Below are 64775 nucleotides of genomic sequence, written 5' to 3' on the forward strand. Positions count from 1 at the left end.
ACTCACCACCCACCCACCCATTCACCACCACCCACTCACTCACCCACCCACCCACTCTCCCCACCCACCCCACTCACTCACCCACCCACCCACTCTTCCCACCCACTCACTCACTCACCCACCAACCCACCACTCACTCACCCACCAACCCACCCACTCATCCAACCCACCCACTCCACTCACCCACTCACTCATTCACTCACATCACCCACCACCCACTCACTCACCCACCCACCCAATGACATCACTCCACTCACCCAGCCACCCACTCACCCACCCACTCACTCACCCACTTCATTCACCCACTCACTCACCCACCCACCCCCACTCTCACCACTCACTCACCCCACTCACCCAGCCACCCACTCACCACCCGCTCATTCACCAGCCACCCAATCACCCAGCCACTCACTCACCCACCCACCCACTCACTCACCCACTCACTCATTCACTCACCTCACTCACTCACTCACCCACCCCCCCACCCATTCACTCACCCAGCCACCCACTCACCCACCACTCACTCACTCACTCATCCACCCACCCACCCACTCACCCACTCACCCACTCACCCACTCACCCACCCACCCACCCACTCACTCACCCACTCACGTCACTCACACCACCCACCCACCCACTCACTCACTCACTCACCCAGCCACCCACTCACCCACCCGCTCATTCACCCAGCCACCCACTCACCCAGCCACTCACTCACTCACCCACCCACTCACCCACCCACTCACTCACCCACTCACTCATTCACTCACTCACCCACCCACCCACCCACCCACTCACCCACCCACTCACCCACTCACTCACCCACCCACCCACTCACTCACTCACCCAGCCACCCACTCACCCACCCACTCACTCACCCACCCACTCACTCACCCAGCCACCCACTCACCCACCCACTCACTCACCCACCCACCCACTCATTCACCCAGCCACCCACTCACCCAGCCACCCACTCACCCACCCACTCACTCACCCACTCACCCACTCACTCACTCACTCACCCAGCCACCCACTCACCCACCCGCTCATTCACCCAGCCACCCACTCACCCAGCCACCCACACACCCACACACCCACTCATTCACCCACCCACCCACTTACCCACGGCGCTGTGTGGTGGAGGGACGGAGACACACGACAGGGGAGACCACTCCCCTGCCTTCCACCGTGGGAAGTCGGCTACGATTCTCACGCGGACGCAGTATTCATCCTCGTCGCCCCGAGGCGGAGGCACCGCACGCTGGTAGCGGCATCCGATGAAGCGCCCCTGGGAGTAGCATCATCAGTAGTAGTAGCATCATCAGTAGTAGTAGTAGCATCATCAGTTGCAGCAGCAGTAGTATCATCATCATCAGTAGTAGTAGCAGCAGTAGTGGCATCATCATCATTAGTAACAGTAGTAGTAGCAGCAGTAGTAGCATCATCATCATCATTAGTAACAGCAGTAGTAGCAGCAGTAGTACCATCATCATCATTAATAACAGCAGTAGTAGCAGCAGTAGTAGCATCATCATAATCATCAGTAGTAGTAGCAGCAGCAGTAGTAGCATCATCATCATCAGTAGTAGTAGCAGCAGTAGTAGCATCATCATCATCATTAGTAGCAGTAGTAGTAGCAGCAGCAGTATCGTCAGTAGCAGTGGCATCATCAGTAGCAGCAACATCATCATCGGCAGTAGCATCATCAGTAGCAGTGGCATCATCATCAACATCATCATCGGCAGTAGCATCATCAGTATCAGCATCATCAGTAGCATCATCATCAGTAGCAGTGTCATCGGCAGTAGCATTATCAGCATCATCATCATCAGTAGCAGCATCACCACCCACCCACTCGACCACACACACATCTCCCGCCACGACCTCCCGACCCCCGTCACAACTCCCGCAGCCTCTCACCGTGCGTCGAGCGCCGTCTCTTGTTGAGATCTCAACCTGGTGGTGGAACTCCACGTGGTGTGACACCAGCGTCTTCAACGCTCGCCCCACGGAAACAGACACGGACAGCTTCCACACCTCCACCACCTCCACCCCGTCAACTGCCGCCTGCAACTCCCCAGCCTCCCCACCACCGCCACCACCGCCACCACCGCCACCGCCGCCGCCGCCACCGCCACCACCACCGCCGCCACCACCACCACCGCCACCACCGCCACCACCACCGCCACCACCACCACCACCGCCGTCGTCATCGTCGTCGAAGTTGGAGATGTTGTAGACGTCCTCACCGCCATCTTCACCGCCGTCGTCATCGTCGCCGTCAAGGTCAAGGTCATCGTCGTCGGAGTTGTCGTCCTCACCGCCATCCTCACCGCCGTCATCATCGTCCTCACCGCCATCCTCACCGCCATCTTCACCGCGATCTTCACCGCCATCATCACCGCCATCTTCACCGCCATCTTCACCGCCATCCTCACCGCCATCTTCACCACCATCTTCACCGCCATCATCATCGTCGTCATCATCATCGTCGTCGTCTTGAACGTCAACCTCAACACCGCACTCCTCATCCTCCTCCTCCTCCTCCTCACCCTCCTCCATCGTAACTTTGTCGAGCCTCAGAATGAACGACGGAGCGCTCAGCACAGCTGAGACACGGCAGGGTGGGGGGGGGGGTCATGGGTGGGGGGTGAGGAGACGTTACATCCCTCGCCTGGAGAGTGGGGTTTGTGTGATCTCCCCCTGTTCTACAGAGTGAGTGGAGTTTGTGTGATCTCCCCCTGTTCTACAGAGTGAGTGAGTGGAGTTTGTGTGATCTCCCCCTGTTCTACAGAGTGAGTGAGTGGAGTTTGTGTGATCTCCCCCTGTTCTACAGAGTGAGTGGAGTTTGTGTGATCTCCCCCTGTTCTACAGAGTGAGTGGAGTTTGTGTGATCTCCCCCTGTTCTACAGAGTGAGTGGAGTTTGTGTGATCTCCCCCTGTTCTACAGAGTGAGTGGAGTTTGTGTGATCTCCCCCTGTTCTACAGAGTGAGTGGAGTTTGTGTGATCTCCCACTGTCCTACAGAGTGAGTGGAGTTTGTGTGATCTCCCACTGTCCTACAGAGTGAGTGGAGTTTGTGTGATCTCCCCCTGTTCTACAGAGTGAGTGGAGTTTGTGTGATCTCCCCCTGTTCTACAGAGTGAGTGGAGTTTGTGTGATCTCCCCCTGTTCTACAGAGTGAGTGGAGTTTGTGTGATCTCCCCCTGTCCTACAGAGTGAGTGGAGTTTGTGTGATCTCCCCCTGTTCTACAGAGTGAGTGGAGTTTGTGTGATCTCCCCCTGTCCTACAGAGTGAGTGGAGTTTGTGTGATCTCCCCCTGTCCTACAGAGTGAGTGGAGTTTGTGTGATCTCCCCCTGTCCTACAGAGTGAGTGGAGTTTGTGTGATCTCCCACTGTCCTACAGAGTGAGTGAGTGTAGTTTGTGTGATCTCCCACTGTCCTACAGAGTGAGTGAGTGTAGTTTGTGTGATCTCCCCCTGTTCTACAGAGTGAGTGGAGTTTGTATGATCTCCCACTGTCCTACAGAGTGAGTGAGTGTAGTTTGTGTGATCTCCCCCTGTTCTACAGAGTGAGTGGAGTTTGTATGATCTCCCACTGTCCTACAGAGTGAGTGAGTGGAGTTTGTGTGATCTCCCCCTGTTCTACAGAGTGAGTGGAGTTTGTGTGATCTCCCCCTGTTCTACAGAGTGAGTGGAGTTTGTGTGATCTCCCACTGTTCTACAGAGTGAGTGGAGTTTGTGTGATCTCCCCCTGTTCTACAGAGTGAGTGAAGTTTGTGTGATCTCCCCCTGTTCTACAGAGTGAGTGGAGTTTGTGTGATCTCCCACTGTCCTACAGAGTGAGTGGAGTTTGTGTGATCTCCCCCTGTTCTACAGAGTGAGTGGAGTTTGTGTGATCTCCCCCTGTTCTACAGAGTGAGTGGAGTTTGTGTGATCTCCCCCTGTTCTACAGAGTGAGTGGAGTGTGTGTGATCTCCCACTGTCCTACAGAGTGAGTGGAGTTTGTGTGATCTCCCCCTGTTCTACAGAGTGAGTGGAGTTTGTGTGATCTCCCACTGTCCTACAGAGTGAGTGGAGTTTGTGTGATCTCCCCCTGTTCTACAGAGTGAGTGGAGTTTGTGTGATCTCCCACTGTCCTACAGAGTGAGTGGAGTTTGTGTGATCTCCCCCTGTTCTACAGAGTGAGTGGAGTTTGTGTGATCTCCCACTGTCCTACAGAGTGAGTGGAGTTTGTGTGATCTCCCCCTATTCTACAGAGTGAGTGGGGTTTGTGTGATCTCCCCCTGTTCTACAGAGTGAGTGAGTGGAGTTTATGTGATCTCCCACTGTCCTACAGAGTGAGTGGAGTTTGTATGATCTCCCACTGTCCTACAGAGTGAGTGGAGTTTGTGTGATCTCCCCCTGTTCTACAGAGTGAGTGGAGTTTGTGTGATCTCCCACTGTCCTACAGAGTGAGTGGAGTTTGTATGATCTCCCCCTGTTCTACAGAGTGAGTGGAGTTTGTGTGATCTCCCACTGTCCTACAGAGTGAGTGGAGTTTGTATGATCTCCCACTGTCCTACAGAGTGAGTGAGTGGAGTTTGTATGATCTCCCCCTGTCCTACAGAGTGAGTGAGTGGAGTTTGTATGATCTCCCCCTGTTCTACAGAGTGAGTGAGTGTAGTTTGTATGATCTCCCCCTGTCCTACAGAGTGAGTGAGTGGAGTTTGTGTGATCTCCCCCTGTTCTACAGAGTGAGTGGAGTTTGTGTGATCTCGCCCTGTTCTACAGAGTGAGTGGAGTTTGTGTGATCTCCCACTGTCCTACAGAGTGAGTGGAGTTTGTATGATCTCCCCCTGTTCTACAGAGTGAGTGGAGTTTGTGTGATCTCCCACTGTCCTACAGAGTGAGTGGAGTTTGTATGATCTCCCCCTGTTCTACAGAGTGAGTGAGTGTAGTTTGTATGATCTCCCCCTGTCCTACAGAGTGAGTGAGTGGAGTTTGTGTGATCTCCCCCTGTTCTACAGAGTGAGTGAGTGGAGTTTGTATGATCTCCCCCTGTTCTACAGAGTGAGTGGAGTTTGTGTGATCTCCCACTGTCCTACAGAGTGAGTGGAGTTTGTATGATCTCCCCCTGTTCTACAGAGTGAGTGAGTGGAGTTTGTATGATCTCCCCCTGTTCTGCAGAGTGAGTGAGTGGAGTTTGTATGATCTCCCCCTGTCCTACAGAGTGAGTGGAGTTTGTATGATCTCCCCCTGTTCTACAGAGTGAGTGAGTGGAGTTTGTGTAATCTCCCCCTGTTCTGCAGAGTGAGTGAGTGGAGTTTGTATGATCTCCCCCTGTCCTACAGAGTGAGTGGAGTTTGTATGATCTCCCCCTGTTCTACAGAGTGAGTGAGTGGAGTTTGTGTGATCTCCCCCTGTTCTACAGAGGGAGTGAGTGGAGTTTGTGTGATCTCCCCCTATTCTACAGAGTGAGTGGAGTTTGTATGATCTCCCCCTGTTCTACAGCATGCGTGGAGTTTGTGTGATCTACCCCTGTTCTACAGAGTGAGTGAGTGTAGTTTGTATGATCTCCCCCTGTTCTACAGAGTGAGTGAGTGGAGTTTGTGTGATCTCCCCCTGTTCTGCAGAGTGAGTGAGTGAGTGGAGTTTGTATGATCTCCCCATGTTCTACAGAGTGAGTGAGTGGAGTTGGTATGATCTCCCCCTGTTCTGCAGAGTGAGTGAGTGAGTGAGTGGAGTTTGTATGATCTCCCCATGTTCTACAGAGTGAGTGAGTGAGTGAGTGAGTGGAGTTGGTATGATCTCCCCCTGTTCTGCAGAGTGAGTGAGTGAGTGAGTGGAGTTTGTATGATCTCCCCCTGTCCTACAAAGTGAGTGAGTGGAGATTGTATGATCTCCCCCTGTCCTACAGAGTGAGTGGAGTTTGTGTGATCTACCCCTGTTTTGCAGAGTGAGTGAGTGGAGTTTGTATGATCTCCCCCTGTCCTACAAAGTGAGTGAGTGGAGATTGTATGATCTCCCCCTGTCCTACAGAGTGAGTGGAGTTTGTGTGATCTACCCCTGTTCTACAGAGTGAGTGAGTGTAGTTTGTATGATCTCCCCCTGTTCTAAAGAGTGAGTGGAGTTTGTGTGATCTCCCCCTGTTCTGCAGAGTGAGTGAGTGAGTGGAGTTTGTATGATCTCCCCCTGTTCTACAGAGTGAGTGAGTGGAGTTTGTATGATCTCCCCCTGTTCTGCAGAGTGAGTGAGTGAGTGGAGTTTGTATGATCTCCCCCTGTTCTACAGAGTGAGTGAGTGGAGTTTGTGTGATCTCCCCCTGTTCTGCAAAGTGAGTGAGTGAGTGGAGTTTGTATGATCTCCCCCTGTTCTACAGAGTGAGTGAGTGGAGTTTGTATGATCTCCCCCTGTTCTGCAGAGTGAGTGAGTGAGTGGAGTTTGTATGATCTCCCCCTGTTCTGCAGAGTGAGTGAATGAGTGGAGTTTGTATGATCTCCCCCTGTTCTACAGAGTGAGTGAGTGGAGTTTGTATGATCTCCCCCTGTCCTACAAAGTGAGTGAGTGGAGTTTGTGTGATCTCCCCCTGTTCTGCAGAGTGAGTGAGTGGAGTTTGTATGATCTCCCCCTGTCCTACAGAGTGAGTGAGTGGAGTTTGTATGATCTCCCCCTGTTCTACAGAGTGAGTGAGTGGAGTTTGTGTGATCTCCCCCTGTTCTGCAGAGTGAGTGAGTGGAGTTTGTATGATCTCCCCCTGTTCTGCAGAGTGAGTGAGTGGAGTTTGTGTGATCTCCCCCTGTTCTACAGAGTGAGTGGAGTTTGTGTGATCTCCCACTGTCCTACAGAGTGAGTGGAGTTTGTGTGATCTCCCCCTGTTCTACAGAGTGAGTGGAGTTTGTGTGATCTCCCACTGTCCTACAGAGTGAGTGGAGTTTGTGTGATCTCCCCCTGTTCTACAGAGTGAGTGAGTGAGTGGAGTTTGTGTGATCTCCCCCTGTTCTACAGAGGGAGTGAGTGGAGTTTGTGTGATCTCCCCCTATTCTACAGAGTGAGTGGAGTTTGTATGATCTCCCCCTGTTCTACAGCATGCGTGGAGTTTGTGTGATCTACCCCTGTTCTACAGAGTGAGTGAGTGTAGTTTGTATGATCTCCCCCTGTTCTACAGAGTGAGTGAGTGGAGTTTGTGTGATCTCCCCCTGTTCTGCAGAGTGAGTGAGTGAGTGGAGTTTGTATGATCTCCCCATGTTCTACAGAGTGAGTGAGTGGAGTTGGTATGATCTCCCCCTGTTCTGCAGAGTGAGTGAGTGAGTGAGTGGAGTTTGTATGATCTCCCCATGTTCTACAGAGTGAGTGAGTGAGTGGAGTTGGTATGATCTCCCCCTGTTCTGCAGAGTGAGTGAGTGAGTGAGTGGAGTTTGTATGATCTCCCCCTGTCCTACAAAGTGAGTGAGTGGAGATTGTATGATCTCCCCCTGTCCTACAGAGTGAGTGGAGTTTGTGTGATCTACCCCTGTTTTGCAGAGTGAGTGAGTGGAGTTTGTATGATCTCCCCCTGTCCTACAAAGTGAGTGAGTGGAGATTGTATGATCTCCCCCTGTCCTACAGAGTGAGTGGAGTTTGTGTGATCTACCCCTGTTTTGCAGAGTGAGTGAGTGGAGTTTGTGTGATCTCCCCCTGTTCTGCAGAGTGAGTGAGTGAGTGGAGTTTGTATGATCTCCCCCTGTTCTACAGAGTGAGTGAGTGGAGTTTGTATGATCTCCCCCTGTTCTGCAGAGTGAGTGAGTGAGTGGAGTTTGTATGATCTCCCCCTGTTCTACAGAGTGAGTGAGTGGAGTTTGTGTGATCTCCCCCTGTTCTGCAAAGTGAGTGAGTGAGTGGAGTTTGTATGATCTCCCCCTGTTCTACAGAGTGAGTGAGTGGAGTTTGTATGATCTCCCCCTGTTCTGCAGAGTGAGTGAGTGAGTGGAGTTTGTATGATCTCCCCCTGTTCTGCAGAGTGAGTGAGTGAGTGGAGTTTGTATGATCTCCCCCTGTTCTACAGAGTGAGTGAGTGGAGTTTGCATGATCTCCCCCTGTCCTACAAAGTGAGTGAGTGGAGTTTGTGTGATCTCCCCCTGTTCTGCAGAGTGAGTGAGTGGAGTTTGTATGATCTCCCCCTGTCCTACAGAGTGAGTGAGTGGAGTTTGTATGATCTCCCCCTGTTCTACAGAGTGAGTGAGTGGAGTTTGTGTGATCTCCCCCTGTTCTGCAGAGTGAGTGAGTGGAGTTTGTATGATCTCCCCCTGTTCTGCAGAGTGAGTGAGTGGAGTTTGTGTGATCTCCCCCTGTTCTACAGAGTGAGTGGAGTTTGTGTGATCTCCCACTGTCCTACAGAGTGAGTGGAGTTTGTGTGATCTCCCCCTGTTCTACAGAGTGAGTGGAGTTTGTGTGATCTCCCACTGTCCTACAGAGTGAGTGGAGTTTGTGTGATCTCCCCCTGTTCTACAGAGTGAGTGGAGTTTGTGTGATCTCCCACTGTCCTACAGAGTGAGTGGAGTTTGTGTGATCTCCCCCTATTCTACAGAGTGAGTGGGGTTTGTGTGATCTCCCCCTGTTCTACAGAGTGAGTGAGTGGAGTTTATGTGATCTCCCACTGTCCTACAGAGTGAGTGGAGTTTGTATGATCTCCCACTGTCCTACAGAGTGAGTGGAGTTTGTGTGATCTCCCCCTGTTCTACAGAGTGAGTGGAGTTTGTGTGATCTCCCACTGTCCTACAGAGTGAGTGGAGTTTGTATGATCTCCCCCTGTTCTACAGAGTGAGTGGAGTTTGTGTGATCTCCCACTGTCCTACAGAGTGAGTGGAGTTTGTATGATCTCCCACTGTCCTACAGAGTGAGTGAGTGGAGTTTGTATGATCTCCCCCTGTCCTACAGAGTGAGTGAGTGGAGTTTGTATGATCTCCCCCTGTTCTACAGAGTGAGTGAGTGTAGTTTGTATGATCTCCCCCTGTCCTACAGAGTGAGTGAGTGGAGTTTGTGTGATCTCCCCCTGTTCTACAGAGTGAGTGGAGTTTGTGTGATCTCCCCCTGTTCTACAGAGTGAGTGGAGTTTGTGTGATCTCCCCCTGTTCTACAGAGTGAGTGGAGTTTGTGTGATCTCCCACTGTCCTACAGAGTGAGTGGAGTTTGTGTGATCTCCCCCTGTTCTACAGAGTGAGTGGAGTTTGTGTGATCTCCCACTGTCCTACAGAGTGAGTGGAGTTTGTGTGATCTCCCCCTGTTCTACAGAGTGAGTGGAGTTTGTGTGATCTCCCACTATCCTACAGAGTGAGTGGAGTTTGTGTGATCTCCCCCTATTCTACAGAGTGAGTGGGGTTTGTGTGATCTCCCCCTGTTCTACAGAGTGAGTGAGTGGAGTTTATGTGATCTCCCACTGTCCTACAGAGTGAGTGGAGTTTGTATGATCTCCCACTGTCCTACAGAGTGAGTGGAGTTTGTGTGATCTCCCCCTGTTCTACAGAGTGAGTGGAGTTTGTGTGATCTCCCACTGTCCTACAGAGTGAGTGGAGTTTGTATGATCTCCCCCTGTTCTACAGAGTGAGTGGAGTTTGTGTGATCTCCCACTGTCCTACAGAGTGAGTGGAGTTTGTATGATCTCCCACTGTCCTACAGAGTGAGTGAGTGGAGTTTGTATGATCTCCCCCTGTCCTACAGAGTGAGTGAGTGGAGTTTGTGTGATCTCCCCCTGTTCTACAGAGTGAGTGGAGTTTGTGTGATCTCCCCCTGTTCTACAGAGTGAGTGGAGTTTGTGTGATCTCCCACTGTCCTACAGAGTGAGTGGAGTTTGTATGATCTCCCCCTGTTCTACAGAGTGAGTGGAGTTTGTGTGATCTCCCACTGTCCTACAGAGTGAGTGGAGTTTGTATGATCTCCCCCTGTTCTACAGAGTGAGTGAGTGTAGTTTGTATGATCTCCCCCTGTCCTACAGAGTGAGTGAGTGGAGTTTGTGTGATCTCCCCCTGTTTTACAGAGTGAGTGAGTGGAGTTTGTATGATCTCCCCCTGTTCTACAGAGTGAGTGGAGTTTGTGTGATCTCCCACTGTCCTACAGAGTGAGTGGAGTTTGTATGATCTCCCCCTGTTCTACAGAGTGAGTGAGTGGAGTTTGTATGATCTCCCCCTGTTCTGCAGAGTGAGTGAGTGGAGTTTGTATGATCTCCCCCTGTCCTACAGAGTGAGTGGAGTTTGTATGATCTCCCCCTGTTCTACAGAGTGAGTGAGTGGAGTTTGTGTAATCTCCCCCTGTTCTGCAGAGTGAGTGAGTGGAGTTTGTATGATCTCCCCCTGTCCTACAGAGTGAGTGGAGTTTGTATGATCTCCCCCTGTTCTACAGAGTGAGTGAGTGGAGTTTGTGTGATCTCCCCCTGTTCTACAGAGGGAGTGAGTGGAGTTTGTGTGATCTCCCCCTATTCTACAGAGTGAGTGGAGTTTGTATGATCTCCCCCTGTTCTACAGCATGCGTGGAGTTTGTGTGATCTACCCCTGTTCTACAGAGTGAGTGAGTGTAGTTTGTATGATCTCCCCCTGTTCTACAGAGTGAGTGAGTGGAGTTTGTGTGATCTCCCCCTGTTCTGCAGAGTGAGTGAGTGAGTGGAGTTTGTATGATCTCCCCATGTTCTACAAAGTGAGTGAGTGGAGTTGGTATGATCTCCCCCTGTTCTGCAGAGTGAGTGAGTGAGTGAGTGGAGTTTGTATGATCTCCCCATGTTCTACAGAGTGAGTGAGTGAGTGGAGTTGGTATGATCTCCCCCTGTTCTGCAGAGTGAGTGAGTGAGTGAGTGGAGTTTGTATGATCTCCCCCTGTCCTACAAAGTGAGTGAGTGGAGATTGTATGATCTCCCCCTGTCCTACAGAGTGAGTGGAGTTTGTGTGATCTACCCCTGTTTTGCAGAGTGAGTGAGTGGAGTTTGTATGATCTACCCCTGTTCTACAGAGTGAGTGAGTGTAGTTTGTATGATCTCCCCCTGTTCTAAAGAGTGAGTGGAGTTTGTGTGATCTCCCCCTGTTCTGCAGAGTGAGTGAGTGAGTGGAGTTTGTATGATCTCCCCCTGTTCTACAGAGTGAGTGAGTGGAGTTTGTATGATCTCCCCCTGTTCTGCAGAGTGAGTGAGTGAGTGGAGTTTGTATGATCTCCCCCTGTTCTACAGAGTGAGTGAGTGGAGTTTGTATGATCTCCCCCTGTTCTGCAGAGTGAGTGAGTGAGTGGAGTTTGTATGATCTCCCCCTGTTCTACAGAGTGAGTGAGTGGAGTTTGTATGATCTCCCCCTGTTCTGCAGAGTGAGTGAGTGAGTGGAGTTTGTATGATCTCCCCCTGTTCTACAGAGTGAGTGAGTGGAGTTTGTGTGATCTCCCCCTGTTCTGCAAAGTGAGTGAGTGAGTGGAGTTTGTATGATCTCCCCCTGTTCTACAGAGTGAGTGAGTGGAGTTTGTATGATCTCCCCCTGTTCTGCAGAGTGAGTGAGTGAGTGGAGTTTGTATGATCTCCCCCTGTTCTGCAGAGTGAGTGAGTGAGTGGAGTTTGTATGATCTCCCCCTGTTCTACAGAGTGAGTGAGTGGAGTTTGTATGATCTCCCCCTGTCCTACAAAGTGAGTGAGTGGAGTTTGTGTGATCTCCCCCTGTTCTGCAGAATGAGTGAGTGGAGTTTGTATGATCTCCCCCTGTCCTACAGAGTGAGTGAGTGGAGTTTGTATGATCTCCCCCTGTTCTACAGAGTGAGTGAGTGGAGTTTGTGTGATCTCCCCCTGTTCTGCAGAGTGAGTGAGTGGAGTTTGTATGATCTCCCCCTGTTCTGCAGAGTGAGTGAGTGGAGTTTGTGTGATCTCCCCCTGTTCTGCAGAGTGAGTGAGTGGAGTTTGTATGATCTCCCCCTGTTCTACAGAGTGAGTGAGTGGAGTTTGTGTGATCTCCCCCTGTTCTACAGAGGGAGTGAGTGGAGTTTGTGTGATCTCCCCCTATTCTACAGAGTGAGTGGAGTTTGTATGATCTCCCCCTGTTCTACAGAGTGAGTGGAGTTTGTGTGATCTACCCCTGTTCTACAGAGTGAGTGAGTGTAGTTTGTATGATCTACCCCTGTTCTACAGAGTGAGTGAGTGGAGTTTGTATGATCTCCCCCTGTAAGCCGAAACACACACACAGGCAAAAAGAGTCACAGACATACACAGAAACCCACAGACACCCACACACACAGAGAGACACACACACAGAGACACAGAGAGAGAGAGAGAGACAGACACAGAGAGACACACACAGACACACACAGAGACACACACACAGAGACACACACACACACAGAGAAACACACACAGAGACGTAGGCATATGCACAATCTCGTGACACTCACTCTCCCTCAAGGGCACGACCTCAAGCACGACCCAGGGTGAGGACAGCGGTGGTGAGGACGAGACGGAGAATCTCACGCGGAGGAGATAGCGGCCACCGGCATCGTCCAGCGCGGAAGAGACGTCGCAGCACGTGTCTGCGGTGGCAGCACAGACGGTCTGCCAGAGGGCACGTCTGAAGCTGCGCAGACAGAGACACAGGGAGCAGTGGTGAGGTTGGTGGGGAGTGAGTGGGTGAGTGGGTTGGTGGGTGGGTGAGTGGCTGAGTGAGTGAGTGGCTGAGTGAGTGAGTGGGTTGGTGAGTGGGTTGGCGGGTGAGTGAGTGGGTGAGTGAGTGGGTGAGTGGGTGAGTGGGTGGGTGGGTTGGTGGGTGAGTGGGTTCGTGAGTGGGTTGGTGAGTGAGTGAATTAATGGGTGAGTGCCTGAGTGAGTGGCTGAGTGAGTGGCTGAGTGAGTGGGTTGGCGGGTGAGTGAGTGGGTGAGTGGGTTGGTGAGCGAGTGGGTTGGTGAGTGAGTGACTTAATGGGTGAGTGGCTGAGTGAGTGAGTGAGCATCTCACAGTTTGCTCTGAACTCTGTAGGTGACATTCAGGAACGTTGAGTTGGTGGTGGTGGTGGAGTTGATGCTTGAAGGGTCAACAGGTGGGGGTCTCTCTCCTCCACCCCCCACAGGAGCCACTTCAACGGGGTCCCAGCAAAGCGTCGCCAGGAGGTCTTGAGACTCCAAACGCACATTCAGTAGATACGGCGCAACTGGGCAGATGGGAAAACAACACTCACACACAGTGCGCTAACCACTGCACCACCACTCCCTACTCACACACAGTGCGCTAACCACTGCACCACCACTCCCCACACACACACAGTGCGCTAACCACTGCACCACCACTCACACACACACAGTGCGCTAACCACTGCACCACCACTCCCCACACACACACAGTGCGCTAACCACTGCACCACCACTCACACACACACAGTGCGCTAACCACTGCACCACCACTCCCCCCACACACACAGTGCGCTAACCACTGCACCACCACTCACACAGTGCGCTAACCACTGCACCACCACTCACACACAGTGCGCTAACCACTGCACCACCACTCCCTACTCACACACAGTGCGCTAACCACTGCACCACCACTCCCCCCACACACACACAGTGCGCTAACCACTGCACCACCACTCCCTACTCACACACAGTGTGCTAACCACTGCACCACCACTCCCCACTCACACACACACACAGTGCGCTAACCACTGCACCACCACTCACACACAGTGCGCTAACCACTGCACCACCACTCCCCCCACACACACACAGTGCGCTAACCACTGCACCACCACTCCCCACACACACACAGTGCGCTAACCACTGCACCACCACTCCCCACACACACACAGTGCGCTAACCACTGCACCACCACTCACACACACACAGTGCGCTAACCACTGCACCACCACTCCCCACACACACACAGTGCGCTAACCACTGCACCACCACTCACACACACACAGTGCGCTAACCACTGCACCACCACTCCCCCCACACACACAGTGCGCTAACCACTGCACCACCACTCACACACAGTGCGCTAACCACTGCACCACCACTCACACACAGTGCGCTAACCACTGCACCACCACTCCCTACTCACACACAGTGCGCTAACCACTGCACCACCACTCCCCCCACACACACACACAGTGCGCTAACCACTGCACCACCACTCCCTACTCACACACAGTGTGCTAACCACTGCACCACCACTCCCCACTCACACACACACAGTGCGCTAACCACTGCACCACCACTCACACACAGTGCGCTAACCACTGCACCACCACTCCCCCCACACACACACAGTGCGCTAACCACTGCACCACCACTCCCCACACACACACAGTGCGCTAACCACTGCACCACCACTCCCCACACACACAGGGCGCTAACCACTGCACCACCACTCACACACACACACACAGTGCGCTAACCACTGCACCACCACTCACACACACACACAGTGCGCTAACCACTGCACCACCACTCACCACACACACACAGTGCGCTAACCACTGCACCACCACTCACACACACAGTGCGCTAACCACTGCACCACCACTCCCTACTCACACACACAGTGCGCTAACCACTGCACCACCACTCCACACACACACAGTGCGCTAACCACTGCACCACCGCTCCACACACACACAGTGCGCTAACCACTGCACCACCACTCACACACACAGTGCGCTAACCACCGCACCACCACTCACACACACAGTGCGCTAACCACTGCACCACCGCTCCCCCCCCCCCCACACACAGTGTGCTAACCAGTGCACCACCGCTCCCCCCCCCACACACAGTGCGCTAACCACTGCACCACCACTCCCCCCACACACAGTGCGCTAACCACTGCACCACCGCTCCCCCCCCCCCCACACACAGTGCGCTAACCACTGCACCACCGCTCCCCACACGCACACAGTGCGCTAACCACTGCACCACCGCTCCCCACACACACACAGTGCGCTAACCACTGCACCACCGCTCCCCACACGCACACAGTGCGCTAACCACTGCACCACCGCTCCCCACACACACACACAGTGCGCTAACCACTGCACCACCGCTCCCACCCCCACACACACACAGTGCGCTAAGAAGTGCACCACCGCTCCCCACACACACACAGTGCGCTAACCAGTGCACCACCGCTCCCCACACACACACAGTGTGCTAACCAGTGCACCACCGCTCCCCACACACACACACAGTGCGCTAACCAGTGCACCACCGCTCCCCACACACACACAGTGTGCTAACCAGTGCACCACCGCTCCCCACACACACACAGTGCGCTAACCACTGCACCACCACTCCCCACACACAGTGTGCTAACCACTGCACCACCACTCCCCACTCACTCAAACACACACACAGTGCGCTAACCACTGCACCACCACTCCCCACACACACACAGTGTGCTAACCAGTGCACCACCGCTCCCCACACACAGTGACCTCCTCACCGTGTGAGCACGTGACGAGGTGGAGGGGCTGCAGGAGGGAGAGGAAGAGGAGGCCAAGGGCGGGGGAGAGTCTCCTGGACGACGCCATCGACTACACACAAAGTCACGAGGTGCAGGCAGAATCGATTTAAGGTTCGATTAACTACACTCGCGTCGATTCCCATTGGGATAACATGGGAATCGATTCTAGTCGAGTAATGGATGTCTGGAGTCGATTCCCATTGGGATAACATGGGAATCGATTCGCAGTCTAATCGCGTGGGAATCGAACAAGATAGACGAACACGTGGGTAGGCGTGGTTTCTCTCTCAAACTTATCGATCTTTCGATTTATCGATCTTTCACCACTTGTTATTGATCTGTGTAAGATCGTCGCCAGCCAGGTAGGCTGCTGTGGTGTTCTCTACAGCTGTGCCTGCTGCTGCTGGTGGTGGTGCTGGTGGTGCTGCTGGTGGTGGTGGTGCTGCTGGTGGTGCTGCTGGTGGTGGTGCTGGTGGTGGTGGTGGTGCTGCTGGTGGTGGTGGTGCTGCTGGTGGTGCTGCTGGTGGTGCTGCTGGTGGTGGTGGTGGTGCTGCTGGTGGTGCTGCTGGTGGTGGTGGTGCTGGTGGTGCTGCTGGTGGTGGTGCTGCTGGTGGTGGTGGTGCTGGTGGTGCTGCTGGTGGTGCTGCTGGTGGTGGTGGTGCTGCTGGTGGTGGTGGTGGTGCTGGTGGTGGTGGTGGTGGTGGTGCTGCTGGTGGTGGTGCTGGTGGTGCTGCTGGTGGTGGTGCTGGTGGTGGTGGTGGTGCTGCTGGTGGTGGTGCTGGTGGTGGTGGTGCTGGTGGTGGTGCTGCTGCTGCTGGTGGTGCTGGTGGTGCTGCTGGTGGTGGTGGTGCTGGTGCTGCTGGTGGTGGTGGTGCTGGTGGTGGTGGTGCTGGTGGTGCTGCTGCTGCTGGTGGTGGTGCTGCTGGTGGTGCTGCTGCTGCTGCTGGTGGTGGTGCTGCTGGTGGTGGTGCTGCTGGTGTTCTCTACAGCTGTGCCTGCTGCTGCTGGTGGTGCTGCTGCTGCTGGTGGTGGTGCTGCATTCTAAATAAAGAGGCTCTTTTCTCAGAAATAACATGACGTCATCACCCCTCTCATCTCCCAGCGTCTCGTGACATCATCACCCCTCATTTCCCCAGCGTCTCGTGACGTCATAACCCCCTCATGACGCCACCACCGCCATTCGCTCCCACCGCGTCTCATGACGTCATTACTCCCCCCTCACAACCTCGCCCCAATCTCGCGTGACGTCATTTCTCCTCTCCTGAACACCCCAGCGTCTCTGACGTCATAACACCAATCTCCACTTCACCCCATAATCGCGTGACGTCATCCCGGCGCGTGACAGACAGACACACGTGGTGCTGTATAGATGTATCACCAGTTAAGATCTCGCTAAGATTAAAGTCTATTTCAAAGGAAGACCTATTTTACACGAGATTGTACAGGATGTTGAAGTTACAAGACTGGACGTGTACACACACTAAAACTAAATAAAGGGTATATTTTAAATCAACGCGGTTGTCCGGTCTTGCGGTCTTTATCGAAGAGTTTGGGTTTCGTCTTCAAGACACAGCGGTGTTCGGCGTGTTTGCTGCATGCTTACAGGGTCGCCGTGGTTAACACTCATGCCACGTGCTCTTGCTAGCCGGTTCGAGAGGACAAATGCCACTCTACTACCACACTGGGCCTATCTGTGTGTGCTGTGAAGATGGGCTATTGCCTGAAACGTCGCCCGCAGTGTTGACATTTTAATTCGGTATCCTGTAGTTCCATCACCGCCCACTGGAGGGCAGCTCTCCCATGTGGTGTGTGCGTGCCTTCATCACGTGCCTTCATCACGTGGTGTGTGCGTGCCTTCATCACGTGCCTTCATCACGTGGAGTTGTTACCCGAGTACATTGTGAGGTTGACGCTGGCCAACGTTGCTGCACATCCCATCGGTGAAACGGCAGCACGAGCAGCATTGGCGGATGCGCGTGGGCTGGAGGGAAGTTGGCTGATGAAAATTAGAGGGTCAAACGGCAAGCTGGACTTGGATAAAGTCGAGCGTCTATCCTCAGTAAAATCCCTCTCGAAATAACCTTGAGGTCTGATTTAAAGCCCCTTATAACTTCGCTCTCGCATCCAAATCCTTTGTTCTCGACTTGGCCTATCATGGACTTTGCATTCAATTGTTAATTTTTACATTAACAATCTGCATATCTAGCAACATAATACGTATGCACATCTAACTGCATAATTGTACACTTCCGTTTGAATAAGGATGTGCATCTCCATGCATAACTCCGTGCTAAGTGTTAATTTGCTAATATTCGCCTCCCAATGTCCTCTAAACTGCTGCAAGTTTACAGTATTATAAAGCGACATAGAGCCTGATATATCAAAACTGGTGATCTCGAGCTTGATTTAGACTAAGATGTGCAAGTTTATACTGTACTGACTTTGTTTAATAAATATATTTAAGGACAATCGTGTTGAGCGGGGTGCTACTTGAAAACGAGTGTTTTATATTTTAATTTCTGCCTAGAACCTTGAATAATCATCTGAATGTAAGCATGGTTTATTATAATGTCCATATTAGAAGTTTGTTTGTGTTAAATCGCTTAAATATATAAATGTGTCGTTGAAACCCGCCACCACCCGACAAAGCCAACTAGTTAGTGTTGTCACGTAAACAGAACATGCAAGTTTGTCACTAGAGTAGTGACATAGAACAGTCACTGCTGTGTCGGCCCATACGAGGGCTGGGGGCCCCAAGGGGATGCCTGGGGGGTCACGTGGTGGAGGGACCCGGACTTTCCCAGAGGTGGGGGAAGGGAGGCGTGGCCTGGGCAGAGCCGGTCACGCCAGAGCGGATATAAGCGTGGTGTGAACACAGAGCGAGGCTGTTGAACTCCGAAGTGAAGACGACATCATCGGTCCTCAAGTCCCGGGTCGTCGTCCTGGACCAGGCAGCCCGCAGCCTGCCTGGTCCCCTCTGTGTCGCGTCCCAGAGTGTTAGTGAGTTGAGGAAGGTGGTCACCACCTCATGTACAGTGTTATATTATTTACCGTTTAATAAATAGTGTTGCCTCCAAGCTGCGTGTGTGTGCACCTAATTCGAACCCACTACACGTGTAAGAATCGTATTATTTACAATCGATACAAATGATGTGCCGATGTTAGTTACATTTAGACGATTAGAACAAACAAATTTGTATAAAATAAGATTTGGAAAAACAAAACTATGCAAAGGATGTGGCTCAACGAGGTTTAAAAAAAACCGCTGTCTTTAGTCCACGTGCCATGAAGAAGAGCCATTGCCTGAAACGTGACCAAATATATATTTTTGTATTCTTTTAAGGCAGCGTTAATGAGTGAGTTTCTTTTGTTTTGATTTAAATCTTCCGTGACTGCAGAGATTCATATTCTTCTTTCTTTCGGTAAAGTCACGTAGAAGGGAAATAATAAAATAATAAAAATTAAACCAATATTTTATATATATTTTATATATATTTTTTATTGTATTTATTTCATATTATATTTATGTTATTGTTTACGACACACTTAGGGGCCGTCCATAAATGACGTCACGCACCTGGGGGGGGGGTCAGACATTTGTGACGATGTGTGACGAGGAGGAGGGGGGGGGGGGTGAGAAATGTGACGTCACATCAAAATGCGCAACTTTAAATGAATATGGGATTGTTATAACAACACTAATTGTTATAACAACTCTCCTACAACATCGGAGTGCAGCGCCACATTAAATACGCACAATGACAATGACAACAGTTTAAAGCCATTTGAAACATTTTTTTTCAAAATGGAGGGGGGGGGGCAGAGCTTTGTGACGTCATATTTGAGGTGGGGGGGGGGTCTGACTTTTTGTGACGCCGTGTGACGAGGGGGGAGGGTCAAAAATCGTCCAAAATCGCGTGACGTCATTTATGGACGGCCCCTTAGGCACCATACTGTTCTTACGTGAGCCTGGAAGTTCCCATGGCGTCACTTGTTGTCGACCACGTGGTGTTCCGGCCAGGCGCTAGAGGCGTCACCCCATTGGTGGATGACGACACAGACCTCGCCTCGGGTATAAAGACCCTCCCCACTCGGCCACGTGATTCAGATGCTTGGGGCGGCAGTGGAGCTGAGCACAAACATCAACTAGCAGTGCAGAGTGGAGCTGGGGACAACTTCTGTAAGTGTTAGATGAGGCATTCACTCGAGGCTGTGTTGTCAGATACGTGTTGTTGTAGTTGAGTATAACATTGATTAAGTATTTTTTTTTCATTCTTCACCTGAGGACGGCTGCTTGCGTTGTGGCCGAAACGTCGTGAGAAATATTTTATAAATTTAATTTTTTAGTATTTTATTATTTCCCTTCGACGTGGTGACTTTACCGAAAGAACCAAGAAGATGAATCCCTGCAGTCACGAAAGCTTTAAATCGAAATGTATTAAATAACACATCTGGGTCGTTTGTTAGCCCATTATTATCTATAATAAAGGGGGGAGTTTTGGGTTAGATCGCATTACCTTTTATGGATGATGTTGACATAGCGAAAACATACGTGTTAAAACTCACCCACTAATAGCTCACATTTTTTCCAGAAGTTTTAAAAAAAATGTATATTAAATATTAGAATACGCTTAGTTATTTCGGTAAAGTCACGTATGTAAAAAATGAAATTTAAATGAAAAAAAAATAATAAAAATTACGACTTTTCGGAGGCAACACAAGTCTCCGTCATCAGGTGGGACCGTCGTGATTTTTATTTTATTTTTTATTAATTTTAATTTCATATTTTTACCTACATGATGACTTTACCGAAATAACTAAGAGTATGAATCCTTGCAGTCACGAAAGCTTCAAATCTAGAAATATAATAAACCATTTTTTTATTTGAAGCTTTCCTGACTGCCGGAATCCATACTTTTTAGTTCTGTCGGTAAAGTTACGTAGGTAGAAAGTTAAAATTGAAAATAATAAATCACGACGTTTCGATCGCAACACAAGCGATCGTCCTCAGGCGGAAACAAGTAAACCCGTAAAAACAAAGTTTTTCACTATAAAATTTTATATGCGTGGCGGCTAGAGTCCTCTCGTCCTCTGGCTTGAGATGGCTGCCACCTATGGGTCAGATGATTGCATAACACCATTAAGCAATTGGTAATGAAAAATAATATTTTTGTCCTAAAAAGTGTAAAATTTTGGAATTGTTTTTCACGAACATTAATTGTCACGCACAACGAGTCTGTGTGGAAAATGTCAGCTCGATTGGATCACGGGAAGTGGGTTAAAAAAACTACCGCAAGATTTGCACGGTCGTAAGCAAGCAAGCAAGTGAACTTAATATAAAGGATTTAAAAAATCATCCATCAGTGTGATGTTATTTTTTTATTTTCTACTTACGTTGCTTTACCCAAAGCACCAAAGAGTATTATAATAAACCTTTTATGATAAAAATACGATTTTTTTAATAATATATTTTAAAATATATTATATACAGCATTATATAATATTAGGGCCCATCCATTTAGTATGTACGTATGAAGGGGGAGGGGGGATTAACCCAAATGTGTACGCTTGCGTATGTGGGGGTCTAGTGACAACGTACACATAGGTAACGGGGGGGGGGGGGGGTTGAAGCCTCGACGAGATGACGATTTGTCTACATTGGTCTTCAAATGAGTCCACAGTTCAGTGTCTCCAGCGGTCAGACGACAAGTCCTGCCGGGAGAAGTGGGACTGTGGCAGAGGCGTCACTTCGTGTGCCACGTGTCCCTGACTGCAGCTGTCACGCAGCTCAGCAACATCAGTGGCCAAGGTACGCGACCTCATTCTTTAATGCAGCCGGCGGTGGACTATCTGTTTGCTTAAACACGTTCATGTGATTGATCCTTGTTCGTTTCTGCGTGGATTAAATATCGGCCATTCTATAGGATTCGTGTGTAAAAAGTCCGCATGCGAACGGGGAGGGGGGGAGAGGTCAAGTTTTGACAGATTTTTGCGTACCTACTAAATGGATGGCCCCTTAATGGTCGCGTTATATTTCATATTATAATATTCAAAATATAATACACCTTTTTTGTTAATACATTTTTTAATAGATTTGTTTCATATAATATATTATTTTATTTTAATGGTTATATTACATTTAATATAATATGTTTAATATAATGTTATAATAAACAATTTTTATATAAAAAATATTTATAAGTCTCCACTGAGCTACGTAGCTCTTTTTCAGAAGCGACCTGGCCACAAATGATGGTTCAACGAAGTTGGCTTATCACGTGGAAATGTATTGCAGCCAAATACCGGAGGACCCGGAGAAACATCCACACGATCACGGGGAGAGAGACACACAAACTCCAAATATACAGCAGCAGCAGGCATCGTCAAAGTCCGGATCGAACCCCGGAACCTCCTGTATACCAGGCGAGGTAGTTAACATGGTGATGGTGGTGATGGTTGTGATGATGACGATGGTGATGGTGGTGGTGATGGTTGTGATGGTTGTGATGGTTGTGATGATGACGATGGTGATGGCGGTGGTGATGGTCGTGATGGTTGTGATGGAGGTGATGGTTGTGATGATGACGATGGTGATGGCGGTGGTGATGGTCGTGATGGTTGTGATGGTTGTGATGGTACATAGAGGCCCAGTGGTGTCCGGAGGAGTCGTACAACCGGAGCGCTGTGATGGAGAGCGGCGGCAGAGGGAGAGGAGAGGAGAGGAGGGGATTCCGTGCAATCGAGGAGACCCTGAGGCAGTTCATCGTCAGGACAAGACTGGATACAGCTAGACCAGCGCAAGTCCCAGAGGGAGACGGACGGGGCAGACCGGGAGGGCGGGGGGAGAGCAGAGAGTCGTGGGGGGAGAGGGAGGCCGGGAGGCAGAGAGGCGTCGACGCGAGGCAGAGGCGGTCGGCGGAGAGACTCTTGTGGGAGTGGGAGGTGGCCGCATCGAGGGCAGAGGGAGTGCGGTTGAACGGAGAATACGTACATAGGGGACGAGAGGTCACGGAGAGGACGAGACGGGAAAGAGAGGGGCTTGGGGGGAGGGGCGGTAGCGGGGGCGGGCGGGCAGAGAGAGGAGGAAGCGGTGGTGGGGGGGGTCAGAGCGGTGGGGGGGTGGAGAGGGAAAGTTTGCAACGGCCAGCGAGGGACGTTGGCCCAGTCGCCAGAGAAGATCAAGGTGGGCGACGGGATGCAGGTGGGAGGCCCAGGAGTTGGTGAGGGAGGGAGGAGGAGGGGGTGAGGAGGGAGGGTGGTCGGCACGATGCTGCGTTACGATCCCGGCAACCTGGGTTCGATTCCATCTCGTGGCCAACAACACCGTCAGTGACGATTATCTGAACCAGTCCTGGGCATCCCCTAGGTCGACTCGTCCTCAAATGAGGACCTGGTGCGGTGTGTCGTGAACATCGCCATAGGGGAGACAAAGGCAGCCGGGCGTGGTGTCGGTCACCCTTCCCCTCGTGTGCCGTGCTGGCCTTTATGGGTGCTTGCCCCCCAACAGTCTGTTAAGGCTACAAGGAAGTGGGGATCTTTTGTCTTTGTTACCATGTTATTAAAATATCTTCACGTAGATTGTTTTCACTAGGAACCTGAACACACGTGATAGCTTAACGAAGTGGCTCGTCCTTATCACGTGAAACTCCACGGTAGCCAAAGAGTCTAAAAGCGTGACATTGATTTTGGAGAGATAAACCGGAGGACCCCTTGAAAAATCCACTTGAGCACAGGGACAGAGAGACGCACGGTGACCAATAAGGTCTGAATCGGTCTGTGATAAGGTAGACACTGATAAGCGGTTGACAACTATGTGAATTGGCATGTTTTGTTTCCATGACATCCTCGGTGGTCTACCGATCTGGCAATTGCCAGCGAAGTTGAGTTCACATTTAATCGGCTTCATTCTTCTGAATTGCATTGTGTTTATTGTTAATAAAGATGGATACACGTGTGTGAATCTAAGGATCTCTAAATTTGTCTACTAGCGGGTAGTATCCGGCATTGCCCGGGGGAAAAATATATTTCATAACTTGTCTTAAAAACATAACATATACATACACAAGCGTAATAAAGGTCGTTGAGACAACTCCTGGAATTCAGTATTTTTTATTAAGTTTCTTTCACAGCTTCTCACTATGTTCCTCTGCTCTATAGCTCCTTCACGCTGTTGGCAGACAACGTGAGAGAGAGGGAGAGAGAGAGAGAGACTGCCGCAGCCCGCCACGTGGCAGGCTCCGGACGTCCGCTCCAGCCACGTGGCTTTCACCTTCGTTCCTCCAAGCTCTGACCACGTGCTGTCCGTCTCTCCCCCTTTCAATCCCTGGCCCACGTGATGCCTCGCAGCCAATCCTCAGCCACATCCCTGGAACCTTCCAGAGCCCACTCTTTGGCCCCAGGACCACGCCCCTAACTCGACTCCCCATTGGTTGTGGGCTGAGGCCGGCAGAGCCAATCATTATCATCTCGGTGTAACCCATTTATCATCCAGGTGTAACCTCACATTACACAAGTGTAGGGGTGTTACGGAGGGGGTGTTATACAGTTGTGTCGGACGGTAAACAAACACACTGGGCGTGGCTATGTCTGTGCACGGGGAGGTGCTCACAGCGACGTCCGCACTGGTCAGCCTGGGGGGCTGATACGGAGCTGGGATCCCCCGCGGCCCCACCCCTCAGCGGGGGAGTTGGTATATAAGGGGGTGAGCCGGAGGGCTTGGGAGCAGTGTGTATTAAGCTTAAACCAGTGAAGAAGGAAGATCTGCTAGATAGGCCCTGGGACTCCCCTGGATCGCTGCCCTTTTCAGGGCCGACCAGGACCGAACCCAGTGGCGTGGCCCTGAGAGCCAGAGCCGATGCTCTTGTCAGAGCCGGTCTGGGGACTCCGGGCGCCGTAATCCCAGCTTAACCAGGGCTGGGTTAGCTAGCCTCCCCTAGCCCGATAGTGGAGGACCTAGAGGTAGGCTAGGTGTAGCCTAGAGCGTGACTCCCCAGTTAGACGGGTGAAGGGGCCGACACCCCTTCCAGTGCTGTACGTCCCGGTCTGTATTGTACCTGGTATGGAATAAATAAGTGTGCCTCCAACCCCGGCGTCCAAGTCCTCCTGAACATTTTTATTACACAAGTACTAAGCTATTGTGAAAGGCCGGCGTTCCATTTGACTATTTGCCCATCAACAAAATGTAAAGAGGCTTGAAGAAGTCCTGAATTAAAAAGGAATAGAAAGTGGCGGGTAGGTAAATAGTTGATCTAAAAGGTTTCCGAAAATTGTCGACCTCCCCCCCCCACCCCCTCAAAAATGTGTTTTACCCCTCCGTAGGCATATATACCTACACACCCTACATACAATAGAGTGAGAAGTATCTAGTGACTATAGTAGTATCCGGCTCTCCAATAGTATCTGTCTCTACAGTAGTATCTACTGACTGTATATTAGTATCTATTGACCCTACAGTAGTATCTACTGACTCTATAGTAGTATCTACCGACTCTATAGTAGTAACTACTAACTCTATAGTAGCATCTTCTGACTCTATATTAGTATATAGTGATGCTACAGTAGTTTCTACTGACTGCCGTAGTATCTACGGACTCTATAATAGTGTAGTGGGTTCCAGCTGAGTCGCAGACGTTCCTTTTAGAGGCAACACATGTATTTGTAACACGTAACACAAAGGGGTAACTGCCCCTTCACCAGATACAGCCGTGGGTGTTGACCACCTAGCGAACTACACTATACAGAGGAGTTACAGCTACCCTCTCACTCGGGTCTGCGACCACGTGTTGATGCCTCGTAGGACGTAGACCTTCCAGCTTGAGACGTAGAGCTTCCAGCTTGTAGAATGCAGCGACCCCGGTCCCTCCCAGGAACCCACCTTATATCCCCCCACGGGTCGGGGCTTGGTTCTTAATCGGAGTGAGTGTACTGGCAGTTTACAATGTAGACTGTAGCCTGGTTATTAAATTTGGTGAGTGTACTGGCAGTCTATAATGTAGACTGTAGCATCGCAGCTCGTGGCGATGCGTGTGTATACGAGTGTGCGAAGTGTAGCGGGTAGCGCTACGAACCTGGCGATCCGGGTTCGATTCGCGCTCGCCGGCAAACACCGGTGACGATAATCTGAACCGGTCCTGGGCCTCCCCTAGGTCGACTCAGGCTCAAATGAGTACCTGGTGCAGTGTGTAGTGAACATCGTCACTAGGGAGGCGGCCGGGCGTGGAGTTGGCCACCCACCCCCTCGTGTGCTGTGCCGGCCTTTATAGGTGCTCGCTAACAGCATTTGCCCCTACAGTCTTCATGCTGCACGGTGTGGCAGCGTCTCCCGGGGCAGCATCCCTGTCAGCTCCTGCGTGTGCACGCGTGTGTGTGTGAATGTGTGAATGTGTGTGAGTACGTGAAAGTGCGTGTGAGTGTGTGTGATGGGGAGCGGTAGTGTAGCGGTTAGCGCGCTGCGCTATGAACCTGGCGACCCGGGTTCGATTCCCGCTCACGGCTAACACCAGTGACGATTATCTGAACCGGTCCTGGGCCTCCCCTAGGTCGACTCAGCCTTAAATGAGTACCTGGTGCGGTGTGTAAACATCGCCACTAGGGAGACAAAGGCGGTCGGGCGTGGTGCTGGCCACCCACCCCCTCGTGTACCGTTCCGGCCTTCATAGGTGCTCGCTAACAGCACTTGCCCCTACAGTCTGTTCAGGCTATACGGGGGATCTTTGTCCTGGATGAATGGGTGGTGGTCGCGGGTTGCTGAGGAGATAGAGTCTGCCTCAGTGGCCCGCGATCACAAATCACTACTTAACTCCATCAAAAAAGTAACCTGCAGTGCCACACCTATTACCATCATTAGGTGAGAAAACGGTGATCCAATCTCCGACCCTCAGGAACAGGTTTGCAGATTTGCTGAGCATTTCTGTGAGGTCCTGGGGAAGGGGAAATCCCTCAGCCAGGAAGACATCATGGCACAAAGTGGGGATAACCCTGCTGAGGCTGCCGTGCCTCAAATATTGGAAGAGGTCACCCCCTGTGAGTGGCTGGCTGAGGTGCCGTCTGTTGAGGAAGTACTGAAGGCGATCCGGAGTCTGAGACCAGGAAAGGCACCGGGCAGAGATGATCTCCCAAGCGAAATGCTGAGGGAGGGTGGCGTTTGTGCACAGACTGCCCTATATGACATCATAACAACAGTCTGGACCACTGGACGGGTTCCGCAAGATTGGAAGGATGCCCTGGTGGTCCCCCTCTTTAAGAAGGGGGACCGCATAGACTGTAACAACTACAGGGGCATCTCACTCCTCAGTGTGCCGGGAAAGGTCCTGGCAAGGATTATTCAACATCGCCTTGCTAGGCACGCTGAGGAGAGGCTTGCGGAGCCCCAATGCGGTTTCAGGAAAGGGCGGTCCTGCACAGATGGCATTTTTTCTGTCCGTCTGCTACAGCAGAGGTGTAGGGAATTCCAAAAAGACCTACATCTCTGCTTTATTGACCTGGTCAAGGCCTATGATACCATCAGTAGGACTGGGCTCTGGGTTGTTCTTCGTGCTTTCGGAGTCCCTGACCCTCTGCTCACGATCATTAAGGACCTTCATGATGGTGAGCGGGCCCGGGTAAAACTACGTGGCCGGGAGTCGGAGCCTTTCCCTGTACACCTTGGGGTGCGACAGGGATGTCCTCTGGCTCCCACATTATTTAACATCTATTTTGACCGCGTAGTTCGTGAAGCCTTCAATAGCTGTACCGGGGGAATTTCCATTTGGTACAGATATAATGGGAGGCTGATCGATGCCCGGGTGCGATCAAGGGATGGCTCCCTATTGGTCAACCACGTTATGTATGCCGATGATTTGGTAATAGCTGCTCATTCAGAAGAGGAGTTGGAGACGCTGCTGCTGAGACTGGAGCGTGCCACTAAGAGGTGGGGCCTTACCATCAGCCCCACCAAAACTAAGCACCTGCCTGGGTATTTTGTACCATCGGACACTCCACCCCCACAACTCCCAATTGGTGATGGGGCAGTTGTGGAGAGAGTGGAGAGTTTCCCATACCTGGGCAGTGTGCTTATGACCGGCTCCAGTTTATCAGCAGAGGTCTCACTCCGAATCAGTCGAGCGGCATATTCTTTTCATCGGTTGCGTAACGCTGTGTGGAAGCTACCTGGTCTGTCGCTCCGCACGAAGCTTCAGGTCTTCTCGGCCACAGTCATTCCCTCCCTTCTCTACGCTTGCGAAAGTTGGACCCCCCTAATGGAGCATCTTCGCCGGTTGGAAACATTTAGGCTGGCCTGCCTACGATCCATCCTGAGTTTAACCAGGCTGGATTGTGTGAGGAGCTCACAAATCCTTGAAAGATCTGGGCAAAGTCCCATCGGTGAGCTCCTCCGGCAGGCAAGGCTGTGTTGGCTGGGTCATGTAGCCCGCATGCCCAGCCACATGCCTAAACAGCTTTTGTTCGGCCGGATCGAGGGGGCTAAACGGGCACGGCACGGGCTAGAGAAGAGATGGAGTGATGTGGTACAGGAGGACGTGGAGCTGAGTGGACTTGCCGATGACTGGTACCAGCAGTGTCAAGATCGGCCTCTGTGGAGGAGGCTCGTGAAGGACTCTACTGGGCAGTTGGAGGCAGTCGCCCTCCAACAACAACGGAGGGCAGAGGAGCGACGCTCACAACAACGAGCGGAGCGCCGGGTGGCTAAAGCACAGCAAGTTGGCACAGTAGGGGGCACAGGTGGCGCATCAGCCAGTCATCTCAGTCATCTTGGTCAGTCGACCCGTGGCACCTGGGTCTGCCCCGTGACCTCCTGCCAGCGGGCATTCGACACTTCACGTGGCCTCAAGGTGCACATGGCCTGGCACAAGCGTCGTGGTGAAGTCACCGCCACTTAGTGGCGAATGGCGATTGTTGTTGTCCGGCAAAACAACCCCCTACCTCGTTCGTGCCGGACAGCAACGCTGTGATGGGCAGTGCCGTGGGGGGAGGGCCAACTTAAATTCGCCATTCCCCTCATGGCGCTTGTAAACACCGCAGCGGCCAAATGGGGGCTCTGGTCAGGTGTGAGGGGCTGGTAATCTCTCCACCTTCAATTCATGACCACAAAGCGACCTGCAAAATATCTAATTCAGCTTGTCCCGGAGGAGCCGTGGGGACAGGCACTTATGACGTCTACTGGCCAAACCCCATTTGGCGGAGCCAGGAGACTGAATCCTTACCCTCGGGGCTCCTCCAGAAACAATAAAAAACCACTGCGGGTGGCCACGTGGAATGTTCGAACGCTCACTGCGGAGGAGAGTATGCCACCCCTCTATCGGGAGCTGGACCAGTACCGCCTGGATCTCTGTGGTATTCAGGAGGTCCGGTGGACCGGCTCAGGCTCCTGCCACCATGAGGGGTGGACAGTCCTCTTCTCGGGGCATGAGACTGCCAAACAACAGGGTCTGGCTCTTCTGAACAAAACAAGGGGTTGCGGGAGCGTGGTGGTGAGGTGTGGGAAGCTGTAAGCCCCAGGCTACTGTGGGCTCGCCTTCCCATCAACCAGAGGCGAGGAGTGGTGGTCGTGGTTACTTATGCCCCCACTGAAGACGAACATCCGTGGAGGGATGCAGGCAAGGCCGATGAGTCAGATGCCTTCTATGACCTGTCACAGGTGTTAGCTAAAGTGGCCCCTCGGGATAGAGTCATCTTGTTGGGCAACTTCAATGCCCGAGTTGGTCATGATACTGGCACTTGGCCTGCAGTGATTGCACCATAAACTCAACACTGCCCATACACTCAACACTGCACTATAGACTCAACACTGCCCATAGACTCAACACTGCCCATAGACTCAACACTGCCCATAGACTCAACACTGCACCATAGACTCAACACTGCCATAGACTCAACACTGCCCATAGACTCAACACTGCCCATAGACTCAACACTGCCCATAGACTCAGCACTGCCCATAGACTCAACACTGCCCATAGACTCAACACTGCCCATAGACTCAACACTGCCCATAGACTCAACACTGCACCATAGACTCAACACTGTCCATAGACTCAACACGTGCCCATAGACTCAACACTGTTACCCATAGACTCAACACTGCTACCCATACTCAACACTGCACCATAGACTCAACACTGTTACCCATAGACTCTACACTGCCCATAGACTCAGCACTGCACCATAGACTCAACACGTGCCCATAGACTCAACACGTGCCCATAGACTCAACACTGCACCATAGACTCAACACTGCCCATAGACTCAACACGTGCCCACAGACTCAGCACTGCACCATAGACTCAACACTGTCCATAGACTCAATACGTGTCCATAGACTCAACACTGCACCATAGACTCAACACTGTCCATAGACTCAACGCGATCTAAACCCAAAAATCGTTGATTATGAATAACATTGGTCGCGAAAGCCTACGTGTTAAACTGACGTGTCCATAGACTCAACACTGCCCATAGACTCAACACGTGCCCACAGACTCAGCACTGCACCATATACTCAACACTACCCATAGACTCAACATTACACATAGACTCAACACTGCCCATAGACTCAACACGTGCCCACAGACTCAGCACTGCACCATAGACTCAACACTGCACCATAGACTCAACACTGCCCCCCCTGCACCCCCCGCACCCCCCTGTACCCCTCCTCCTCACCCAGCAGTAGATAGAGTCTACCCTACGCGATGTTGACTCTAGACGTGGGTATTGCGCAACGCATTCCATGATTGTGAAACTTAAATCCGCACAGCTCAGCGGGAACCATCGACTATTCGCCAGAGTCGAGCCAGCCCTTGGCAAGGGGCGTGTTGAGTCAACAGGGCTGAGTCTACACGGAGCCCTGGACACAGACGCTGCTGCAGTCAAGCTGCTGGGTGCTGGCTGGGTTCTTGCTGGGCAACTGCTGCTCCACCATTGCTGTGGTGCTGGGACTGACACCTCACCAGGCAAGCCTCTCATCACCACCACCTCCACCTCATCCTCCTGCTGTGTGGGTGAGTGAGCGAGCGAGTGGGGGGTGAGTGTGTGCGTGTAGGCCTCGGCAAGGTGGAGGTTAAAGGGAAAAGCAGCGATTCTAGATTTGAAGTTTTCGTGACTGCAAGGGTTCATACTCTTAGCGGGTTGTTTTTCGGTAAAATCGCGTCGGTAAAAAAAAGAAAAAACATTATAATAAAATAAAAATACATCGACTTATTTTCACGTATTATTATTTTATTTTTCTTATTTAACCTACGTGACTTTACCGAAAAAAACTTAAGAGTAAGAAAAACAATGAGCCTACTTTTACCCTTACCCCATACTAATAATCCGATTACAGGGTAATTACTGGGGTACTACTACACGTGCACAAGGTGTATAGCGGTACATGCTGTAGGTAGAGCGCTTTGTTCATATAGATACTCTCGATGATTCCAATTTTACACGTTGTTGTTGTTGTCGTTGTTGTATCCTCAAATCTTGAAAGTCAATTTTAACCCACTTCCCAATGTGGCATCGACTGCAAACTTGGTATACTTACGTCATACTGATGACAACACTATATTCTATCATTAAAACTAAAAAAATATATATTTTAAAACATTCTTTTGGAAATGTTATGTTTCGGCTTGGGTCGAATTGTCCACGCTCAACTAACGTTGGCTGTAATTGGCCACGGTGAATGCATTTATGATACGTAGCTTGAGCGATTTTATTTACTACTACACACTAATATACACTACACTATACACTACACGCTAAACTATACACTACACTATTACTATACACTACACTATACACTACACTATACGCTACACTATACACTACACACTAATATACACTACACTATACAGTATACACTACACTATGATACGTAGCTTGAGCGATTGTATTTACTACTACACACTAATATACACTACACTACACACTACACTATTACTATACACTACACTATTACTATACACTACGCTATACACTACACTACACACTACACTAAACTCTACACTACACTATTACTATACACTACGCTATACACTACACTATACACTACACTATACACTACACTATACAGTATACACTACACTATGATACGTAGCTTTAGCGATTTCATTTCAATGTTACCATGATACGATACGTTCAATGCATGCTAAAAGTTTATTTTTCTAGCAGATAGGATTGTTTCCTGAACAAACTTCATATTAATTTGCAGTTCATATAGGTAGGCTAATAATTTACCTTGGTTTTTTTTACTTTAAATTATACTGTGCAATACAGTCTTGTAATTAATAAACACACACAGGATATAGTCTATACAGTACGCTACTGTAACTTGCTCTGTTTTGCTAGATTACCACCACCCTGTAAGACTCCTGGCTAGGCTAGAGGCCATCTTCGACTTACGATATTTTCGACTTACGATGATAGGGTCGTCGTGACACATCTCCATCGTAAATAGAAGTGATATTCAGATCGACATCACATGCCACCCTCCATCTGCACTGCTCCTTCTGCTGCTGCTGCTGAGTTCAACAACTCGGCAGAACCAGCGTCACCGCCACGCAAAGTAGAGGAAAGGTAAAACCATCATTGACATGTTTTTATAAATACATATTCAACTTAACTAATTCGTTATCTATATACAGATAACATGAAAACACGATATTGTTTATCGATATACAGATACAGCTAAACTACGTGTTATCCATATACAGATAAAACTAACTAGATTTAATCGGTATACAGATAATTGATATACTCTTAGGTTTTTTTCGGTAAAACTACGTAGGTAAGAAAAGTTATAAAATTATAATAAACGAAAAATAACTCAATTGTGATGTAATTTAGTTATTTTTCATTTATTATAATATTTTTCTTATTTTTTTCCTACGTGACTTTACCGAAAAAACCTAAGAGTATGAATCCTTGCAGTTACGAAAGCTTCAAATCTCAAAGAAAATTTCGTATTTTAAAATCCTTTATATTAAGTTCACTTGCTTGCGCGCTTATGACCGTGCAAATCTTTCGGTCGTTTTTTAACCCACTTCCCGTGATCCAATCGAGCTGACATTTTGCACACAGACTCGTTGTGCGTGACAATTTATTTTCGTGAAAAAAAAATTCCAAAATTTTCCACTTTTTAGGAAAAAAACAATTATCAACATGAATAAAACAGAGGGGACGAAAGGGGAAAAACATATATTTTTTTATTGTGAGTTTATTTAAGAAGTCTGTACATAAGCCAGGTTTTCATCATGCTACATGTAGCCCCAGTGGCCTAATGGATAAGGCACTGGCCTCCTAAGCCAGGGATTGTGGGTTCGAGTCCCACCTGGGGTTGCTGAGAAAAAGCTGTTCATTTTGTAAAATCAAAATGCCAAGTTAACGAATCTGATAATGAAAAGCCAAAATGGCGCTGTGCCTATAGAAGAGAGTTTTAAAACAGTGTTCAGTTATACTCTTTGGTTCTTTCGGTAAAGTTACGTCGGTATAGTGTCCATCATCAGATGATGATGATGGATGCTTGTGTTGATGATAGACGCTTGTGTTGAGCCCGAAACGTCGTGATTTATTTTATTTTACACCTACGTGAATTTACCGAAAGAACCAAAGAGTATGGATTCCTGAAGTCACGAAAGCTTCTAATCAAGAGAGCTTTAAACATTCTAGATTTGAAGCTTTCGTGACTGCAAGGATTCATATTCTTAAGTTTTTTCGGTAAAGTCACCGTGTAGGTAAAACATTAAAATTAATAAAAGTAAAATTTTACTTTTTTTTACTTTTATTAATTTTAATGTTTTACCTACGTGACTTTACCGAAAAAACCTAAGAATAAGAGTTTTAAACAGTGTACTTTGGTGACAATTATCAACATTGATAAAGCAGAGAATAAAAGGGGAAAATACATATCCATTTCTATTATTATTAAATCCTTTATATTCAGTTCACTTGCTTGCTTAGGACCGTGCAAATCTTTCGGTCGTCTTTTAACCCACTTCCCGTGATCCAATCGAGCTGATATTTTGCACACAGACTCGTTGTGCGTGACAATTTATTTTCGTGAAACATTTTTTCCAAAATTTTCCACTTTTTAGGGAACAAAAATTTCACTAACACAATCATATATTTTTCCTACATACAGAAAATTATTCAAGAAAACAACAAAAATGTACAATATAAACAATCATACAAAAACTGAAAACCTTATAATCCTTATATACGACTTTCCTTATATTTAATTTAAAATACCAATGTGATAAAAATTAAACTCTTACTCAAGAAAAACTGAAATGAATAATAAAATAAAACCGATGCCACGCATATAAATGATTTATAGTGAAAAACTTTGTTTTACGGGTTAATTTTTTACCTTTTAACTTTTACCTTACCTTGCCGAGGCCTACGTGCAGTGAAACCCTGGATTGTGATTAACTTGGTCTCGAGTGTTTTGCAAGATAAGCAATTAAAACAAATATATTGATCAACCAGCGAGGTCTTGCAATAGGAGAAATTTCATTGTTAAAGTCGCACAAACAGATCCCAGTGAGCTCAGCGATGGCAGTGGTTCCGTTAGTGACAGTGAAAGTAGTCCTACACAATCACCATCCTTCTCCTCCACTCATCTACTCTCTCTCATCTCCACGATTACATTTAATGGATACATTACTTTATATTACATTTAAATACAAATTTTAAAAAAGGTACAGTATTTTGTAATGTCATCATGGGACCTCCTTTGCCCGTACCAAAATATACTAATAGGTTTTTTTCCCCTTTTTTTCTGGCAACAAAACTGACACCTTTTGCAAGGTTAATGTAAGCATGATTCCTTGCAAAAGGTGTCAGTTTTGTTGCCAAAAAAGGGGAAAAACCTAGCAGTATTTTGTAACGAATAATTTTTGTATGAATTTTTTTTGGGTTGTGAAACGAATCGTCTTGAGTTTCCATTTTGTCTTATGGGGAAGTTCGCTTTGATATACGAGTGCTTTGGATTACGAGCACGTTTCAGGAACGAATTATGCTCGCAATCCAAGGTTTCACTGTACTAGTAATCCCTCGCCACTTCGCGGTTCAAGTTTCGCGGCCTCAGTGCATCGCGGATTTTTCAAACTGATTTAAAGGCCTCATTATACCTGTGCAGTAACACCATCATCATCATCATTCATCATCACATTCATCGAACTGCACAGGTCTGTCATCGTCGTCATTGTCATCGTCATTGTCGTCGTCGTCGTCATTACTGGAGTCAAGTCTCAAGATACTACTGTCATTGGTGAGTGTAGAACACCATGATACGTATCGTATGAGAGAGAGAGAGTGAATGTATAATATTAAGGTTTTATAATTAAATAGATTTAAGTAAAATCTATATATATATATAAAATCGCGAATCTGTCTGTCTGTCTGTGTGTGTGTGTCGTCGGACCATACGCAGTTTCATTGGACGGCGGTTGCCCCTGGCAACGGGTAGCGACGCCATCGCCGCTTTCATTGGACAGCGGTTGCCCCTGGCAACGGGTAGCGACGCCTTCGCCGCGGGCTGCAGTTTCATTGGACGGCGGTTGCTCCTGGCAACGGGTAGCCACGCCTTCGCCGCTTTCATTGGACGGCGGTTGCCCCTGCCAACGGGTAGCGACGCCTTCGGCGCGGGGTGGACGCCATTTTTAATTCCCCTTTAAAATAGGCGCACGCATTAACACGCGACTCTGACGTAAATTCATCAAAGTTTCACGTCCTCTTCACTCCCCCCCCCACCACAATGTGTGCAATTACTATTATAGGGTCGGTACATTATAAAATTATAGCGATTAGACTGTATTATTGTAGCGCGGGGGGGGGGGGGAACGGCACCCGTACCCAGCCTCAGCCGGGTGCCAAAATCAGGCGAGGCTGGAGGCTCTGCACGGTGCTAGGCCTCGACACCCACCACGCGACTCTGAGGTAAATTCATCAAAGTTACACGTCCTCTTCACTCCCCCGCCACCACAATGTGTGCAATTCCTATTATAGGCTCGGTAAATCATAAAATTATAGCGATTACACAGCATTATTGTATCGCGGGGGATCGGCGCGCCTCACTAAAACCCTACAACGGATCGGCGCGCCTCACTAAAACCCTACAACGGATCGGCGAGCCTCACTAAAACCCTACAACAGATCGGCGCGCCTCACTAAAACCCTACAACAGATCGGCACGCCTCACACAAACCCTACAACGGATCGGCACGCCTCACTAAAACCCTACAGCGGATCGGCGCGCCTCACACAAATCCTACAACGGAAGCGTAACGCATTGTAGTGTCGTGGTTAGCGCGCCACGCTACGAACCCGGCGACCCGAGTTCCATTCCCACTCACGGCCACCACCGGTGACGATTATTTGAACCGGACCTGGGCCTCCCCTAGGTCGACTCAGCCTCAAACGAGTAACTGGTGTGGTGTGTGAACATCGTCACTGGGGAGACAAAGGTGGCCGGGCGTGGTGAATCCAAGTTCCCGGGCGAAGCCGGGTAGTACAGCTAGTTGTATATAAAGCAATTGAGAGGAACAAGCTGTTGTACGTATGCCTCGGCGTGGCATCACACAAGGCGGGATGCTGCTGAGTGCTTCTAGATGCTACCTACACGCCTCAGTGTTAGTTGAGCTTGCGTATGCATCTCACGTGTTATTGCGGGCTGTGCTTTACCCTATATTATATTGTATTTATTACAACGCAATTTTTCCACAACCCAGTGTTCTTCACGAACGCAACTACCGTGTTATAGGAGAACGATTTCCTCCACAGGTGTGCCAACAGCACCGTACCACAAGCATTCTTTATTCATTCACATGCCTCACTTGCCTGCACTGTCTGCTTGTCACAAAACCTTTGCAATGTTTCACTGCACGTGGCATAACAATCCAGGAGTGACTGTGAAAGCCTCGGTTTTGGCTCTAGTAGATGCCAAGTTGGCACATTTCTATGCGGTTGGACTGCTGCTTAGCGACAAAGCAGCAATCGAGCATTCTAACATGAAAATAATTACGAAATAGTCGTGTTCTGTCAAGTCAATGCCTTATTCCCTGTTGAGCCCGGCGAGATGTATTATACAGTAGTACTAATTCTGCGAGATGTCTGGGCAACTGTCTGTGAAAAGGAAGTAAATTCAGTGGACCTTAACATGGTTTTTGGTGCTTTTGTTTAATCCTGAGCCAGGGGAGAGAACTATGGCAGAGACCAGTCTCTGTAGAATGGCCACTGTTTATTTCACTCAAAAATGGTACAAATTTTATTGACCCCCTTAGGGATGATGACTGCGATTGGTCAACGTCTAACTCAAATCAAATTAAAATAATACTCGGTTAACTCCAAGTTGGGTATTGGATTGTCGAGGATAACAGCACAGGATATGAATCTCGCTGGGCGGCGCAGTGTTTATAGAGCACTCAACTCACAATCAGAAGTTGCGAGTTCAAATTCACTTGGGAGTTGCAGTTTCACCGAGTTGGAGTTGGACTTGAGAAACATTTTCTGTTGCATTCATAATGACTGCCACTTTTAAGCCGATACAGATTGTCTTATCGGGAGACTGGCCCCTGCCAATGAAATGTTACAATAAGAATAAAGTGTTCATGAAAGTGGATGGACTGGTCCCCACCAGGGGAGTGTAGATGTTCTATCACAGGCTTATGACTCTCGACCAAGATGACTACCATTCAATGCTTGTCGACAGCTTTTTCCCTTTTGTTACATAATAAAAATGTCTCAATGTCTCCACGGCCAATTCTTGTGACCGATTCTCGCCTTGACTTTGCGTGCGCAGCAGTGCCACGAGCCATGGACGTGACGAACCGATCGAGCGGCGGCGGGGACCCCAACGCCCTGCCCGAGGGCGTGTTGCCTACACCGGCATGCATGGTCTACGTGTCCGAGAAGCATCCACGCATCACCCTGGAGGCCATCAGCGTGCTCCGGCGACACCGCAAGTTCTGCGATGTCGTGCTGGTGGTTCGTGCTCGCACACGCACGTTGCCACGACCACCGTCACCAATACCATCATCACACACCGTCGCCACCACCAATAGCTTTGTCACAAGCGCCACAAATGTCAACGTCACAAGCACCAGCGGGTTGTCGCAATTCCCAATACCACCTTCACAAGATTATATTCTCTTCCCGAATCTCTATGACATCATCACCTACACAACGGCCACAATTTGAACCACCACCAGCTTTAGCAACACAATATAGCTCTCGTAGCGAGTTGATGGCTTCACCCTGCTCTGCAGTGAATACAATCTCGTCATTGCCCCGTGCTCTTGAATGGAGGAATTTATAGTTGCATGAAAGGAAGGATGTTGACATGATTCCATGGTATATTTGAGATTAGTAATATGGAAAAAATATGTAAGAATGTGTCTAATAAACACAGAGGATGGTGACCGACTGAAATTCGGCACAAACCGAATCAAGATTTTGCTCATGAGAGTTTCCAAAAGTTACAGCCTTGAGATGTATTAGTTTTATTCATAGGGGTTAGCTACAAGGTCCAAATAGCTTTAAGTCTCATGCTAAATACTTCAAAATATATGATCTCCGATCAATGAATGAAGTAATTGGCTTCTTGTGAAGCATTATGCTGTAGTCAATAAAAAGCGGACAAAGCCTGCGTCTCTATTAGCACTGTATATATTTATATATAAGATGGTAAACTTGCACCTTCCACCTTTTCATATTGTTTATAATCTTACAAAAGCAATGGCATCCTCGCCTCCCACAGACCCACCTCCCAGTAGAGGAGGCGCAGTGAGGGCATCGCACATTCACGCCCCACCAACCCACGTCTGTCTTTGGCAGGTGGGCAGCCGCAAGATCTACGCGCACCGCGTGGTGCTGGCGGCGTGCTCCCCCTACTTCCACGCCATGTTCACGGGCGAGCTGGCCGAGTCACGGCAGGATGAGGTGTCCATCCGTGACGTCGACGAGACGGCCATGGAGCTGCTCGTTGACTTTGCCTACACGGCACAGGTGATGCCACCAGCCATGCACGCAGTGTTGCTGCTCTAGCAGGCTGGGCCAGTAATGGACTCTCATCCACTTTAGGAGAGCAAAAGACGTGAACCTTCGTGTTGAGTGTTTAAGGCAGTTGTGTATGACCACATCAGCCAGGATGCGACTGATCTTATAGGATGTCAAAAGCAAAGCAGGGTTGTTGAGCCTGGATAGCGCTTGGATACACAGGGGATGGTGGAGGAGCTGCGGGGGTTAGGTGGAGGGGTAGAGTGTGAGGAGTATAATACAGGAATCCCACGCGATGCGTTACGGGGAAATGCTACTTTACTCAAAATGACTTAAAGTGAACTATCATTTTCTACAGACATAACGTTAAAACCAGGGTTTGCGTTCCTTGCCAAGATAAAAAAAAACATAATTACTGTCAGAAAGTGTACCAAAATGCGTATGATTGTAAGCTGACATTAATTTTAACTAACAATAAATGCTAATAATTAGAATTTACCAGAGATAGTTGAAAAGCTTTCTCATCGAGGCCTCTTGTGGCGAGCGACGGTGTGATGCAGACGAAGGGGCTGCTGCTGCTGCTGCTGCCACAGCTCTGCTCACCAGAGGAAGCTGGCTCTCGAAATATTGTATTATGCTGAATTTCTTTCACACCATATGTAGCCAACCGTGCTAATCAAATGTGTATATTCATTACAGCAGCATGCCATCACAGCTGGAAATGACATTTGTTTGGGGTTTACTTTGACTTGGCTAAGCCACACTGTGCTTAGAGAGCGTGACTCCCAATAACAAGTTTGTGAGTTCATATCCCTGTTGGAATTCTACTCGGATTACCTTGCCGCTGGGACCTATAAAATGAGTACCACTTTGTGTAAAGTCGGCAGTTGTTTGGCTCACCCCTGAAGCACAGGACAGCAGAATTTCTACAACAAACTAAGGTCCGTTAAACGAGATGAGAATCTCACCATTCTTGCATTTGAGCAGAACACCGCTTGCTTCTCATGCAGTCTGCGCTGCTGCGATCCACAGATCACGGTGGAGGAGTGCAACGTGCAGGCCCTGCTGCCGGCCGCCTGCCTGCTGCAGCTCGCCGAGATCCAGGACACCTGCTGCGAGTTCCTGAAGCGGCAGCTCGACCCCTCCAACTGCCTGGGAATCCGGGCCTTCGCCGATACGCACGCGTGCCGAGACCTGCAGCGCACCGCCGACAAGTTCACGCAGCACAACTTCCAGGAGGTGGCCCTCTGCAGACACACAAGCCAGAGCACGCAGCCAGAGCACACAGCCAGAGCACGCAGCCAGAGCACACAGCCAGAGCACGCAGCCAGAGCACACAGCCAGAGCACACAGCCAGAGCACGCAGCCACAGCACACAGCCACAGCACACAGCCACAGCACGCAGCCACAGCACGCAGCCAGAGCACACAGCCAGGCCACCAAGTCAATGCAGATTCACTCTCACAGCGCATGTTTGGGCCAATTGTACTTTCGGGTGTCGTGTCACGAGGCCAAGTGTTTGTTGGTTTCTCTCGCAGAGCAGTGCTGCAAGCTCCCATGTTCGAGGACAGCCCGCAGAGGCGGGATATCACACAGCTACTTTTGTGGCTTACGATCTGCACCATAAAAAACTGCTTTTTTACAACTCACTACACACAGCAGAACTAAGTGTAACGTTCTAGATTTGAAGTTTTCGTGACTGCAAGGATCCATACTTTTTGGTTTTTTCGGTAAAGTCACGTAGGTATAAAATAAAATAAATTAAAATGAAAACAACTAAATTAAATCACGACGTTTCGGGCGCAACACAAGCGTCCGTCTTCAGGTACCTGATTTAATTTATTTATTTTCATTTTAATTTATTTTATTTTTTACCTACGTGACTTTACCGGAAAAAAAAGTATAAATATAACGTCGTTGGGTTTTTGTGTGTGTAGTCATTGGTGACTGGGCTGAGACCATCAAATCACTGCACATTAAAACCCATTTTAATCACAGGCCTTAATTCAAAAGCCAGCATCTAAACGGTGCCACCTCAGTGCTCTTATCATCTGAGCCACATTAAAGGAAAATGCAAGCCAAAAGAGAGTTGTGTTTTTGTAAGCACCTAGCCTGTGTAGCCTGGGCAGTCCAACGCATCTTTGGTTATGATAGAGCTTTTAAAATTGACTTTCAGACGTGCTGCCAAAAAGCTCTAGTGATATCATTCTTCTTCTTTAGTGCTGCCTAACGACGTGTGCGACTTCACGATGATATTGGTCCCGGTCTAGCACGGCGTGTAGAGTTTGTGCTGTTGTTAATTGTAGCCATGTTTTGATGTTACTGAGCCATGTCGTTTTTGGCCGTCCTGGTCGTTTTTTCCCTTCGATTTTTCCTTCCAGGATTTGCTTTAATAGCTGGTATTTGTGGTCGTTTCGGGCAATGTGGCCTAGGTAGTAACACTTCCTGCTAATGATGGTCTTCAGCAGTTGCCTGTCAGTGCCCATATCTTGCAGAACTTGTGTATTGGTGGTTTTGGCTGTCCATGGGATTTTCAGCATTCTTCGATACAGCCACATCTCGAAAGCTTCGAGCCTTTTTGTTGCTGTTGTTGTCAATGTCCACGTCTCTACTCCGTACAGCAAAATTGACCAGATGTAGCATTTCAGTGTGCGCAGTTTCAGTGATGTACTCAAGTTGCGGTCTGCAAGGAGTGTTTTCCATTTAATAAATGCTTGCCTTGCTTGTTCAATTCTGCTCTTGATTTCGACTTCATGGTTCAACTGATCGTCAATGATTACACCAAGGTATTTAAATCGGTGTACTTGTTCCAATTTTTTTCGCTGCCAAGCTTGATTGTTATTTTGCTTGTAGTTCGGCTGACCTTCATAACCTTTGTTTTCTTTTTATTAATTCGTAAGCCCCATATTTGACTCTCTGTGGCAACCTCGTCCAAGATTTGTTGTAGGTCTTGTTCCGAATCGGCCAGCAGTGCAGTGTCGTCGGCATACCTGATGTTGTTGATGTATTGTCCATTGACTTTAATACCAATGTTTTTATCTGCTAGTGTTCGATCAAAAATCTGCTCCGAGTAGATGTTGAAAAGACTGGGTGAAAGTGGGCAGCCTTGTCGTACACCTTTTTGTATTGGTGTTGGGTCTGTCAATTCGTTGTCATATCGGAGTTGGGCTGTTTGCTTCCAATAAAGAGCAATGATGAAGTTGATGTCGTTTTTATCTAGTCCCAGTTGTTTTAATAGAGCTGCTAGTCGGTCGTGGTCGACTGAGTCAAAGGCTTTCTCGTAATCTATGAAGCAGATGTACACTTCTTTCTGATGTTCGTAGCATCGCTGTAGTAGTATCTGTAGACAGAAGATTGCTTCTCTTGTGCCTAGTCCTTTGCAGAAGCCAAACTGTGTGTTCTTCAATGCATTTTCGCATGTGGAGCGTATGCGCTGTTGGATCACCTTCAGGAAAACTTTCAGCACGTGGCTCATCAAGCTTATCAGTCTGTAGTCCTCGCATTTCCGGCTTGTTGCTTTCTTTGGTATGGCCACAAAAATGGATTGTAGCCAGTCGGATGGAATTTTATTGCCAATGTATATTTGATTGTACCAATTAGTCAGTTGTCGTATGTTGTTACTGTCTAATAGTTTGAGCAATTCTACATGGATTGTGTCGGGCCCGCACGCTTTGCCTGACTTAGCTGTTTTGATTGCATGTTCTACTTCTGATGTTAAAATGTGTAGAGCGTCTTTCGACATCTGTTGGTCTTTTTCTGCAGGTGTTCTCGTGGCGCCATAGAGCTTGTGTATATAGTTTGTCCAGGTGTCCATTTTTTCTTGTTTATTTAGGATTGGTTGGTTGTTGTCCGCATACAAGGTAGCTGTTGGGGCTGGTCTGTAGATGTTACCAGCTTCTTTGAGCTTCTTGTGCAGAGTAAAATTGTCATGTTTTTTAATTAGTTCTTCCATCTCGGCGCATTGTTCTTCCATCCACTTTTCTTTTGCCTGTCGGATTGCTTCTCTGATCTTCTGTTGCATTTGTTTGTACTTCTCCAAGTTGTTGTTTTTGTATATTCTTCGTTGGCTCATTAGATCGAGAATACAATATGTCATCCATCGTTGTTTCTTTTTCGGTGGCTGATGTCCCAGCATGACTTCTGTTGTTTCTGTGATGCATTGTTTGAACGAGCGCCAGTACTCCTGAACATCTGCTGTTTCTGTTGTTATTGAGCGGATGCTATCGTTGAGATGTTGCTGTACTTGTCTTTTATCGGCGCTGTTCTTCAGTTTCTCCAGGTCTGCTCGTCTCGTCTTTGTACATTGTATTGATCGCAATTTGAGTCTTATTGTAGCTGTTACTGGGTTATGATCTGACGATATATCGGCTCCAGGGTAGGTTTTTGCTGTAATCACACTGGACTTAAACCTGATGTTAATTAGGATATAATCGATTTGGTTCCTGACGATGTTGTTGTCGGAGTCTTGCGGCGAGGTCCACGTGTACAGTCGTCGAGGTGGTAATTGGAACCACGTGTTAGCAATACTGAAACGTTCTTCTTGGCAGAATTGAACCAGTCTGTCGCCTCGTTCATTCCTTGTTCCTAGTCCGTGTTCTCCGACAATGTTCTGCATTCGACCGTGGCCAACCTTGGCATTGAAATCGCCGAGGATTATAGTGATGTCTTGCTTCTTCAGCGGCTTCAGCGTGTTGGTTAGTTGCTCATAGAACGATTCGATTTCATGATCTTGTTTATCTGCTGTTGGAGCATAAACCTGTAGAATGTTCACGTTGACTTTGCTGCCTGCTAATTGTAGTAGTGCTATTCGTTCTGATACTGGGGTAAAGTTGTTGACTTTATTCGCTAATTTCTTGTGTACTATAAAGGCGACACCGTATGTTTGTTTGGTGTTTTCTTCTCCTCCGGAGCAGAAGATGTGGTGTTCGCTCGATATAAACTTTTTTGTTCCAGGCCATTTAGTTTCGCTTAGACCGATTATGTTGATTTTAAGTCGATCCATTTCTTGTATGACATTGGCTAGTTTTCCTGCTTGAAGTAAACTTCTAACGTTCCAAGTTGCTACTTTGAAAGGGTTCTTTGACACAAGCTCGGAGATTCTTAGCACCCCTGTCCTATTTAAAGGACGCCGATACTCAGGGCCTTTGTTGATTTTGCTTGTCATCATTGAAGTTTTCAAGGGAGAAATAATCCAAGTAGTTTCCCGTTGCTTTCTTGGATCACCATTTATTTGAAAAGGTCATGTGGGGACCTTTCGAAACGGGTTTTGTCTGACGTCTCCACTGAAGTCTTCCCGCCTTGGGTGACCCTTCTGAGAGCACTAGGCTCTCGACGGTATAGCGATCAGCTTCTCAGACGTACACAAACTCTCTCGCCGCGCTAAGGCACCGTTTCTCGAGAGAGAGTGATATCATTGCAGCACATTAATGTAACTGCATTGACTTGCTGCAATTATATCGCTAGTTCACGAGAGTACAAGACTTGAAGTAACTTTCAAGTATTTTGCTTGTGCGCAATTAAGTTTCAGACTCATCTCGGACAACCTGGAACACAGAGCCTAGGTGTGTGTCCACATCATGGGACCTCCTTTGCTAGTACCAAAATATGATTATAGGTTTTTCCACTTTTTTCTGGCAACAAAACAGCTGTGTTAAGATGTTAAAACACCAAACTGAAACCTTTTAAGAGGAATCATGTCTGCATTAACCACAATGCTTGTGGTCAGAATGCAAACCAAAAATATTCTGATAATATATGCATTGTCCTTGAAACTGATTGGTCCACACCAGAGACAGCTTTCTTTTGAGCCTCGTCTCAAACGGTGTTAGACCAGAGGACGCCTTTTTGACCAGAGGACAATGCATATGTTATCAGAGTTAGTTTTTTGTTTGCATTCTGACCACAAGCATTGTGGTTAATGCAGACATGATTCCTTGTGAAAGGTTTCAGTTTGGTATTTTAACATCTTAACACCTGTTATTGGTTCTTTCGGTAAAGTCACGTACATGATGATTGCTTGTGTTGCAATCGAAACGTCGTGATAATTTTATTGTTTTATTTTTGATATTTTATTATTTCCCTTCTACGTGACTTTACCAAAAGAACCAATAATATGAATCCCTGCAGTCACGAAAGCTTTGAATCGAAATCTTAACACCTGTTTTGTTGCGAGAAAAAAGGGGAAAAACCTATTATCATATAAGTGTGTCTATAAGAGGCTCTCTTTTATTTGGCTGTGGATTCCTTTAAAAATATATTTCTGCCACTTTCATTGTGACGTGCAAAAGAGATTGCCGTTCACTTTCATTGTATTGGTAGCTAATTGTGTGGGTGTTAATTTTGTATGTTTGTAGTTATGCTTACGTGCGCAGTTGAGGGTACTTATAATGCAATTATGTGTGTGTTGCGAGTAGCGTGTGTGTGGCTATCAAGGCACGATACTAATCTCCACAAAGGGTAATGAATCCACCAAGAATTTAAGTTTTCTGTGCAATAAACAATTTCAACTCGCAATGTGCCGCACGGTATCCGCTCACTCTCGAAGACAGGAGAGAGCATGACTCGGAGGTGTGAGGAGGAACTAAAGACAAACAGGAAGGCAGCAGCCAGGTGGTGAGCTGGCGTGTACTATGTCTGTGGTCCTCTATATATGAAGGTGCTTTTAGCCAATTAATGTTGCCGATATATGTGAGAGGAAACCGGAGCACCTGGAGAAAGCCTACACGTGCGAGGCGACAATACTATCCCATACAGAGGGAACGGATCGAGTCCACATTTTTGCTTTACCGCTTTATCCTGGCGGTAAAGCCATGGGAATGAAGTTGTTGTGACATTTGTGTGATCTGCCACCCCTCGACTCCACGGCGCTGGATTCCAGTCGTGTACCACCACCACCCAGCCATCAAGAGGTGCTCCATATTAACACTGTGCTCAGTAATCCAGGCTGACATGAAGCGGGGCATCTGTTGCTTTCGCAGGTAATGGAGAGTGAAGAGTTCATGCTGCTTCCTGCCAACCAGCTCATCGACATCATATCCACCGATGAGCTAAACGTGCGCAGCGAGGAGCAGGTGTACAGCGCCGTCATCGCCTGGGTCAAATACAACATCCAGGAGCGCCGGCCACAGCTACCCCAGGTGCCTGCCTGTGTGCGCGCTTGCGTAACCGCTGATCGGCGGTTGTGTCCTTCCTAGGCCTCCGCTAGGTACGTGGACGCCCCTAATGTCAAGCCACTGCAGGTTGAGAGCCTCCCCATGCTGTGTATTTCGTGGAGGTTACACGACCAGATTTTGCCACGCTCGTCAGTACGGGTTAGTTCAGGTGGAGGCGAGATATTTGACCATCATTAGACCTCCTTGACCAGTGCCAAGATATAATAATAGGGTTTTTCAATTTTTTTCTGGCAACAAAACTGAAACCTTTTTTACAAGGAATCATGTCTGCATTAACCACAATACTTGTGGTCAGAATGCAAACAAAACACACTGATAATGTATGCATTGTCCTTGAAACTGATTGGTCCACACCAGAGACGGCTTTCTTTTGAGCCTCGCCTCAATTGGTGAGTGTTGCCAGAAAAAAGGGGAAAATCCTATTATTAGATGTGTTACCAGTTTAGCACAACAGTTGATCTTGCTGCACTGCCATCTGCTGGTATCATAGCACATTATCACCCGATAACAATCTGTTCTACGTAGCTTGGTCGTCCCTCAATCAATCAAATAATCACTTCTTCCTGAAACTAAATTTGATGCTTTTATTGTGAGCGTAAGAACCTGTTTTGAAATCAATTATTTAGTTCATCCCCACCTAGTAGAGCGGGGAGCTCATGCTTGACAACATAAAAGCACATAAAGCACACACAGTAGAGGTAACTATATCGCTCCTCTTGCTGATCGTAATAGGATACAGTGGCTGCACGACGACAAAACTGCCCCCCTCGCGTATGAATGCACAACTTCCACCACTGGCTTAGGGCCGCCCACATTGATGAGCACCAGCCAAATCTCGTGTGTGCTTTAATAGTGTCATTAACCAGGTGACATCTTCTGTAGCCCCCCCCCCGCCCGCTCCCAGCGCCAGCATTGTGTCTCACCAGCCGTGTCTCAACAGAAGTCCCCCCCCCCTACTCCACAATCCCTGCCCCCTGCATCTCTCCTCCCTCTTTACCTTATATAATCACTTGTCACAAACAGCTGTCTTTGCCCACTACAGTAATGTTTGTTTCTTACTGTGGTTGTCCCACCTGATGACGGAAGCTTGTGTTGCTTCCGAAACGTGGTGATTTAATTTGGTTATTTCTATTTTTTATTTTTATTCTTACATTTTATTTTAATGTTTCACCTACGTAACTTTACCGAAAGAACCAATGAGTATAGTGGCAACAGTGTGTGACTATTCGTCTTGTTGAAAATGTATTACAGTCTAGATAGCAGTGGAATAGTATTCTGAAAACGCACTGACGCAATCGCATCATCTCAGCCCGAATTCCTTGCCACACACACGGGGCGCATGGTTCTTGATTATATCCCCTCTCCTCTAGGTTAACTCGACCTAAAATGAGTATCCAGTGTTTGTGTTATCACTACTTGGGTAGCAAAGGTGTATGTGTGATGCCAAACAAAAAAGCTCCGCACATGTGTCTAAGCAGCCGGTTTGTCTATAGGAAGGCCTGTGTCTTGTTTGTGTATGGGTGTATCAATCTGGACAAAGTCCCGTCTGTGGATCTCTCTCGCAGGCAATGATTCAATCCAATTAAACCATACAATGTATATCTGTATAGCATCTAAATGCAGCTGCATCTCAAGATGCCGTACTTTTGCTATTGCCGTATAAGGTTAAGCGAGGGATCTTCTTCTCCGTGTGTGTGTGCGTTAGTGTAACGGTTATCACGCTAGGCCTCCCCTAGGTCGACTCGGCCTCAAACGAGTACCTGGTGCGGTTTGTAAACATCACCACTGCAGAGGCAAAGGTGCCGGGTGTCGTGTTGGCCACCCACCCCCTTGTGTGTCGTGCCGGTCTTCATAGGGGCTCGCGAACAGCACTTGCTCAATGAAAAATAAGAATAGGTTCTACCCTTTCTGGCAATAAAACAGGAGGTGTTAGGATGTTCAAACACCAAATACTGGTAAAGAAGGTCCCATGATAGCACTTGCTCTAACAGTCTGTTAAAGGCTATACGGGGGATCGTTGTCTTTGTGTAGGTGCTGCAACACGTCCGTCTGCCCCTGCTCACACCCAAGTTCCTGGTGGGCACAGTGGGGACGGACCTTCTGGTGAAGAGTGACGAGGCATGCAGGTAGCCGGCCACGCTGTCACGAGTGGTGGTGCGTGTTTTCCGTGAAACCCACGGGAGGCTGCCATGCCAATTTCCGCGTCGTCGGCTGAACAGGATTCGCAGAAAATCACGAATGTTGGGATACATTTTACGTGAACATCAAAACCTTCACCTTGGCAGGAAGGTGATGTATTGTTTCCGTGGTCACTGCCGTGACTTCTTTTGTGACATTTTCCGCAAGTCAGAATCTTTGATCAAGTGAGCAATGGGGCTTGAGCTCACCTCGTTTGAAGGCAGAGCCAGTAGTCGGGATATCACATTCGGAATCAGAATCTTTATTTAGACTGGAGGAATCCGATGAGCTTTGACGCTCTTTTTAACAGACGTCCAGTTTGGGTCGGTCTATTGTACACACCAGTCTCTACATCGGATCACCACTGTGGCCATGCCACAAACGGTACGTGCTGTATCCATGGTGGAGGAAAGATAGGCTGAGTGGACCCCGGAATTTGATGTAATACTTGAATATCCTTTAATTACACCTACACAATGGTACTACTCAAAATAACTAGGCGAGTCAGGAACGCAGATGCGTAAATTTGATACTCCTGCGAACATGTACACTCACAATGATACCGTTAATTATATATAATCACAGGTTTGTTTTCCTGCTACTGACAAGAAGGATCTACGTTTTTTGACCAAAGAAGGCAAGCGAGCTTGAACGATGAAATGAAAACAATAACTTATAATTTCAACAAAAATCAACTACACATTCCACCCACTTCTATTAACAGGACCCTGCGGGGTGGGCTGGTAGGAATAATACTAATACCGGTACAGGGATATCGACCGGGTATAGAGGAGTTAAAAAGAAAATGATTTGTGCATGGGGGGTGAGCGATGACGTCCACACCCCCCTCCCCACTGTACTCGCGCGCCCACAGAGCGATGACGTCCACACCCCCCTCCCCACTGACTCGCGCACCCACAGAGCAAGGATTGCAACAGGCGATGTCATTGGCTGCGCCGGATGCGACGGCCATCTTGTTTAGTTCATTTAGTTCACGGATCGCAGGGGGAGCGGGCGGCCATCTTGTCGGACAGACGGACGGCCTCGCGAAGCCTGTCGCAGTAGGCCTCGCGAAGCCTCCTGCACTAGGCCTCGTGAAGCCTCCTGCAGTAGGCCTCGCGAAGCCTTCTGCACTAGGCCTCGCGAAGCCTTCTCTGCAGTAGGCCTCGCGAAGCCTTCTCTGCAGTAGGCCTCGCGATGCCTTCTCTGCAGTAGGCCTCGCGAAGCCTGGTGCACTAGGCCTCGCGAAGCCTCTGCAGTAGGCCTCGCGAAGCCGCGCTTTTCGTGCACAAATAAGGCGATTAAATGTATCTCGTCTCTGTGTTAATAAGCCTGCCGCACTAGGCCTCGCGAAGCCTGCCGCACTAGGCCTCGCGCCGTGCTTTTCGTGCACAAATAAGGCGATTAAATGTATCTCGTCTCTGTGTTAATAAATGTTTCTTGTCTCTGTGTTAAAAAAGTGCTGCGTTTCAATAAAGTAATTATTTTTTAAAAACGTGCTGCGTTTCAGTAAAGTAATTTTGAAGCAAAGTTTAAAGTTTCGCCGTGAGGCGCCGGAAGCGATGGCCATCTTGTTTAGCTTTAAATGTAAATGTTGCTATTTAAAAACATCAGGGAATGTAACATTGTAATTAAAAGCTATCTGAGGGAATTATAAGGGAATGTTACACTTGTTTAGCCAGGATAGCGTCACTGAGTCTAAAGGTTTTTGTAGGGTCATGCCAAGTGTTTGCAGTAGGGGGCGATGTTGATACACGGACGGACGGACGGATGGACACATTCATCTATTGGTGGTCTGGTCCACTTCGTTCCTACCAGTATAATTCTGGGCTATCCATTCTCCCAGCTTGGATAGACCAGTGTGAGGCATGACTACAGACTTCTTCGGGTCATACTCTTCTTAGTCGCAGCTCAGCCCTGGCTTCACATGGTGGCTCAGTTCAGGCGTGTGCTGCCGAGTTGCTTCCAGAGACGCATTAGCGGCTCGTCATCCATGGCTTGGCGCAGGAGGAAATCTTGAGCATGGCTGGGATCGTGCTCATAGGCCAGCTAAAATTAAGCACATGAATTTGAGCCATGGCCTACTTGAACCAGAGCCAAGTCTGGGCTGAGCCTTGACTAGCAATATGGGACTTTTACAGTGTTAATTATGGCTCCGTTTGACATTAGAAGATTGTGGTGACCCACACGAATCATAACAAAGGTACAGGAATCCCCCACGAAAAGTTTCCGCATTGTGCATTGTTTTGCATATACGTTTCTGATTAATACTCTTATATAAGCACGCAACTTTATCTGTGATGAACGCTGCACTTTTCATCGTTTTCATGCAGGGGGTGCTGCAAACCTACGTGCCCCCTGCATGAACGACTGAGGCGCAGGGACAGACGTTCGATTACATTGGAATCGATCTGCAGATGGCGGTCTTCTCGCACGGCCAGCAGCTCTATATCGCCTTAATTCGATCCCGCAACCCCAACCAGGTGAAAGTCCGCATCGAACTGAACCCCCAGCAAGGCCATCTACTTAACGGCGAGAGAAAATTCACACGAAATGTCGTTTTCAATGAAGTCTTCCAGATGTAAAATGATATAAGCTTTTCATGAAGAAATAAAATTATCTAATTCTAAACAATTCAAAGATGTTTAATTTAAAAACTTCAAAACGGAGCATCGGGTGCTTGCATGAATGCGTCGTTCGTGTTAAAAAAATATTGTGACTTTCCTGGCCGAAGGCCGTAAATGGTTGTGAGGTGCGCCACAGGCGCCCCAGACAAGCCCAAGTGTCATGTTTGTCTTGTGCTTTCTGGAAAAAAAATGCATATTAGTTCTTGCGCAATTGCCTTCCTTGTTTAATAATTGTGCAAATTTTCTTTGCACGATTTTTAAAAGGAATGTATATGCATAACACGAATGCACGAGGGAGAAAGCGGACTTTTGTGATGTAATACCGAACTTTACACGCATAGCATGTACCACCAGGAATCCCCAAGAGGCCTCGATCAGCAAGCTCTTAAACCATCTCTGGTATTAAGTTTTTTGTATTATTTGTATTCTTATTTAAAGCGTATGTTCACTTATAATCATATGCTTTTTTGTACACTTCATGACATTTAGTCGCGCATTTTCGAGAAATGTCGGCTAGCAACGCAACCCCTGATTTTAACATTATGTTAATGGGAACTTAGAGCTCGCTTTAAGTACTTTTGAGTTAAGTAGCATTTCCCAGGAACGCATCCCTTATGTATCGCGGGGGATTCTTGTATTATGCTCCTCCCCCTCCACCATCCCCCGTTTTTTTATGCTGTGCGCTCGCTGCGTGCATTAATGTTTTGTTGTTTTTCTCTGTTCGTCGCTCAAGAGACCTCGTGGATGAAGCCAAGAACTATTTGCTTCTGCCCCAAGAAAGACCACTCATGCAGGGCTCCCCGCACGAAACCCCGCAAGCCCATCCGCTGCGGGGAAGTGCTCTTCGCAGGTGAGCTGTTATGGGATGTGCGCAGGTGCGGGAGGTCGTGGGTTCAATCCCGACCATGATGCCTGCTGTATATTCAGAGTTTGCATGTGTCTCTCCCCCCGTGGTGGCGTGGATTTTTCTCCAGATCCTCCAGTTTTTCCCCTGCACGTGTGTTTGGAATATTTGGCTGCTATAAATTTCCACATGATTAGCCACTTTGAGCTATCATTTGTGGCCAGTTCGCTTCTGAAAAAGACCTATACAGCTTCGTGGGCCTTAGCAGGTAAAATTTTAATCGTTTGTTTAGTTTAATAGGTGTTTACTAACAGAAATGACCTCAACGATCTGTTAAGGCTACAAGAGGATCTTTTCTCCCTGTCCATCACCGTGCAGTGGGTGGCTGGTGCAGCGACGATGCCTTCTCCAGCGTGGAGCGCTACGACCCGCAGACCAACGAGTGGCGCATGGTGGCCTCCATGAGTAAGCGGCGCTGCGGCGTGGGGGTGGCCGTGCTCGATGACCTCCTCTATGCCGTGGGCGGCCGCAATGTATCGTCCTACCTCAACAGTGTGGAGCGGTGCGTGCGAACGAGCGAGTCGGCGGGGCGATTGAGGGACGTATGAGCGAGTGCCTCTGTGGGGAGCGGTGGCGGTTAGCGGGCCGCGCTACGAACCCGGTGACCTGAGTTCGTTTCCCGCTCACGGCCAACACCAGTGATGATTATCTGGACCGGTTCTGGGCGTCCCCTAGGTATACTCGGCCTCAAATGAGTATGTTGTGTGTAAACATCGCCACTCGGTAGACAAAGGCGGCCAGGCGTGGTGCTGGCCACCCACCCCCTTGTGTGCCGTGCCGACCTTCATAGGTACTCGCTAGGAGCGCCTGCCCCTACAGTCTGTTAAGGCCATACTGGGGATCTTTGGTGGATGAGTGAGTGCTTGAGGGATGTACGTGTGAGTGCTATGGTGAGTGGTGTATGATCGTAAGGCGTGGACCCCTCAGGGCGTGGAGGTATCCATGAGACGCCGGCAGGCGATCTTATCCTGCGAACGCAGTCACGCTGAGTAAAGGTTGCTTCACGAGTTTGTGAGTAGCTGAGTGCTGCTGCGTGCGAGTGCTGCTGTGAATGAGTGGATGGTGTATGATTGACAGTGTACTGCTGTGTGAGTGCTGTTTTACTTATGAGTGATTGTGTGCTGCTGTGTATGTGAAGGCTGACCCACAGCACTCGTGTACAGACCTGAAATAGTGAACTGCTGCTTTTGATTTGTCATGTTTTCTCAAGTTTTGCCATTGGTCTACATGTGCGATGCACATCAAACACAGACTTGGCCACGAGCATGCATCATACATCTATTCCACACACCTCCACCTGCTCCTCTTCTCACCTGAGCTTGCACATGTGCACGGGCATTTCCACAATTTCGACGATTCCGGACGTACATTTCAGACACTTTAAAGATGCGGATAATTATTAATATAAATCATTCAGTGGCTTTTCACTTGGCCGTAAGTTAACAAAAGGATTTTAAACTGTATTCTATGTGAAACTGGAAGCCAGTGCAGGGAAGAAGAAGAAGGGGTTCTGGTCAACACCCCAGCAGCCGCATTCTGAACATGCTGCAAATAGACCATCACCTTCTTAGCCACGCCAGCGAGTAAGACGAGCTGTCGCCTATACGAGATGAGATGGAGGCTCGGAGCAGATTCTCTGCTTCTGAAGCAGAAATAAGGGATCGGATACGGGAGATATTCTGAAGATGGAAAAACGAAGTCTTTGTGATCTTTTTATACTGATGTTCTTATAATACTGATGGCTTAATGAAGTATTATTTTTATTTAGGAAATAATGTTTATCACCTGTTTTATTATATTAGCGCTATTACCAGTACCCCAATAAGGCCCTCGTATATTGCTTGGATGAAATAAGTATATACAATGGTATAATGACCCCTATTAGCGCCGAGTTCGTTTGCGCTCACTTCTCGAGGAACGCATCTTGAGCGCTAAGCAAATGCTGCCTGTCCATGCATTTAGTTGCACGTGTGTCAAACCGTTAACTTATTTAATAAATATGCATTTTGTCCCGATAAATATATGTAACTAGCTTCAATACGAGGCCCCATATGCATGGTCAGGATGATATTTGTTTATTTAGTTAGTAAAAAAGATTAAAGTTCAGCCCTGCAGTCACTTGCGAATGTGACCGCTGGTACAAGGGCCTCACCAAGAGGGTGCGGCGCTAGAAGAGCCCCCCTCTCTGAATTCGGGTAATTAGGGGGTTGGTAGTCTTCCCCTGCTGGTGAGACGTCTTGGAATCGGTGGGCCGAACACCCACGCTGTTTTCCGTCCCGCACGCGACTTGCCGATCGACTTTACCCGGTGAAACCTGACTGGTGTGCTCGTCTAATCGGTGGAGCTGCTCTCGCTCAGCTACAACCCCAAGACGAACCAGTGGAGCAGCGACGTGGCGCCCACCAGCACGTGCCGCTCCAGCGTCGGCGTGGCTGTGCTCGCCGGATTCCTGTACGCCGTCGGCGGGAAGGACGGAGTGAACTGCCTAAATATTGTCGAGAGGTGCGTACTCGTGCATGCGTGCGCATGCGTGTGTTTGTGGAGCGGTTCGCGCGCCCGCTGCGTTAAGATCCCGGCGACCCGAGTACTATTCCCGAGGTCGACAGAGACTCAAACGAGTAGCTGGAGAGATGTGTAAATATCACCACTCGGGAGACAAAGGCGGCCGAGTGTGGTGCCGGCCACCCACTCCCTCGTGTGCCGTGCAGACTTTCATAGGTGCTAACACTGGTCAACACACTTTTTCTGGCGTAAGGTATTCCAACGGTTTTAAGGTAATTTTGGGGTGCTGATTCCAAATCTGTTTTTGTCTATCACATGAGGTTTTTGAGATATCAAAGATTGCATTTTCAATCAAAACTGCAGAAGAAAAATATTAAATAAATGTGGATATCTACATAAAATGATATTATAAACACACTATCCTAAACATACAGCACCGTATTTTAACACTAAAGCAGTCACTGACTCGCAACAACTTGCAATCATAAGTGACAGAGTTGATTTCGGGTAAAATCAATGAAAATGGGGTTCGCCGATAGCATCAAATGAGATGTGAGAGAGAAAATCAGAGATCAGATTTGGAATCCGCACCCTGAAATTAGTCTAGAACAGCTGCAAAAGTCCAGGCCAGAATTTTTATTTATTTTTGTTGACCAGTGTAATCGCTAACGGCACTTGCCCCAACAGTCTGATGAGACTATATGGGGCAGATGTTTGTGTGCGTTGATCTGATCTCCCCCTGTGCGTGTGTAAATCTCTGTATGTGCACTCATCATTAGATATGACCCCAAGGAGAACAAGTGGAGCCGGGTAGCATCTATGAGCACGCGGAGACTCGGGATGGCTGTGGCTGTCCTCGGGGGACACCTGTATGCAGTCGGGGGCTTTGACGGGACATCGCCTCTCGACACTGGTCTCTCTCTCGTGCCCATCTGGCTCACACAGCCAATGCTGAGTGTTGCTGTGTGTGTGTGTGCATGCTGCATGTTGTGTGGGGAGCGGTAGCTTAGCGGTCGACTCGGCCTCAAATGAGTACCTGGTGTGGTGTGTCAACATCGCCACTGGAGAGACAAAGGCGGCCGGGCGTGGCGCTGTCCACCCACCGCAGAGTAAAACCCACATGACCACGGAGGGAGAGATGTGAAAACTCCAAAATATACAGGCGTCAGGGTTGGGTTCGATTCCACGACCTCCTGTGTACCAGGCGAGGTACGTAGTTAACATCTTGCCACCGTGGTGCCATAAGTGCACCTCCACTGGTAAATATGGAGTGAAAACATTTGACAAATGACAAATAGTTGGTCATTTCTGTAGGGTGTAGAATGTTCACCTTTGGCCCAGGGACTGCCAATGGTGATGAGCACCACCCAATGCTCACTTGAGCATTGGCTATCCTCTGTGGCTTTTGGGTCAAGGTCAGTGCCGTGCCACAAACACCACGAAAGTTGGGAAAAAACTGAAAAAGCAAACATTTCACTGGGGAGATGGAGCATGGAGTTTGAATGGGGGGAGCACTTGCCCACCAAACACTGCCACATCTAGCCAATCAGCTACTAGCACGAGCCCCCCTTCCCACGAATCCTACCCCACTTCACCAGGGCCACATCTGGCTCTTTGCACGCTTTTTCAGTTGTTGGTGTTCATCGTTTCCTTTGGTGTCGCCCCATCCAAGAGCCCGTGAAGGTACATTACGCATGGCCGTGTGTGTGTGTATGCAAACAGTGGAGCGATACAGCCCCGCCGATAACCGGTGGGCGCCGGTGCCGCCAATGGGCACTGGGCGCGAGTACCCGGGCTGCGCTGTTTACCAGGACTGCCTGTACGCGGTGGGTGGACACGACGACACCACCGAGCTGAGCTCGGCGGAGCGCTACTGCCCCCGCGAAAACACGTGGAGCCCGATCGCCGCCATGAACACGTGTCGGAACGCAGTACGTTCCATCCATCTGTGCCGCCGAACGAACGTCGCGTCCCTCCGTCCTTCTGCTTGTCTGCCCTTCCACGAGTACCTGGTGTGGTGTGAAAACATCACCACTAGGGAGACAAAGGTGGCCGGGCGTGGTGCTGGCCACCCACCCCCTTCGTGTGCTCTGTTGGCCTTTATAGCTGCTACCAGCATTTGCCCCAGAAGTCTATTTAGGCTATCGGGAATCGTTGTCTCTTGTCCATATATTCATCCATCCCTGTGTACATGTGTCTCTCCCTCTGTCTCGCTATCCATACATTTGCCTTTCCGTCCAATTGCTCGTACGTTACAACAGAATAATGATTAATTCTTGTAGCAGATTCCAATAAATGTTTTTTTTATGCACTTGTAGTAGTAACCAGTGGCCACAGCCCTAGAAACATGAGCCTCTGTTTTCTTACAATCTTAAAAACTACAGCTTTGCACACAGTATGCTGTACAGCACAGTTAACTTCCAGGCAAGCTGCAAATTTTAAATTGAGCAGCGCATAACACCTATTTCCTTATACATTTATTATTGGTGCAAACACAACTTGGGACGTGTTCTTCACTCCGAGCTGCTGTATATCGAACATTCAGTGTCAAAGCAGCTAATGCTGCAGGTGTGTGCAACAATATTGCTGTGCTCAAAGGAGATTGTGGTGATGATGACGATGATGACGTTGGGTGCAGGTGGGCCTAGCCGTGGTGAATGGACAGCTCATAGCCGTCGGAGGGTTTGATGGAACCACCTACCTCAAAACCATCGAGGTGTACGACGCAGAGGCCAACACGTGGAGGTAGGCTTGGCACAGGGGGCCTGCGTGGGTAGTTGGTAGTTCTGCTGGTGGTGGTGATCCTGGTGGTGTTGTTTCTGTAACGCTGGCTGTGGTGATGAGTATGGTGGTGCTAATGAGATCTGTTCTGATTCTCTTGTATGATTGTACGTGTACGTTGAGCTTCTTTCGCACCGTACGTAGCCAACCGTGCTCATTGGAGGTGCGGCAGAAGGACAAGCTAAACATAAAAAGCAGTTCTAAAGAGATGAGTTTTCAATCTGGGTTTAAACGTTTATAACTCCAGTGGCTTCCTAATATCGGAAGGAAGACTGTTCCAGACGGCAGCAGAAGCGCATCTGAAAGTGCGCGACGTGGTGACCACCGCCTTTGCTGGATGGCTATCGTGACTGTTGCCTTTGGCCAAATCACATGGAAAGTGCCCGATTTAATCCGATCTTGGAAGCTGAGCAAGTATGAGACTGGATAGTGCTTGAATGGGTGACCACTCTGCATAGTAGGTGATCACCCATTTGCAGTGGGCAGCAAAGGGCAGTGCAGCACAATCCCTTGTTGTACTGTATTATATGCTCCCATGTCTCTTCTACCTGCCGTCAACCCACACTGACCAACTCGGTGAAGTCTGGTAAAATGGCCCTTGTGCAGAGGCTTTCATCCAGCAGTGGATTTTACAAAAGGGCTGTACGTGAATAAGTGTGATCCTGAAGGCGTTGATGATGTTGCTAAAGGTAGCGTTGCTCGTACGGGTGTTGATTATCGCGGGTGTTGTGATGACGGTGGTGCTAATCCTGGCGAGGTTAACGACAGCCTTGATGCTCACGGTGGTGATGCTGGTGTTGCGTTTCAGGTTGTGTGGAGCCATGAACTACCGCCGCTTTGGATTAGGGGTTGGAGTGGTTAAAATGACGCAGTGTGAATCGCACATTTGGTAGCAGAAGACGCAGCGTGCTCCGTGTCCGCGTGCAGTCTACGTGCTCCGTTGAAACACGCACGAACACATGCGCACACAGGCACAGGCACGCTTTTCTTTAATAAGTGCACATCGATACTTTTTGAAAGGGAGTCCAGGACCTATACTGGTGAAGTACCGTTGATGACGCTTGGACACCGTTGTAAGGCACACGTGTTTATTCGTACAAGTAGTCACACTGCGGACATACAATACTAGAGGGGTGTATCGGCCCCCTCACCCGGATAGCTGGGAATACTCTACTAGCTACCCCTGACACTACCTCCTGGTCCTCCACTAATGGGCTAGGGGAGGCTATCTGGCCCGACACTGGTCAGTCGGGCTACGGTACCCGGAGTCCCAGAGTACTAACTCTGGTTCACGGGACCACGCCACTGGCTCGGTCCTGCGCGGCCCTGACAAGGGCGGCGTCCCAGGGGAGTCCAGGGCTCTAGCTAGTCGATCTTCTGTCTTCCCTCCTTTTACTCTAAAAACTCCACCCCGAGCTCTCCGGCTCATCCCCATTTATACCCCCCGGAGGATCACAACCCCCCGGGCAGCCCCCCAGGCCGCCCGGTGCGGACGTCGTTGCGGGCACCTCCCCGTGTACTCACGGAGCCCCGCCCACTGTGTTTGTTACCCGTGTGATCCTATGCATACAGCCCTACACATACAGCCCCTCTGTAACAGCCCTACACTGGTGGAAGAGCGTCATTTATTCTGGCAACACAGTGACGTGTGCTCGTAGCGAACAAGATTCAAAAAGCTCCACTGAGTTTTCCCTCGCCCATCCGTTGTGCTGTTTGGGACCCCCTTCTCGACCCTTTTCAAACTCCGCGGACCTCTACACACATCGGGCCCCTCTGCCTTCAAGGGGTCTTCAAACGGGGGGCCCCTCTTTCAATGAGAATGTCGCCTTTACCCTTGAATCGGCGATCAGCCAGCTGGACTGCTCGGCAGCAGGACCGCTCTGCGATCAGCCAGTGACACGGGGAGGGGGAGCTTGTGCTCATCCCCGTCAAGAGCCGCAATGGCTGAGAGCTGGCCAACCAGCAGAGCCTTTGAACTCTGTATGTACATTTGTTGAACTTCTTTCGCATCATACGTAGCCAACCGTGCTCATCAGAGGTACGGGGGAATTGGCCTCTCATGCAGGAGTTATAGATATGTAGCACTGCTTGCACGAGTTCCGTCCTTTTAATTGCCCGGAACATAAATGACATCGCTCGTATTGTAAAATAGCGAACATACACACCAGGCGGAACGTGCACAGTGTGTTTCATAACAACCGCGTGCACGTGTGTGTGTGTTTTTAGGGTTTTGTGAATGAGGTTTTAGCTGTGCCTTGACCACATAAGTTCCATGACACCCAAACAGGTTGTGCGTTTTGTCTTTACGGCCAAATAACAAACAACGGCCGCCATTCAACACGACGTTGGAGGGCGACTGCCCCCCCCAACTGGCCTGGAGATTCCTTCACGAGTCGCCTCCAGTCATGCTTGGCACGTGCAATTTCCCACTCGCCGCGCACACTTTAACGTAACACATCTTAAAACCACGGTTGCGTTTTTATCTAACGTTTACATTTGTAAAAAAAAGTCCCTTGCATTGAAAAACTTTGTATATTGTAAAGCTGTCTTTTAATTAATAAACTGTTACGTGAAACTATGATAATAAATGGGCCCCATTGTGTTAGTTCTTGCGAGGGTATGCGAGTGTGAATTAGATCTTACAAGTTGACATTTCTAGCATAGCCACAGCCTTTAACCCGCCAGATTACTAATGTAATAAAGGACTCTTCCACTGTGTCTGTCTCCGTTGTCCTTTATTTGGGTTCTTACAACTTTGCCCCACACGGCCCTCGCTCAGAGCCTTCCCCTTGGCGGCTTGACAGCTGCCGTCGCTCACGTAGCCTTTTCTCCCCGCTCCCGATGCAGCTCCGCTGCTGGCTTCCCTCTTAGCCTCTCCGCCTTTGTGCAGTCTCTCAGCTGCTCTCGCTGCAGCCCCACAGCTGCTCTCCGTTCCCCCGTGCCCGGACACCGCTGGCCAACGGTGCCGAGTCCCGTCCTGTGGCGATCGCGCCACTCTCCACCCTCTGCCCTGCGTGGCCTCCTCCTGTCTTTATTCTTACACTCTCCTCCCGTCTCTTCCGGTTACCGCCCTTAAGAGCTTACCCCTCTCCCCACGTGACCTAACCCCTCCCCCCGTGACGTCATATCCGCGAGGCCGTTTACGCCCGCATTACACCACCCTCCCCCGTGGAGAAAATTCCAGCCGTCCTCGGCTGAACAACAACAACAACAAGTAATGCGAGCGAACACCAACCATCAGACATGCAAGGACAACGATGCATACAATAAATATAACAATAACAACAAGAACAAGAACAGTATCAATCAACGAAAAGTAAGGGACTTCGACCGCGTATGGGTTGCCGGCCCGTCCCGGACGGGCAGCGGCCCCCCTGCAGACCGAGAACGCGACGAGGTTTTAGGAGCGACAGGATCAAGACTGCCTGTCGCTATTGGAGGCCCGCCAACGCCACGGTCCCGTTTCCCAGAAGGACCAGAGTCCGGGGTGTCCCGCAATCATGTCCGCGGCGGGGTCGGAAGGGCGGCGGGGCTCGGCGTCCCCGCAGCCGTGGTAGGCCCACCCCGAGAAGAGTCCCCTGTCTCCTGCAGTGTCACGGCCGGCTTGTCTGTAAAAGGCACGACAGGTGCTCTTGCAGGGTCAACAGGCACAGGCAAGGGTGCGTCGGCAGCAACAGACCCCGGCAAGGCAACATCAGGGGATGACGCATCCGTTCGAGGGGCCACATATGGTTTCAAGCGAGACGTGTGGACGTACCAACGCCGAGATCCGAACCGAACGCGTGCAGACTGTGGGTTGGGAACCTTGATGAGCCGAACAGGCCCTTGCCATGGTTTATGTAATTTAGGGGAGGTCCCTGGCCGCACCTGTGGGCAATGCAGCCAGGCCAGGTCCCCCACCTTCCAGGGGCACTTCCCCTTAGAGCGTCGAGCGCACCGTTCGTTCCGGGCCTGGGCTTTGGCCATAGCCATGCGGGCCCCTTTCTGCGCCTCAGTGACGCGGCGAGCGGTGTCCTGAATGTAATCAGGAAGAGGCTTAGTAGGTCCCCTCACTCCAGTTCCCAACTGCACATCCATCGGCGGCACGTTTTCGCGACCGTACATAAGGAAAAACGGCGAATATCCTGTAGACACATGCGGCGTCATCCGGTATGCCGAGAGTACCCCAGGGATATGCAAATCCCAATCTGATTGTTTTTCACTCACCGTGTGACATAGCATGGCGGACAAAGTCCGATTTAGCCGTTCGACCATACCATCCGTCTGCGGGTGGTAGGGAGATGTCCGTATCTTTTTAGTTCCCAGAGCCGCGCACACTTCCCCCAACAATTTAGAAGAAAAATTTCGGCCTTGATCTGTGAGGAGCCTCTCCGGCGCCCCCTTGTCCATAACGTACCCGAATAGAAAGGCATCTGTAATGGACGCCGCCGACTGGTCAGGCAAGGGCCAGGCCATCGGCCAGCGGGAGAGGTACTCCACCCCAACTAGCAAGTATTTATTACCTTTAGCGGATGGCGGAAAGGGTCCCAAAATATCTAACGCCACCAGTTCATTAACTCGAGACACCTGAATAGACTGTAACGGAGGCACATATGGGTGTTTAGGCGGCTTCCGCCGGGCACAGTCGGGACACGCGCGAACGTGACCGACGACATCTGTTGTCATGCCGTGCCAAAAGTAATCTCGCTGCAACGTCAATAGGGTCTTCTACACCCCCAGATGTAAGAGCGTGTCGCAATGCAGAGTCCTAATCAATTCGTACCGCAAAGATGCCGGTACAACAAGACGCCAGCGTTCCTGTAACCCTTCCCTCCACATCAGCAGACCATCGCGGAGAGCGGTTCCCGGCGTACCCCCAGAACCCGGTCCCCCACTCTCCTTTGCAGCCCGACTCCGTAAGGTCCCCAATGAATCGTCCAGCATTTGTTCCCGAATCCACACAGCCCTTGGAAGATTCAAAACCCCATCAGCCGGTTCCGGCCCCATTGGAGCCTCAGGCACCTCGACCGCCAACGCAACAGGCTGAGGGGGATGCTGGATCGGCGCACACTTATGCGTCCCGGATGCGCACGCGCAAGGGGATCGCTGCGGCAACCTAGAGAGCGCGTCCGCATTCGCGTGACGCACCCCCTTCCAATGATGAATTTGGAAGGAAAATTCTAACAGCGTGTCCAACCACCGCGCCAGCTGGGCGGATGGTTGGTCCACCTTCAGCGCATACTGCAAGGCCGCATGATCCGTGCGCACAATAAACGAACGGCCGTAGAGATACGGTCGAAATTGGCGGAGAAAGTAAACAATAGCCAAAAGTTCTCGGCGAGTGACGCAGTAGCGGGTTTCGGCGGGAGATAAAACTCGGCTACCGTACGCCACCACGCGCTCCACACCGCTTTTGGACTGAGACAACATGGCCCCAATGCCCGTGTCACTCGCGTCCGTATCCAGAATGAAGGGGTGATCAAAATCCGGATAATCCAACGTCGGCGCCGTAGCCAACCGATCACGCAGGCCTTGAAACGCCGCCTCTTCTGGCGGTCCCCAAGCAAATTTCCGTCCTTTACCCGTAAGAGAGGCCTCGCGATCGTCGCAAAATTTGGAACAAACCTACGATAATATGAGGCAAACCCCACCGTGGCCGGGGTTGGCCAGTCATGGACGCACGCCGTCTTGTCCGGATCCGTGGCAACCCCGTCCGCACTAACGATATGTCCCAAATAGCGCACGGACCGTTGCAGTAGGTGACATTTCTTAGGTTTAAATTTCAAATTAGCGGAACGCATCCTGGCGAACACCGCCTCCAACCTCAGTAAATGTTCATCAAATGTGCAGCTGAAGACGATAATATCGTCTAAATATATCAGACATGTCTCCCACTGCAACCCCGTTAATACCAGTTCCATCAACCTCTGAAATGTGGCGGGGGCAGCATCCAACCCCATCGGAAGACAATTAAATTGAAATAACCCCTGAGGCGTACGGAAAGCAGTCTTTTCCCGCGAGGACTCATCGAGGGGAAGCTGCCAGAATCCCGAAGAGAGATCCAGCGTCGAAAAGAACTTCGCCCCCGACAAGGCATCGAGGGAATCGTCCATACGCGGCAGGGGGTAAGCATCTGCCACGAACACTTTATTCAATTTCCGAAAATCAACACAAAATCGCAATTTCCCGTCTTTCTTTTAAACCAAGACAACAGGCGCGCCCCATGGGCTGTTAGATGGAGATATTATGTCTGCAGCCAACATGTCATCCACTGCCCCTCGAACATGATCTCACTCCGCCGGACTCATCCGATGCGAGTTCAACCGAATAGGGGCAGCGTCCCCTGTGTCAATATGATGGGAAAGCAGGGAGGTGCGTCCCAAGTCCAGATCGTCGGAGCTAAACAAGTCAGAATAACTCAACAATAACTTACGAAGCGCGCAACGTTGATCCCCGGAAAGGGAAGGATTTTCCCCACACAATTCGGCGATCCAGCGATTATCTGCGGCCCCAGGGCCAGAAACACCGGCAACCATGACCTGGCTGCCCAGATAATCCTGGGCCGTAAACGCCATAGTGGCATGTGCCACAACCATACCAGCTGGCACACACACGTTTTCTGTACTCCCATTAAGCACCTGCAAAAATGGCTGCTGGTCCGGCCGGACAATAGTTTGAGCCCCGACGAGCGCTGATCCGCCCGTTATGGTGGCGGACGGTGACAACAAAACCCCAAGTGCTCCTTCACGACCAGGCACAGGTTTCCGATATCGCAAAGGGATAAGCATCTGTGAGCCAGGTGGAATGTCAACAGATACCTCGGACAGCGCCTGCACCTGGCCGACCGGAGCAGGTCGCCCCCAGGGTGACGGCAGAAATGTATTTTTACGACCCCCCGGTAATTCGATACAGTTTTCATTAATTCTAATTAGAATGGGCATTTTGGCCAGAAAATCAGTACCCAACAAACAAGGAACTGCAAGGGACCTCGAAATTAACACAATTCCCGAGGCCGACACTCCCCCGATAGATATATTGGCGTCCACCTGGCCCACAATGCCCAGACTACCCCCCGTTCGCCGCAACGCAGGAATCGTAAACCGGACGCACGGCCTCCGGTGGGATGCCCAACAGATGGAAAATTACATCCGATATAATGACCGCGAAAGCCCCGGAGTCCACTAAAATGCGCATGTCAACCCCTTGTATAGAACCAGGTACAGTGGACGGACCAGTAGCGGCCGCGACGACCCGCCGTGCCAATTTACGCCACTGCGTTACCGAGCGACATGGCCCAGTCGATGGCCTCCCGTTATTAACAACACCCGGATCGCACGGCAATGGTGATGAATGAGGTGTCAAGCCTTGCCGGGTGTCTGGTGCGCACTAACTTGCCTGTCCTGGAGGATCCATCCGACGCGTCCGCTGTCGAGGCCTCCTGCTGGGGCGGACCTGGGATACGGGCCCAGCAGTCCCTGGCGTAATGGCCCTTACGACCGCAGCGGAAGCAGTCGATGTCGTTGCGCCGCGCCGCAGGCCCCCCGTCCCGACGCTCCCGCGTCGGCGGTGCAGATCGCGGCCCCGGTCTACTGCGGGCCGACCACTGAACAGAGGTGGCTGTCAGCTCCTGTGGCCCCCCCCCCCCGTCAGGAACGTACACCGCCTTCTTGGGATCCCAACCCACGGCACCTCCCTCGATGATGGGCCCCCGTACACGCCGTGACTTGCTTCCAGCGGCGTAAATTGAACTGGGCATCCAGACATTTAGCGGCCGCCCGGGATGTCAGCTTTTCGTGGCCACACACCGGCATAGGGATCCCCAAATCCCGGGACAGCTCGAGCATTTTACCCAAAATGAGGGGTTCGAGTAGGTCAGGCTCCGTCTCCGGGTATGCGGCCATGGCGAACTCCAAGACAGCACCCCTGTATGCCACCGGCGACTCCTCGGGTGCTCGCTGGCATTGAACAAACCGGGGATGAGCATCATCCGGTGGCTCGTATGCATCTGCCATCTCGTCGAAAACTCCTCTCAACGTTTTCTTCTTCTCGGCCTTTATAGAACGGAAGAATCGCACCGACTCGTCGTCGAGAAGAGTTGGTAGAACCTCCAATGCCTCAGCGTCAGTCCACCTGGCGGAGCGCACTGCCGCCAAAAATCTGCAGGCGAAAGCACTCCAATCGCCACCGATGGAGAATTCTTTAACGGTTGTCAGATGACGACTGCGACTCCCTTGTTG

At 49.6% G+C, this 64775-nt stretch overlaps 1 protein-coding gene and 1 non-coding gene across 2 annotated transcripts; both read left to right on the forward strand.

Annotated features, from left to right (window-relative positions):
- The first annotated feature begins 32664 nt into the window (after positions 1–32664).
- On the forward strand, positions 32665–32737 carry TRNAR-CCU (transfer RNA arginine (anticodon CCU)). The gene has a single exon. It is a non-coding gene; the product is annotated as a tRNA-Arg (tRNA).
- Positions 32738–37207: 4470 nt separating this feature from the next.
- Positions 37208–57585, forward strand: LOC133362372 (kelch-like protein 20). The gene is given in 13 exon segments (XM_061581302.1): positions 37208–37384; positions 38234–38404; positions 39428–39634; positions 45373–45531; positions 47599–47693; positions 51106–51169; positions 51171–51222; positions 51595–51778; positions 53635–53778; positions 54558–54691; positions 55501–55709; positions 56417–56523; positions 57368–57585. Coding segments are annotated over 13 exon segments (1782 nt in total). The 5' UTR covers positions 37208–37213; the 3' UTR covers positions 57453–57585.
- Positions 57586–64775: the final 7190 nt, after the last annotated feature.

The sequence above is a fragment of the Lethenteron reissneri genome, unplaced genomic scaffold (genome assembly GCF_015708825.2).
Source record: "Lethenteron reissneri isolate LAM-NWPU_2019-01 unplaced genomic scaffold, ASM1570882v1 scaffold_1458, whole genome shotgun sequence".
NCBI classification, from domain to species: domain Eukaryota; kingdom Metazoa; phylum Chordata; class Hyperoartia; order Petromyzontiformes; family Petromyzontidae; genus Lethenteron; species Lethenteron reissneri.